This window comes from Genypterus blacodes, unplaced genomic scaffold (assembly GCF_046128005.1).
Source record: "Genypterus blacodes isolate CSIRO-AG114 ecotype Tasmania unplaced genomic scaffold, CSIRO-AGI_Gbla_v1 ptg000100l_1, whole genome shotgun sequence".
NCBI classification, from domain to species: Eukaryota; Metazoa; Chordata; class Actinopteri; order Ophidiiformes; family Ophidiidae; genus Genypterus; species Genypterus blacodes.
Genome location: NW_027466904.1, coordinates 227597 through 297670, shown reverse-complemented (window position 1 = coordinate 297670; position 70074 = coordinate 227597). Strand labels below are relative to the sequence as shown.

Sequence of the window (70074 nt, the reverse complement as noted above, 5' to 3'; positions counted from 1 at the left end):
TTGGTTAATGCGTGGCGTGGAGTCCCTTGGTGTGTTTGTTTGTGTGCTAGAATATTTATCAAAGCACAACTGCATGGACTAAAAGCATCAAATAAGAGCAGAGACGCTCACATGTGTGTTGATATGGGCTCATATATGGCCGTCCTCTGCAGGATGCTAGAGGCCGGTGCAGAGGGAATGTGGAATATCTTCTCAGAATACTGTATATGTCTCTGCAGGAGTCCAGAGGAAAATGAATGACAGCATCAGGACTGCTGGTGATGGAAGAGTTGCATCATACCGGGCTCCATACCCGGTATCCTCCACTCTCACATGTATCATTCATATAGATGCACGGAGAATTTCTTCAAAGCTCTTGCATGTTTGAGTCCATAACATCTGACGCGTCCGTGTTTACGCTTCCGAGCCACATTTGACATTTTCTGGATATGATGAAACATTAATGATGACCTCAATAGGCTTTCACATCTTTGGCCCACAGATCAATAAAGTGGTTAGGGGAGTAGGTCAGCGGGTCTCTAGGGGTGTCTGTCAGCGTGTGTGTGCATGTGTGTGTGTGTGTGTGTGTCTTTGAGCATGCCTCTAAACAGTCACGCCCAGCGAGCGACTGTAAAATGTTGTCGCTAATTGGCGGCCAGGCGCGGCTCTCTCTCTGGCACGGCGCTCCGGGGCTGGCAGGATCCAGGCTGCTTTTCCAAGTTTTTTTTCCAAGCAATCCCGCTCTCCCTGTCTGTGAGGCTGTGGGAGCTACATCCATTATTGATCAGATCCAAGGATGAAAGCATGAAAGCTCAGTGGGGACCGAGGAGCTTTGGCCCCACACAGAAAAACAGCCTTGACCGACAACCCAGTGTGAAAAGAGACAAGGATGCATCGTTTTAAGTCCCAGCGAAATGAGACAAACAGACAGGAAGCTCAAGGAAATAAGGAGGATTTGCATTAACAGAGCTGGAATATATACGCCACCTAGGTTATAAGTAATAAGGTTCATTCTTTTGATATAGAAAACGAGTAAACAAGCCAATATTTGGTTTTTTTCTCATCAATCTGAAATCGAAATGACAACAAACCCTAAAACGCTCTGGATTCTTCTGTTTTTGTTACTTGGTTTTCTCGTGGTTTTGTTCTGGTATCAATCAGAAGTTAGGTACAAAGAAGAAAAGGAATTGGTGGTAAATTGACCAAGACTGGAAGAAGATTGGAGCTGAGAATGGAGAGTTTTGCTTTCTGCTGGAGTCAGAGTTTGTCCGTTTAAGTAGAGCAAAGGTCAGCAGGAGGACTCGGCCTGATGCTCCAGGTTTTCCGGGATCCTGATCCACTGAAGTGTAGCTCTAATGTCAGCAGGACACTTCCCACATTGGAGAAGTTCAGAGCCCAGCAGCCTGATCCAGTTCATCTATTCCCTTTGCATTGAATCAGCAAACAGGTGGCCAACCTGTTGTGCCTTGTTGAGGCTGTTCACTGAGCTGCCTGGTACACAGATGATGTGATGGTGATGGTGTCTGGGAGGAGCAGTCACTCAGGGCCGTGTCACTCTGACTTACACTCACTCTGTTACGTCCCAAGCCAGATGAGCTGAAGGACCAAAGAGGAGCTGAGGCTCAGGGAGCACAGATGCTGGTTGGTGATCAGAAGGTTGTGAGTCGAGGCCCGTTGTTGTGTTCTTTGCTGTGTGAGAACATGCTGCGGCTCAAAGTGTGAGACCTCCATCTCCGTAATGACTTCTAACAAAAGCAGAAGAATCCAAACTGTTTGATTTCAGATTGAGAAGAGAAGAAAACAAATAACGGCTCATTTCCTCATTTCCTCATTTTCTCATTTCTCATTAATCCAAAGAATGAACGGCGCACAGCTTCTGTCTGTATTTACCCCTAATATGAAGAAGCCCCATCCTCGCTGAGCGCTCTCCCACCCAGATGATGACATCGTGTTTGCCAGGCTTGGCTGCGGCTCGCCTCGGTGCTGTTCAGTGATTCAGCTGTGTGGAGTTGACCTCCGCCTCACCTTGGCAAGACTTCCCAACCAAATGGACGTTTGGCAGCCAGAACACACACTGGATATACAAGCACGCATGCACACCAGTGATAACAGACAACTACACGGGCTCACAGACACACACACACACACACACACACACACATACACACACACACACACACACACACTCTGGGAAAGGTTACAATGCTGCTTGAAACAAAGGGGCAGATGGTTGACAATGATACAGCGCCAGTGCTGGCAAGGTGGTTAAAATATGCATTTCTGTGTGTGTGTGTGTGAGTGTGTGTGTGTATGTGCGTGTGTGTGCATGAATATGTGTAGGTTTCTTTATGTTTCTCTCAGTGGAAGACTTTATTGTGTTTGCCTTAACGTCAGTCTCAACCTCTCCAGCAGTGTGTTTTTATGATGCAGATCTGCGTGTTTGTTTTGGCCTTTTGGTGTGTGTGTGTGTGTGTGTGTGTGTGTGTGTGTGTGTGTGTGTGTCCCTCCAGTCCCCAACAAAGCAGAGCACGTTTGCAGGAGTGCACATGCTTTGCAATTTTATTACAAGCTATAAACGCAATAACAGAATCAGCGTGTGTGTGAGTGTGTGTGTGTGAGTGAGTGTGTGTGTGTGTGTGGGGAGAAGGGCCTCAGTTGTGGATCTGAAATAGTTTTTGGAGGTTGGAGTTGATGAGATTGAGTTTATCTTTAAAGAGCTGCGAGGTTCATCAGTGTCATAGCTCAGGAAGTAAACAATCGCTCTCTTATCCTCACACCTCCTCTTACTCTGAAGGAGGTCGTCCACTCTGTGTCAGCGGCCCTCCTCTCTCCTCCGTCCCCGGTGCTTAGTCTGATCCCTGAGGCTAATCACCGTCTCCTCAGGCCCAAGTTAGCCAAAGAAAGAGCATGTAGGACCTCATCAGAATGAGACAGTTAAATATTCATGCACCTGTGCGGTGTAATCTCCTCCTCACTGATATCTCAACCTTTTGACCTCAGGTAATGTGCAGTAATCACAACCGCCGCGCTGAAAAAGGTGATCAATCTGATCCGCCGATGCTTAAAGTCTGATGAGCTTTTTGACGCCGTTGAGCGCAAAAGCTCAAGTGCTGATCTCCGCATCCGCCCCGCGCGACACACACACACACACACACACACACACGCTCCAAAGCAGCGCGCCCGCCTGCCTGACAGACAGTTCATTCTGCCCCCAGGCATGTAGGTATGACATCACTCGATTAATAATGAAGCAATTAATTATGACCTATTAGACTGATGAATTAGATTAGATAGAGGAGAGGAATGGAGCCATGTGATAATATTACACTAGGATACATTAATGACTTCTAGGAGGAGGGGGGGGGGGGGGCAGAGGAGGGGGGGTAGATACTGTGCGTGCCACTTTGGAATGACATTCTGTCAGCTACCTAATTATATCAATGATAAATGGTTTTATTGATATGGTAATGATCCCGTCGCCCAACATCGCCGTATAAAGCAGAACTGTGTTGTAATGTGATTATACTGAAAGTCATGGATCTATAATGTGAGCTTTTGATGTGGAGCAATATGACAGCAGACACCGATCTGAAATGAAACTTTCACACTGATGACACACTCGGCGTCACGGCAGCCACACGTGTGCTGCGGGAGCCTTTGAAGATAGGAATACACAAACACATTATGTTACTTTAAAATATGGATGCTGTTGTTCCAGTGTGCAGAGACGCAGGAGCAAATCAGCCTGAGTGATGATCTGACTTCATGCAAAGCAATTTTCTCCTCTGTAAACACGCGGTGGAAATTATTGCTCAAGTGAGTCAATAAATATTAGACTTTGAATAAATTGGAGAGACAAAGACAAACTTGAGAGAAGCAGAGAGACGACGCACGGCGCTGACAGATGATTTGAGTTTCTCCTTGGCCTCAGATTGAGCTTTCATGGGATGCGTGTGGTGTGTGTGTGTGTTTGAGATTCTCAAGCAACAGCAAGAAGGGATTTGAACAGATTAACACATTATATGATTTCAAATATGTATGCTGTTTATCCAGTGTGCAGGATTGAGAGGAGACAAAGGAAGCAGACTGGAGCCTTAATCAAGCACTGTGCTGCATTCCACTGACATCTAGTGTCCGAGTGGGGAAGTGAGATAAGGCACTGTGTGTGACCCAGAGGTGTGCGCTCCAGCAGCAGCAGACGGCAGACACACACATCCAGAGAGGAAAAAGGCTTGTGTCCTCTGTTATCCTCTTCCTCGTACATCAGTCTGCTCTATCGATCTGCTTGATTATGACCTTGAATGATCAGACAAGTGGAGGCGCCGCGTCGGAATGAAACTCATCCATTCCCTCTGTCTGCTCTCTGCCACCGTAATGACTTGAGGGAAGACGGGGGAGCAAAGGAGCCCATTGAGATGGACCCCTGAACCAGTCAGCTCTGCAGTGGCCTTATGTCGTGGCCAGCCTCCCCTCCAGGCACAGTCTGTTCTGGAGAGAGAGAGAGAGAGAGAGGGAGAGAGAGAAGTGGGTCAGTCCGTCTGAGACGAGATGAGATATAGAATTATACAGATAGATAGATAGATCTCAATCTTGATAAGGATTATGTAAGTGGATTTGTTCCCAGGGTGGCCCCACATCTGAATATGGAGTATAGTGTATTAAAATGATAATCAGTGGATGAATGATGAAATTGATCCTCCTGGGTGGGATGATGGAAGGGAGCCAGGCTGCAGGCTCTTAAAGAAGAAGCTTTGGGTTTCATCAGTGTTCCATGTTCTCACATGTTAAAGCATATTCTAAGTGGAGATGTAATACTTTCCCCTCGTGTTCAAACCTAAATGAGAACCATGTTTACAATCAAAGGAACTCCAGTTTAATTGCTCCAACATTTTCTTGATGAAGCAGAAACAAAGTTCAATGAAGTTTTTTTGAGTTTGTCGTTTTTCTTTTGATGAAATTGACGACAACAACAGATCCACTATCTCCACTCACTCGTAATGTGAACAGATCGTTTCAGGAAATAGCTGGATCCATCTTAGATTCACCTCCTCGCCACACACACACACACACACACACACTGAGTTCCTCCCTGAGCCACGTCTCACTTCACTGTTTGGAGTAGAACCTTGTCAGTAAGATGGCAAAAAGCAAATCAGTAGGCAGACACAGTGGGAAACAGAACCTCCTTTGTAAAGGTAAAGATCAGGCACATCCATCCCATAATAGGCCTCATTGTGTACAGATCCATGATGAGTTAAACCACTTCTCCGTATGACAAATGAACCAATCAACTCCAGTTATTATTGTAGTTATTTCTCTTTCTTTAACTCAGAAAATCACAACTATACTACATCTTTCCTAACCTTGTTCAGCCTTGACAGAGGTATGCACTGAGGAATGCAGCGAGAGCTTCTTCTACCTCCTTAATTGAACAGTTTTGCAGTTCAAAGTGACAGCAGGTTCAGACGCTCCCAAAGGACTTCTTTAAATATTTTTTTGTCACCGTCGACAACCAAGCTGTCAGAACTCCGATCCAAAACTTTTTCCAACAGAACTAAGTGTCCACATATTATGTCTGTGTGGACTTTCATCCTGTTACGTCTTTATTTTCTTGCCAGCACATTTCCACTTTCCTGTCTGGAAAACTAATTATAGTGAATCCCACAGACGCTGGGCCGCTGCACTACTTAGAATATTTTTATAAAAACAGTAAAAAAGCCTTTTGCTGACAACAAAGCACAAGTGAGAAGCACCCAGCCTAAAATGAGAATACATTTAAAAAGCTTTTCTGAGGAAGGGGTTTATAGCCCGTATTGCACAATAACGAGCACTATATTCATACAGGCCCTTACACACACACACACACACACGGCTCTGCCTCTTCATCATAGGATGTGACACCTGACGGCCCATTAGTTCCCAAAGTGCTATTCTATTCTATGAATTCCTCTCCTTATAGAATATTTAGACTCACTGTGTTTCCCTCTGCTTGTCAACACGGATGCATTATTCATGTTAATGTGCCATTATCTGACGCTCTGTGTGATGTAACGCCGCCATTCCTCGGCCCCACACCCACAAACACACCGCAGTGACCCGGTGAACTCTGCACCGCCTCACCCCGCCTGCAGCGGTGCAGCGCTCATGTGATGCAGGGGAGAGGGAGGGCGTCTGGGTGCACAGGCTTTATTGTGCCGCTCAAAAAATGGGATTTCTCCAGGCACAACATTAGAGATAAGAGAACGTTTGAGGCTTGAACACATCGCACGAGTATCGCAAATGGGATACATAGAGGAAGCAACCACAGAGTGTGTTAAGGAGCTTTTAGCTATGGGGCTTGGGTGCCACTTTCCAAAAAAATGTGTTCTGTAGGCTGTAAGTGAGGGTATTATTAGAAGATGTGACATTTTAATTCAATTAACAGGTTTTTAATGTGATTAAAACATAACTCCAGGACGGTGAGTCTGAGAGAGAACATTTAACTTATTTGGAGTTATAACAGAAAATTGCTAAACCAGAGAAGAAGAAGAAACAAGGTGGGAGGCAGCTTCAGCTACTGCCATTAAGAGAAAGAGGGAAAAGAAGGGAAATATTAAATATTAAGTGGCATAGCTGCTAAAAATGTGTAGAAAACGTGAGTGTTTGTAATCATTTTTTTCACCCAATAGGTAAACTTACATTTCAGAATGAATTAAAGCCAAAGGCAAAGAGGAAGGGAAACCAAACCTTGGTGTTTGCACAAAGCTTGGCTCCTTTGAACTGTCAACATGTCTGGTGCCTTCCAGTGCATGATGGGAGAGGTGCCACATCCCTGGCACCCTGAAATGGATTAGACCGGTAGAGAGAAAATAAATGAAAGAGCATTCAGATGGCAAAATGTCTCTGCAGTCATGAAACCTTAATATTGTGGGTTTGGGGAATGGTTTAGCCTTTCTTTCTGACGAGCCAACAAATGAAAGGCTTCTCACAACTAATTAACATGACAGCGCGCCCCTTCCATAATATTGACAGTGGCTTTATAGGCTGCTGTGGGTTGGGTTGGTGTGTGTGCCGGGTATTTTTAAGATACCAGACAGCATAATGCATAATTTATCACACCAAAGGATAACCATCCCAAACTGGGGGATAAAGAGACTAATAAGGGCGGCCAGGCAGCAGCTGAAACGGCTGATAATGCTTTACTACAGCTTCTAAATAGAGAAAAGCCCTGTTTGCACATCATCTTAAAAGGAAGTGTAATTATCTCCCAGCCAATCAACACCTAGCACTCACTTCCTGTGACTGACCTCGCTGGACTCGTAACCATGGAAATTTTAGCTCATGCTTATAGAGCACAGCTTGGTCATATAAAAAACTGTGTGCGTGCGTGTGTGTGTGTGTGTGAGTGTGTGCGTGTGTGTGTGTGTGTGTGTGTGTGTGCAGGGCACCTTGGAGACGGTCTCATACTTGTTTTTATTGCTTATCATATTACTGTGTCTCAATAACAAATATGCACGTGTACACACATTATCTCTCTCACGCACACACAAACACACTTGCTCTGACTGGCTTCACACACAGATTGGATAAATATGTGAAAATGACAGAATTTGTTTCCTTTTCATTTGGGATCTGTTATGACAGTCTGCATAAATAATGTATCCTCAGGAAAAGCTGAAATATATACAGAGCACATGTTGGCAGTGTGTGTGTGTGTGTGTGTGTGTGAGGGAGTGTGAGTGAGGCCTCTGACATTATTTCAGATATAGACCATGCCTTGAAGTGAGCCTGCCTTTAATGAGAGGAATGCTTCTTTAGTTTGTGTTCCCGCAGGCTTTATCAGCGGCTGACAGCTGGTGGAATGCAGCTCCTGTTGGATGGGCATTTGATGGACACTTTAGTGACTCTGGAGATTTACTACTTATTCATCCCAAATGAGAAAATACCACCAAATTTTCTCTAATGTTCTGGGGTGTGTGTGTGTGTGTGTTCAAGAATCAATACCTTACTACTAATACTAATACTATTCTTTTAAGATGTATTTCTATTTTTTCCACACATAGATTTATTTTAATATATTCTTTAATTTAGTTGCAGTTTAAAAAAAACAAAACACTTAAAACACAGAAGACCAAGATTAGTTTGTCAGTCGTATCTATAAACTTGCTTTTAAATGCCCCTACAGGGTGCAAACAGATGACGTCACCTTTGCTTTGTCTCCTTATGCACCTAATGCACACGTGTGTCACATGTCTTGTTCTCATTAATGTTAATGTTCTTTCCAAAAATGTCACGTCAAATGCTTTCCCCCAAAAAGATGACGTCAGTTTAATCAAACCTGCTCGTTCCTGCTTTGGATGCTAAACAATCAGACAACCGAAACTTTCCCCTCGAATATGATCGATAGATGAAATGATTTATGGTTGAATACTTTCTAATCTCTCACGCAGTGGCTTTTGAAGAGTTAATTACCACCTGAATCGGCGCGCATTGTTTAGTATTATTATTGAAGCGTCTGGATCGAACCCTCTGAACCATGACTGAATGGGTCATGGATGAGCAGATGCTTTTATATATCATCTGCCACAGCGCGTGCACATCCACGCATGCGCAGTTTCTCCACTCAGCCGATCCACAGCAGCAGCAGCGGCGGAAGCAGCAGAAGCGTTGGAGATCCTCCCGGTTCTGACCAGCATGGCTCCCCAGTGAGAAGAGCGAGCGCTCCGGCCAGGGGTAAGACCTATAAGTCCCGGTGCTTCGGTGCTTGTGTCGGCTCAGTTAGGCCGGTTGAGGCGACGCTGAGGCTGCGGGCAAAACGAGAAGTGAAATGGACCGCGGCTGCATGACGATGACTCACCGGCGTCCATGTCCGACCGTCACGACCACTTTGATCCGCCGTGACAGTCTGATCTAAATCTGATGTTTTCACTCGTATTCTTTGCTGCATTTGGTCAAATTGTCTAATTTTTCATTATTTCTCGTGAAATTAAAGCAGCTGTAAAAGAATAAACATATTTCATGTCGCACTCTTTTGGAATCCTTAAAGAAAAAAAACACACCAAACTCTCTCAGAATGCTGTTTAATCCACTTTACTATACTTCTGTGTGTGAGGCTGTGGGAAAGTTTAGGCAAACTCCGTTCAGCACCACGGACAGAGCCCAGTCCACTTTCATGACCTGATCTGTTGTCCGCTGCGGGTGTGTTGTTGTTATGGTTCTCAAACTGTGGCACGTGTACCAGCCGTGGTCCTTGGAGGGAAATCAGAAAGACAATCGGAACAATAACAAGCTAAAGGAAATGTTATTCTGTGGCAAATCACCTTTAGAATGAGGTGGAGTCTGACACATGTGTTTCATAACGATGGTTGCTTGTTAGTAAAGTGCTATTTATATATTTAGATCTGTTTAGGATGTTTGATAAGCATCATCATTGACTTGGCTCAGCTGATGTGTTTGTTATTGCAGTGGAGGGTTTGTCGTCCAGATCTCTTCATACATTCCTCTACACTTCCAAGCCCGTTTGCTGTCAGGTGACTTTGTTGAATTGATCTCATCACAACAAACTTTTCATAAAAAAAACACCCATCTGCCAGATTAGACATTAGATAAGTGAATGATGTTAATGATTGACTTTTCATATCTCATGTTATTGAGCTCACAGCCTTAATTGTGTTGACATTCACTGTGATTCAGATCCTTCATCAGCACCTCCTCCTCCTCCTCCTCATGTCCCAGGAGGGGAAACCAAACCAGATCAAATCAAACGCCACACAAATAAAGCTTTGCGTCCATGCACTCTGGACACGTTTGACATTGATTCCGTTTGGACAGGAAGTTAATGCAATGCTTTGTAAATGCTTCTAAAAGCTTTACTCCATTAAGTCACATCACAAAGCACATTACATCATTTAGAAGTCTATTCATGACAGACAAGTGAGATGGTGTTTGAAAGCATTTACATCTTTAATACATCAGACAGACTGACCTGTGGACACGAGGGACACAAATGATCTCTTCTTTGATTTGATCTTTGTGTATTTGTATTTTTATATGCACAGACCAATTCTGATCTCCATCTTAAAGCCAATGAGGGCAGAGATCTCATGGACTAAAGGAAATGTAAACAGAGACCCCACAGACTCACAGTGTGCTTGTTTACAGGATGGAGCTTAGTCTCATCCATCTCTTTGTCTTAGCATGTTCCAGTAATTTTCCCTCCTCTGCTGCTGTCTGCTGTGTGATCGTCAGGGTTACGTCTCCATGTGATGTCAGGTTAGAGGTTTGGCACAGGCTGACATGTGGGGCGGCTTAGAGAAACAGTTAGCAGAAAATGAAACAAATCAATCCCACAGCCTCCAGTGAATAACAACAGCACATGTGTGCATGTGTTATGGAAGATACCGCGTGTGTGTGTGTGTGTGTGTGTGTGTGTGTGTGTGTGTGTGTGTGTGTGTGTGCATGTACATATGTGACTCATCCGTGGGTGGTGATCCAGCCACCTCAGGGCCACGGTAACCTTCAGTCGTTCACAAGCAGCCTCAATAACTTCAGCGAACTGGCAACATGGTGAAAGATTTATGAGGAGTCTCAGATGGGAGGCTTTTATTGAGGCAAATCCATATTCAAGAGATAAACAAGGGCCAGTCACATAACACACACACACATCTATCAATCCTTTCACTGCTCTGGATGTGTGTGTGTGTATGTATATTTTTTAATGTGAATCTGCATCTTTATTAGGTGTGTGTGAGGTGTGATGGCGTTGTGCTCGGAGGCCTGCGTCTCCGGCTCAGGAGCAGAATCCTCTGGGAGCGAGGTGAGCTTCCGTTTCCACGGACCGTGATCTGTTCTCTTATTTGATTTCATCCCAGCTAAGAGGAAATGCCACGGTCATCAGGCCTTATCCAGATGTAAAGAGGATGAATTACATCTTGCAGAGGAAATGTCAGATGTCAAAGTGAATGGTAGATAAACAAAGATGATTCCATGTTGGTATTTCATCTTGGTGGTGTTTCTCTCCCTGCCTCTCTCTCAGCTCAGGAGGTCCTGGTGTCTTCTGTTGTTTGTTGAGTTTGTTGACCGATGTGGTGTTTGTTTACAGGCGGGCTCAAGCTGCCTTCGCTTTGGGGTTCGTTCCTATCTGCACCACTTCTATGAGGAATGCTCGTCCTCCGTGTGGGAGCGAGGCCAGGAGGAGCAGGGCTTCGTCCAGAGCAGGAGGGCCAGGTGGAGCTCAGCCGTCTGGAAGGTGGAGCACTCAGCACCATTCTATACTTTATATACACAAGAGAGATAGACTGATAGGTTCTTCCTATAATATATACAGTTAGTATAGATAGTATACAAACTTCTCAGCAGTTCATATCATTCATTATGTAAATAGTAGAACTTTAGGTCTGCATGCTGAGCTGTCACTCGACCAAATGAGCAGGATTGCAGGAAATGTGTGTGTTTTTAATGTCTCTCTCTCTCTCTCTCTCTCTCTCTCTCTCTCTCTCTCTCTCTCTCTCAGATGTCCTTGGCCTTGGGTTTCATAATCCTGACTGCAGGTGTTGTGAGCCTGTCAGTCGCTTATTCCACGCCTCATAAAATCGAGTCTTTCGGAGAGGGAGATCTGTTCTTCGTGGACGCCCGGGCCATCAGCTTCAACAGGGGGCTCCACCTCAGCACGTCGGCCGGGATCTGGCTGGCGTGCCTGGGCTCGGCTCTGGTGCTGATCGGGGTGGTCTTCTTGGTCCTCCCCCGGGCCAACCTGAAGGGGAGGCTGTTCCACGGACGGGGGGAAGGGGAAAGGATGGGTAAGTGGAGGACAAAGTGGAGGGGTGTGAGGGATCCCGGGGAGGTGATCATCGAGCCGCCGGGCGCAGACGAGGGGAAGCCTCCCATCACTCTGTCCAAAGTGGAAACGGTCCAACCAGCTTCATAAGAAACATCACCGCCGAGCTCATTGAGTCGGGCTTCTGTTGTTGTCAAGGAGCCTCATTTACAAGATCTCAACTGAAACATACAATATTTATTATAATATGAAAGCGAAATGCTTTGTTTACCTTGAGAGAGACTCATGTCAATATTATTATGTGGATCTGGGACAGAGTGCATTAATTGTCTATGAAAAAAAACATTTGCGGGATTTTTTATTGAGAAAAATTCAAAAGAAATACTAAATAAATGAGACCCCATGACTTGAACAGAGCCTAAACTTTGAGCCTCAACCACAGACTTTAGCTTTTGAAGCTTTTATTTTCTTCAAAAATGCCACATAAGACACTTGAAGAGAGCCGAGAACGACCATCCGTGTCACACACCTCACATTCTCCTCTGTGTGCAGATGTTGTTTTCACTTGACGATGTTAATCAACGATTTTTAAATACATGACAGATGTTTGTAAGAGGATAAGGAGTTAATAATGTGTCACTCAAACAGAAGATAACAGAGTCACAACAAAACTCTATCTGCATTTTCACGTCTCTGCTAATGTTCAGCAGAGTGTCACACACACATGCACACACACACGCGCGTGCTCCATTGACAGTATCACCCCCCCCACACACACACACACACACACACACACTGTAATCTGATTTCATAATTGCCTGCAATCTGTGTCTCCAGGCAACAGTTGGGCTTCAAGAGCTCCGTTTTCAACTCCGAACAAAGACTCTTTTCTGATTGGTCCACTCTGGCTTTCTTTATGTTCACACCAATCAGACGCTTTGTTTACAGGCGTACACAGTCCGAGTAATGAAGCAGTGAGGTAAGGGAGACCATGTCCCCTTCCTCCTTCCCGCCGCCTCCTCGCTTTATGTCCGTGACTTTGAATCACAGAGAACAGTAATATATATAGATACGTATAAAAGTCATCACGTCCTGTTTGATGAAGTGCAGTTCACTGGAGATTCTTCTTCTTAGTGGTTCATTATTTTTATGTGTGTGTCACTGACTGTGTGTCACTGCTGACAGGTAAATAATGAATATGAAAATACATAAAAATAAGAAATAAACTTCTGCAATCCTGACCTTTACCTCTGCTCATCTTTACTCTGCTTGTTTGACTGAATATAAAACTAATTTCGTATATATATGAGTTCTATAGCTGTAGTGTCTCTCATTGTGTAAACACATCTCATCTCTCTGTGGTAAGAGAGAGATCATATTGCATCTTGGATCCAGCAAACAATTAAATGTATTTTTGGATGAAATGTCAAGTGAAGTAGTTCAGATGAGGAAGGATGCAAAGGTTTAGAACAAAGGAAACACGTGAAGCCTGAGTGAGCGTCCATGTGACATGTACAAGTGAGCACGGAACATATCAAACTGTGGGTATGAGTGTGTGTGTGTGTGTGTGTGTGTGTGTGTGTGTGTGTGGTGTATTTATTTCTGTACAAGTACATGGTGTGACTTAGGTAGCAGTGACTCACAGCTGTGAGTGTGAGTCATCTCATATCCGGAGTGGCACAGTAACAGGAGGGCACTTAGTCGCCATCACATCACTCGACCCCCACCTCCCTCACACACACACACACACACGCACACACAGGGATAGAATATATAACGCTGCGTTTACTAGTCAGTAGATGTTCTGATAAATTCTTTAAATGGTTTCTTTACGTTGGTCGACTGGAAATGTTTCAATATTATATTATATTGATTACCAATCGGTGCAGTTTGGTGTTTGAGGCTCCGGGTTCATGTCATTGATGCAGAGTAACAAAGAGGCTCAGTGATTGACACATCCTGCTCACATATGAAGCAGTGAATCAGTCGACTCTACGCCAGAGGGAGAGACGAGTTGTGTTGCAAACAAAGTTAAGCATTTATTAAGCACCCAAACACATCAGACACACACATCACGTGGGGCGGCTCAGCCCTCCTGAATGTCAGGGATCCATGGGGGGTCTCGAGGCTTCCTGGAGGATCTGGGCCCAGGTGCTCCTTGTTGCCTCGTTTCCAGCCCCGCCTACCTGAAACACACAACCACACAAACAAAAACACAGACCACACGGCCGTCACACTGTCAACAGGCTCCTCACATACTCCTGCTGTGTGTGTGTGTGTGTGGCTTCGTGAGTGAGTGTATGTGAGTGCATAATGACATAGAAAAGTGGAAACAGTGACAGCGTCTCTCCTGTGAAGACTGAGGAGGATACGCTCCACTGACTGCAGAGCTGAGTGTGAGTATCACTACACACACACACACACACACACACACACAGATGAGGAGTGGGCTGCTGCAGCATCTATGTGCAGGTGCTAGGGAACTGTAACATTTCATCCAGCAAAATAGGTGTGTGGGCTGTGGGGGGCGCTGTGTTTCGTCGGGGGAAACTGACTGATGACATCACAGGAGTGGTGTTACTCATGAGGGCCCATTCCAACACTGTGTAACCTGCATCAGCCCTGTATTTCCCAGAAACCATTGTGATGTAAACAAGACCAATAATCTGTGATGAACTGTTCAATAACATCTCAATGTCAATATGGTTTGTAAAAAGAGATGCCAGGTCTTTTTTATTGGATTTCTTTATGAGCTAGAACAGAATAAACAGGAACAGGATGCCAGGAGATCACAGCATGAAAACAAAGTGAGTGTGTGTGTGTGTGTGTGGGGCTCCTTGTTCTTCCCTCACCTGGCCAATCAGGCGTGAGCTTCATGTAGTGATTGCTCGGTTCATAAATCATATTTCGCAGGTTCAGCTGCTTTGTTCGTCTGAAAGGAAGAAGAAGAAGAAAAGAAGCCACTGAAGGAACGTTTGCGTTTGGACGCCAATTACCTTCAATTAGCACAGACCATTAGTTGATTAGTATCAGCTGGCCGACATCATTAATCATGTTCAAACAAGTCAGTGAATTGGTATGTATGTGATATGACAAGCTCCGCCCCCTCCCCCTCTCTAGTCAATCCCATTCCTCAGTTTTCCGTATCCGGCTCTCTTCCTTCTATCACTTTCCTGCGCTCTCCTTGAGTTCCTTTGGAGTGCAGCGTTCCTTCTCCTCCACCACGTGCAGCTGTGGATCCCATTTTGATGCCATGAATGAGATCTTGGAATATCTTTTCACATAAAAGTGTGTTTGGCTCGAGCGTGGAAACACACACGCTGCTCCTCAGATCGTGGCTGAATGAGTCAAAGGGACGACCCAACAGGGAAACGCTCTCACATCCTGGTGTTCCTCCCTCCCAAAGTGAGGCTGATGTCACCGCTCTGTGGAGTCATACAACATATATGTTAGATACATGTATGAGGAATGATTCTAATTAGCAAAAATGCAGAAAAAATAGGCATCAATTAGCTGAATTACAGGAAAAGGTCACAGAGCAGAGAGGAATCTAAATCCTCCCCGTCTCTGTCGCCTCACACCGTGACATGAAGTGACTCTTATTACATCGCTGTGCAACTCCAATTTGAGTGATTTGTAACGGGGGGAGAAGTCTTATCAGGGGGAAAATAAAGTCCATCACCATGAAAATACACTCCACTACAGGAAACCCACACACACACACGCAGATACAGAGACACGATTGGTCGGTCGGTGGATGTTTCTCTCCTCTGCGATTTGAAGACTTGGAGTGGAAAGTGAAGCATCACACAGACAAATATTCACTTTTAATGAACACAAGCAACTTCCTTAAACAGTCTCACTGTCTCACTTAGTGTGATATCACTCTCTCTCGTCTACAATCACTCCATCCATGTCAGTTTCATCCAATAGTAGAGCTTCTAAGCTATCGATCGACATGTTGTTTGCTCCAGCCGGGCCTTGTTCCCTGGAGGTCAGACCTTTCTGAAGCCAGTTAACGGAGCAAAAGACCTTCAATCTTGAACAGGAAGTAAGAAATGCCGGTTCTGTGCGTTGATTCTGTATAAATATGAATTATGAAACACATTCTGCCTTCCCTCTCTCATGTTCTGATCTCCTGCTTGTTTCAGGCTCCACTCACAGCGACGATGAAACAAGAGACGAGTCTGAATCTGAATCTGAATGTGTGCATGAGTCGACGTGTGAGTGAAGACAGACAGTCTGCTCCTCTGTCAGCTGTCAGAGACGACTCAGGAAATCACAACCTGAAGTGGAAGCAGACGCAGAGGCAAGATGAAGATGAAGATGAAAGCGGGTGAGTAAATTAAAAACACTTAATCAAAGAAATAACTCTGGGAACATTGGAAATCTAACTGATGTATGCGAGCGGATCTGGGCTGGATTTTAATTTCATTTTTTAATAACCTAATTTTAATAACACAGAATTACCCAAATAGAAAAGAAGCCATTTTACCTGAAGTGCCTTTAATCCCTGCAGCCCCCGACAATCTCATCTGCCGTGTTGATCTTTCCTGGTTAAGTATTTATGAGGGAGGTTATTATAAGGGAGCTAAACCCGAGCTGTAACAACGCCGCTTAATAAGCTCTGTTGGCAAGTATGTAACTTTTTAGTGTTTTGTTTGATTTATGATGAGTGTAAAGCTGCATTTAGAGGACACAATTTCAGAAATCCCATAAAGGCTGAAACGCCATTACACAACAATCTGAAGCCGCCGGTGCTCCAGCTACACAACCCAGGGCCTGAAAACGCACAAATGACATCATTGATCTATAGAGGAGATGACCTGCAAGCGACACACAAGGAAACACACACACACATGCTGAGGGAAACAGAAAGAGGAGAGAAGTCTGCTGTGTTGTTGTTGTTGTTGTTGTTTCTGACACTTCCTCCTCGTTTTCATTCAAGTTGTGACTGAGTGTGCACTATTTGCGTAACACTAATTCGTCTGGCGGTTGTAAATGTGTGCGATCCGAACGCAGGTAGTGTGTAAGATCATCTTCACACACACACAAAGGACGGCTCTGTCATCCCTGATAAGAGTGATGAAGCGGCAGAATAAGGATCTTTGTGTTTGTAGGCAGTTTGACAGCGTTTCCTCTCCTCCGGGGGGAAAACAAACGTATTTAAAGATTATCTCTATTCCACTATTTAAACTCAATGACGACCAAAGACACACACGCACGCACACACTCGCCTCATCAAAACTTTGAATTGTGTGTGAAACTCCTTCTTTTCCTCCTCCCTCTCTGCTCTTTGTCTGAGCGCCCTGAGGAGATCTGGCAGTCAAACACCTCGGCCGCATTTGCAGTCACCGTCGGTTTGTCGAGCATTAAAAATGTTAATTGGAAATTTTTAAAAAGGGAGAGAAAATATGGCATTACCGTCCCACCTCCTCCAGTCACAGGCTGTCAAAATGCAATATTCCAAATTAGATTGTATTTGGATAATCTTTTGAACTGTAATGGGTTTCCAGCCTGCGGGCATATTACTATTGGCACATCATTATTAAACAAAAGTGACACCGAACCATCACTTTGCAGGCGGCGCCAGATAAACGTTCGACACCGTGCAAATAATATTAGTTCTGCTTCCAGAGTCACTGGCTTATCTCTGGGATGCTATATTGGGTTCATATCCCTGTTGGCTGGCGAGGGGCCTTCTGACGGAAGTGTCTAAATTTATGAGTAGCCCATGTGTGTGAGTTGCATGTATGAATAGGCGGCGGTGTGTGTGTGTGTGTGTTGTGTAACGTGTGTGTGTCGCGCATTAACACTTTTATATGTAAATGTGTGTTTGTGTATGTGTGTATGTATGTGTGTGTGTGTGTGTGTGTGGGTGGGTGGATAGATAGATGAGTGTGTGCAGGCTCGTGTGTGTGTGTGTGTGTGTGTGTGTGTGTGTGTGTGTGTGTGTGTGTGTGTGTGTGTGTGTGTGTGTGTGTGTGGATACATTCATATGTAAATAGGCAGTGTATGTGAGCCTGTATATACAGACGCGACCCATATCATGGCATAATGAGATCCGCCACTGTCGGTTACCCTCAGACAGTGGTAATTATGGTTGCAGTGAAAGGGACTGATGCTGAAGGCAGGATGGACACACACACGCACACACACACACACACACAGTCAGCCACACACACACACCACGGTCCCACTGACAGGCGGCTGCAGGCAAAATGAGGAGCTGTCCGTTTGGCACCGGGGTGGCAGCAGAATCTCCCTAACTAGATATGATAAATTAGACGTGCACCCGCTTTCTAATCAGCTATAAAAAAACACAAACTGGTTACCTGCTTTCATATTTCATGCTGGCAGGATCCATTCTCTGTGATGTGTGGAATAAAAAAAAAGGCGCGTAAACAACTAGGACCTTCAAATCAAACGCTTTTATGCAAACAATGAGAAGGAAAACAATGAAAGCCCGTCGCCTCTGACTCACATTTACATTTACCTGCACCAGCAAGAGAATGTAAGACAAGTTTTCATCCTTCAGAGGCAGTTTACCAAACATCACTACGTATAACTGAGGGGAAACGTGCTTATATCACACATTTGAGTCTGTAAAGAGTCTGTAAAGTGGGCTGTTAGGCTGCTGTACTCTACATGCTGGACTGTATGATATCAAATACAAAAGCCTACATCAGCTATGAGTTATCTGAGCTATGTTTACCTTTTTAAACCCGCAGCTGTGAGCTCTAAAACAACGAGAACGCCTCCAGAAAGCTCCAAAGATGCCTCACAGTTAGATCCTCCATATGAAGCACAGACACACACATGACCTTTGACCCCTGAGCAGCTGAGATGAGCACATAAACACTTTAGTTTAATGAGGTTTCAGCTATTTTGGTGTAGAAACAACTGATGTGAGGCCACACTGAATGTTTAATGAGCTCCCAACGCACAAATCAGCAACGAGAGCTCTGATTGGCCCGCCGTTTATTAATCATTAGGGGGGAATCTTTGGTAATGTAAGTAAATACATTAGTAAATTAAATTAGGTTTGAAATCCTGCCAGAATAAAGAAATAGGATCAATCCGCATCTTTTTGAAGTATTAGTCCGTGTATGTGACCTTTGGAGAAATAGCAGGTTTAAGTGCTGCAGCTTTGAAATAGTGATTCTACTGGCAATCACACTCACACACACACACTGTCCATGCTTTTGTATCCAGGCCTCAGTATCACAGCCCCGTATATAACCTTCGCCGCCCCTCTGTTTCCCTGCGTTCTGATGTTGTTTCCTCCGCCGCCGCACCGCCTCTACATCATGAATATACACGGACAATCAAATCAAGCCAAGTTCTGATTTATTTCCTTGGCACTCGCCTTGAACCTTTGAGCCACGATGTCCCGCTCTTTACATCTCTCCATCTCTGAGCGCCTGCGTCGCCTCTCTCTCCTCTGCTCGCCGCTCTAATGGACCCCACGCACCACGCTGGATGTCTTTTATGGTGAAGGCTGCTTGATCAAGTGGATGCTTCCGTGCCTCGTACTGTACTGAAAAACATAAAGGATGAATTATATGTATGTGCCGCCTTTCTATGGGTTCACCCCATCAACTGTCTACATGCTGCACTCACAGGACACACACACACACACACATATCCATTTTCAACAGCCTTTTATTTGGATTCTTATTAAATGGCAGCGACTTGAAAGGGTTTTACTGCGTCTTGTCAACATAGGAGGATTTTGGTCCAAACCCACTCACATCATGTCAGAGGTAAAGGATGGAGGGAAGGCAACACCTGGCTTAATGTGTTTCTCTCTGTCCAAAACACAATCACATACCATCCATCCTATAGCTGTAATGTAGTGTAGACGCAGCAGAACCTCCTAACGACCCGGGGAACAGGAAGTTGATGTGCTTTTGTGAGGCCTTATAATGACCGACGCCTGATACTCCTGCTATATAAGAGGAGTCTGCAGAATGAGAACAAATCAGTAAGAATAAATCAGCAGGTACATGTGTGTCGTCTTCATCACCTATCAGGATTCACAGCAGCATTACAGAGCTGAAGCCTAAAGAGGACACACAACAAGATCGCACACAAGCTTCAGTTACTTCACCTGTTCTTGCAACTTAAGTCAAGTTTTAGCTCAAACCAAAAAACTGTGACTATTCTGATTACGTAGAGATCTTTACAGTTTGATGTCAGTGTGTCATTGTGTCTGTTGTGTGTCTGTTGTGAGGCGCCCCAGTCCATCACAGCTCCTCCACTAACCTGCACGTTCACACCAGCAGTGAACGTTCAAGCACAATCACATCTTAAACACATTGAAGTGCAATATAATGGAATAATTGCGTTTGGAAATGTAGGTCAATTATTCCTGTGAGCCAGCTGGGACCGACTGATGGGGGCTTCCTGATTGGGAGTCCCAGACTTCAGACAGACAGACGAGGAGGATCAGACCCTGATAACTACAGAGCAGAGAAAACTGAGATTAAAATGTTTCATTTGGAACAAAGAGCTGAAGGCGGCTGGCTCGGAGCAGACAGGTTCATTTCAGTGCACTTGACCTCTGACCTCTGAGCCACAAGAAACAAACAACCCAACAGTTAGCTGAGCTGAATCTGTCACCTTGCAGAGTCTGGGATTCAGCCGACTGCACTGCCTGGGACCAGATCCAGGTTTGTGTTTACAGTCTGAGGGGGGGGGCTTGACCAGAATGACAGCTTGAGGGGGGGGGGGGTCTCCATTTACTGGGAACAGATTCCAAACCCTCCTATGTGGTGGGCTGCAGGCTTTATGGCGTATTCCTTTGAGGAAGGAGTATCTGAGCGCAGAGAGCCGCTGCTCAATGAGCAATTTATATGTTCTCAACAAAGCTCCTTCTTTAGAGCCTGCAGGCAGGTCTTAATTGTTAGACGTGATATCTCCACTCCTCCTCTCCCTCTCCTCTTCCTTTGACTATTTTCTTCTCCCTCCTCCCCTCCCTCCCTCCCACCCAGCCTCCCTCCAGCTATTAGGAATTGGATTTGGAGCAGAACGATCCATTTAGTCTCTCTCCTCCATCTCTCTCCCTCTCTCCCTGCATCCACACCTCCTCTGTAGGTTTCTCTCATCAAAGCTCAGGCTTAATCTGTCTATTTTTACCTGAAGGAATAAAGGGAGGGGATGAGGTAATGCTTTTCCTGTCCGTCAGGTGGGCAGCCATGCATGGGCTCTCCTGCGTGTCCAGTGAAAAGGAGCTAGCGCCCCCATGTGGAGACAGACGTCCCCTTCCCTCCTCCATAAAGGAGAGGCAGCTGATGGAGAAACGTCTGACATGATGAGATGAGATCATGGGACAAGCAGATTAGGGCAGTCAATGTAGGGAAGCAGGGCTCCCTCTAGTGGCCATTGGTACAAAATGTCTAATAATAATGTGAAATAACGGACAGTAGAGGAAACAGAAAGATAAACATCATTTTAGTCATTTGGGGGCAATGTTTAGTTTGACATCATTACAAAATATGTCATGGACCCAAACTATCCCTGAGGAACACCACACATGTCCCCACACTGTCCCCACACCAGCCATTACACAATCAATTACTTTGAAGGACAGTTGCTGCTTTTGGATGAATTTTAATTTGTAAGATTTTGTTTACGCAAAAGTGAGGCTTTAGATCCCTTAAATGAGGATTTTTCATTCACAGCTGGCAGCGATTTGTACACAACCACGCCTCCTTCAGGTCAGCAAAGGTTCCCTCCCTCCCTTCGTCCGTCCACTTTACCTGAAGACACTTAACCTTCCACTTCGTTAGTCAGCGTTTAAACCTTCACCCCTGCTGGCATCAGGTCACAGTGAGAACCTTCAACCAGGTCGATGAACAAGAGATTCATCAACCGATTCAATAATTAAAATAAATAATACAAACGCCGAGCACTTTAAAATGTGTTTCTTCAAATCATTTCGCAGTCTCAAAATAAAAGAATGAAAAAAAAACGTAGAGAGGAAAGCGGCGACAGTCCAAGGAGACACGAGCTTCATCTGGCTTCCTTCCCTCCAGGCCAGAAGGTCGCTCCATCCGTCTCATTATGTCCCCGCTGAGCTGCTCAGATCCTAAATGATTTTCATTCCGTCCGTCATGATTCCGTGCTCTCGGCTCTCGACCACATTTCCCTGATTTGAGTTTAAAGGCACAGAGGTGGCAGGCAGGCAGGCGAGCTGCAGCATACTGAGGAGAAGAGGGCAGGCAGAGTGCCGAGGAGTCTCACAGCCACACATCAGTCCTCTTTCTTGTGGCTTTGTCCGTTGGAGCTGACGACGTGGTTGGGATGGTTACGGAAGTGGAGGAACGTGTGGGCAAAGTCTGGATGCTGCGCTATAAAATGATGGAGTTCATCTGGAGGAAAGCAGAGGAGAGATAGAAGATCAACAACTCCATTCAACTGTGGCCTTATTATTGTTAGATGAGTTCATCCCTGGGTCTTTACCGTATGTGGTCTTTGTCTTGTCAGATCTTCCCAGAGCTGCAAAGAGTCCAGAAAGTTCTACCTCCTCCACACCCAGCAGTATTTCAAAGATGGCAGCGAGGTCTTCCTCCCGCACGTCCCTGTCCTCGTCGCTCTCGTACATCTGCAGATCAACACGTACAGTATTTCTCTCACGCTGACTTCAAAACCAAACTCTGATCAGATCCACAGTCAGCCAGACTCACCTTGAAGGCCAAGCGGAGCGTCTCCATAGACTTTGATGGTCGACACACAGCAGACAGAGCGGTCACATACTGCCTGATGTCTATCTGTCCATTTTCATGCTGGGGACAAAAGTATTCAATCAGCAGAATGAAGCAGAAGGAGCAAAAGACCACATGATCTCCCTTTTACCTTCTATAGATTGTTGTTGACACAACTGAGCGGTTGTTGTGGTTACCTGGTAGAAGAAGCTGTGGACTTGTGTGAGTTTGTCTGTAACTGGCCAGTTGATGAACTGAGCAAAGTCCTCCAAACCCAGCCGGTCTCCCTGCAGCTTCCTGGCTCTGCTGGCCTGCTGCTCCAGCACCTCTTCATCAGTCCCTGATTTCAGCCTGCTTACACACAGCAGAGGAGAGACAAACATCCAACAGTTACAAAACGAAGGGAAACGTTGAAAATCAGTTTTTACAGTTTTTTGCGCTCTCTAATTTCTTTATAGCCTATATTAAGTTTGTTTCTATCTCAGTTGTTGTTCAGCCAAATCAATCCACAGATAAATCCATTCATCTGTATCTGATTGAACATTTCTATCCAGCGTCCACAGCCTCATTAAACCACAGAAAACTAAATCTGCTAAATAAGTGCAGAGACAAAACATTGCTTCATAAAAGTGTAGTATCCAGTAACAGAATTGTGTAGTGAGAAGCAGCAGTGCAGGTGTGTAACCATGGTCCCTTTGTTCAGTCAGTCATAGATTTCCTCATGCTCACTCTGAACCACAGTCAGTTGCTCCTGTCTGTAGTTTCCCCATGTCGCCACTAGGTGTCAGTAGCGCTTCATCTTCTGTTCTCTCATATCAAAGCTCCACACCCAAACCCGCCCAGTCAGCCCCCCAGCCTCCCTCCACTCACCCTAAGCGACACGCCAGCCGGTTGAACTCCAGCAGGCGGCTGTTGTCGTGGATACGCAGCGGGCCCCGCGATAGGGTGAGTTGGCAGTCATCGAACGACAGCGGTATGAGTGGCAGACCCAGCGCCCTGTGGGAACGTAAAGGAAAAGTTTAGGATGGGAGTGATTTCTGGGAGTGTGTAGGGAACAACAGACGGAGATGAAGAGCAAAGGACGCGATCGCAGACTCACTCACTCGGCCATAACTTGTCTCACATTTCTGGCAAACAGAGCCGGATTTTCCTTCTCCTCCTCTGACGGTGTGTAAACAGGCAAGTACTGAGGAAAGAGGAATAACAGCTTCATCCTGTCTGGGAGGAAAAGCCTCGGAAAAACATTCAGGAACGCTGCACCTCACTGATTCACTTCACAATATGGAACGGTTGGGAGTGAACGTGACTGTGGAACACAAACACAGCACTCACCTCGATCTCCATTGGGTTGTGGATTTGGCACAGAGTGAGCCAGAGGATCTTAGACCTGGGAGATGGAGCACAGGAAGGGACATGATGAGGAAAACAAGACCAATATGATGGGGAAGTGGACAGATGACGCTTTATGAAGGAGAACAGAGGTCGTCCCCCCACCCTGACCCCCCAACAGCATCACACCGGAGCCTTTATCTATCAGAAAACGTGTCACTGGTGTTCTAACTCCCCGGTTCTGCAGGAGGAGGCAACCCAAGCCGTGTTTGTGTGCGTGTTTGCGGTGTATGTGAGTGAGACACGGAGACACTCACGCTGCTGGACCTCGCCACGTCCATGTAACAGTATCCTGTAGAGAGGAAGGACAAAGAGGAAGTGGCTCAGGACACACACACACACACACACACACACACACACACACACACCTCCAGGAGATGAATCTGTACCACTCTGGTTCATGGCAGTCTGGGTCAGAGGTCACACTCGCTGCTCTCATCACTATGTGGACTAGCAACAAAATACAGACTGTAGATCTCTACTTTCTTTATCTTTTTATCTTAATAATGTGATACAGGTGAATCCCAGTAAGAGTGTGTGTGTAAGAGAAGACCACATTTACCACAGGCCCATATATGGGCATGTGGACACTCAGCTGGCTACAGGAGATATTAAATTCCTCCGAAAAGGATCAATACAAAGATTTACACTGCCATTGTGACAACCAAGGTTTTGTGTAATTTGTTTTTTCATTTAGGGGACAGGTGTAGTTCTCCTTTACTGTTTCTTTATCTGCTTTGTTTCCAGGCACAGATAGACGAGAGGAATAATGAGTCTTGATGGAAACGTGAACTCGGGGCTAAACTCAGCACTGAGCAGAAAAACAAAAGCTTTCTAGGGAACACAGACAAGAACAAGCACGTAATACCAAGTGCATAATACATGAGAGAGCAGGGAGAGGTGCTGACAGAGACATGACACCTGTGTGCGTGTGTGTGTGTGTGTTTGTGACAGACAGAAATAAGAGGATGAAATATCATCCTACTTCAACGTGAAGTCATTCAGTGACACTAAGCCCAGGGAACGAAACCGTTACATCGTGTATGTGTTAATATGAGAGCGAGTGTGTGTGTGTGTGTGTGTGTGTGTGTGTGTGTGTGTGTGTGTCTACTGAGTTAGATAAACTAAACAGACTTTTAAAAAAGTGAGCACTTGATGTGAAGAATGATGGAGGAAGTGTTCAGGCAGAGTATTTACCAGTTTGTTTGGGTAACGCAACACCACCGGCTGCACTGGAAGGCCTGGGATGAAAGCACCTGGGAATGAAAGGAGAGGGAGAGGGAATGATGGGGAGAGGAGGAGGAGGAGGAGGGGGGGGGGGGTAAACTGTCAGACCATAAGGAAATATGAGGATCACTACAAGTACAGGATGTTTTCTTCTTTGGGAATTATGGGTTCTGTTTAGCTTCAGCTGGATTGGGAAGGATGTGTGTGTGTATGTGTGTATGTGTGTATGTGTGTATGTTACACACAAGGATATGTGCTGGTTTAGTTTAGTTTACAGAGCGACCCGTGCAATATAAATACAGTATTTATCAGTGTAAATAATCCTAAATAATATGTATACATGTACTGAGAGGTGAAACAGTGACACCTATCTGCCAGTGTGAGCACTGCATGTTACAGCACACAGACAGGGAGTGAGTTGTTTTGATGGGAGCCAGTGAAAAGATCTTAACTAGAGGAGACACACCCAGACACACAGAGCGGCATGGACAAATGCACAGACCGACACACGCAAGCAAAGTGGGATAGGAGTGGGACTTAGTGGGAATGACAAAGTGACTGAGCACTGGAAGAAAGGGGATTAGATGCTGTAGGCAGAGAACAATGGCTGGCAGTATAATCTGTGTGTGTCACTCTCTGTCTATCTCTCTCTCTCTCTGACATTCTCTCTCTCTGTCTCTCTCTCTCCCTCTCTCTCTATCCATCTATCTGAGCTGAATGTCTCTATGCCGGCATGGCTCAGGATGGTAGAGCGGTCGTCTAGGAATCGGAGGGTTCCTTGTTCCGTTGGAGTTCTCCATGTAAAGTCTTATAGAAGTGTCCTTAAGCAAAACCATGGACCTTGAAATCCCCTTAACTCCCTGCACTCACTTAGAATACTGTACCTGTACTGTAAAAAGAAGTACATGCAAATCACACACACACACACACACACACACACACACACACACACACACACACACACACACACACACACACACACACACACACACACACACACACACACACACACACACACACACACACACACACACACACACACACACACACACACACACACACACACACACACACACACACACACACACACACACAGCTCCACCTCAGGGTCACGTTACAGCAGGAAGGGGACAGGATACGTACCGGGCTTGAATAAGATGATCCCTGACCTGTTAGTGCACGTCCCCTCTGGGAATATCATGATCTGGAACCAACAAGTACATACAACATCAGAACACACACACACACACACACACACACAGTACGACTTATCTTTGTATCTATTGTCTTGAAATGTGTGAAAGCTGCGTCGCCTTTCAATGGCCGAGCTCAGCGAGGTCATGTGATGAGGTCAGATGAGTGTGTGTGTGTGCGTGTGTGTGCGTGTGTGTGTGTGTGTGTGTGTGTGTGTGTGTGTGTGTGTGTGTGTGTGTGTGTGTGTGTGTGTGTGTGTGTGTGTGTGTGTGTGTGTGTGTGTGTGTTACCTGGGGCCACTGCCCTCCAGAGTGAGCTCTCCGCTTGATGTCATCCACAGTTTTCCGTCTGGACTCCTGCTTTGCGCGGAACACAAACACGGGTCTGATGTAGTTGATCAGAGCTAGAAAAGCCACAATGACAGGAACTTCATGAGTAAAACTGTACAACATCAGGGTACAGTAAAGGGTTAAATAAGCCTCATGGCACTCCAACAGCTTTTTTAAAAATTTAATGGTTGAATACGTGACAATTGACAGAGGTGGAATGTTTTCATGTTCACAAGTAAAACACCTTCTAAACTGCATTTTCCAGTTTGCATTCCACGTGAAGCAGCACTGCTCTGCTTCAAATCAGCACACACACACCTCTGATAGAGGAATGAGGAAACACACACTCGCCCCCAAAAATCCCTATCCACACGTTTCTCCTCATCAACACACACACGAGCAAACTGTGTGTCTTATCTGGCACGGGTGGGTTCTTTAGGTTGACGCATTACTCACTGCCCCAGACTGGAATGCTCTTGCTCTCCAGTTTGGCCACTATGGAAGCCATCGTCATGGTGACTGGGATGGCGTCGAAGTAGGAGGAGTGTGGTGCCAGGGTGAGTATGGGGGCTTCAGAGGGCATCGCCCGCTCACCCTTCACCTTGATCCAATAGAAGCCTCCACAGAACCACATGGCTCTCATGATCAGCCTCAGCATCACGTCCACCAGCCTGATGAGCAGACAGACGGGTGAGCCTGGCAGAGTGGGAATGACTGAAACATCTATAATATCTCCTCCTCCCTGTCCCCCACACACACCTTCTCCACCAGGTCTGTGGCTCCAAGGTTAACTCTGAACGTCCCAGTGAAGCGACGAAGGCGAAGGGCCAAGCCAGCAGCATGAAGGAGGCCACCAGCAGCAGACGCACCGGGAACACCGTTACTGACATCAGTGCTATCTGGAGAGAGGAAGAGGAGGAGGAGGAGGAGGGGGCGGAGCAAGGTAAGTTAAGTCAAGTTTAGTTATATAGCACATTTCACACAATGTAAGCTCAAAGTGCAACAATCATGAACAACAAAGAAGAGAATAAAAAAAGAAATCTAATGTTGGCCACCCACCAACGTAAACATACCCACACACACACACGCCCAGAGAGAGAGAGAGAGAGAGAGAGAGAGAGACTTATATTAGAGACTTTCTATTCTAATATACAAGTGTGTGTCCTCAGCATATAGTCAGACACATTGTGTTTCTGTCTGATGGAACAAAGTGGCAGCATATGAACAGTAGACTGAACAGTAAGGGGCCAAGAACTGAGCCTTGTGGGACCCCACAACAAAAAGCTAAAGTTACCAGACGTGATGTTGTCAAGCAACACAGAGAATGTTGTGCCTGTTAAAGAGGAGGAGAGCCTGTTTATGACCCAGCCAGATAGGCCAGCAGAATTCTGTGGTCTCCTAAGAAGAATGTAAAGGTCGCCGGTGTCAAAGGCTGATGTCAGGTCGACAGGTCGGAGAGGAGAGACAGGAGAGAGACAGACAGGATAGACAGGACGGAGACGTCAGTGGGCCGTACTGAGAGCAGGCCATTGAATTAAAGTAATCTGTTCTTCATCATCATTTAAGATTCCGGTGGCAACAAACAAACAATAACGTCCGACAATGTGAGTTCTATTTTTGTTGTTGTCACGCAGAAGAAAATGTTGCCGGCGTGTTTCGCGTCAAGATGGGGGGTGGGGACGCATTCCATTTGTGCTGACAGGAAGGAACAAACATCCATCAGTCATGACGGGCACACTGCTGGTCATGCCTCTCTCACACCTTCCTGCTTAGGAGCCCCCCCCCCCCCTGGTTTCCAACAGCTACGTCCAATACGTCCAAATATACTGATCAATAAGAACGTCCTGCTGTTTCAAAGACATTCAGGAAGTTTGGTAATAATCTGTCTTTGGCCTTTGAGTAACACCCAGGACAGCTTAAGACTTCTACACTGCTGCTCCTCAGATACACACACACACACACACAAACAGCTCCCAGCTCCTCTGCAGACTGTTAGAATGATGACAAGTCAGCTGACTGGCCTGTCACGCTTTTTCATTTGCTCCATAATGAGGGAGGAGCGGTGTGTTTGGGTGTAACGGGGTCACAAAGTCCCGGCCTCTGGTGTTAATTCAGGCTGTGTGACATCTTAAACCTCCCCCCCTCCCTCCCCCCCCACCCCTCACCCGCCCTCCGTTCCATCTCTCCAGCCCTGTAGATCCACGGAGCCCGTTCGTCTCTCATCAACCTCCCGGCCCGTTTTACTGCAAACTCCAACCTCAGAGGAACGCCTCATCCCTCCCTCCGTCCATCCATCTCTCACTCCTCACATCAGAGTTCTGCACATCCATCACGCCTCCCTCCCTCCCTCCATCTCTTCTCCTCTCCTGCTTTGCATTGATGGGCTCCCCCCCCTGGGGAGTCGTATCCCCCCTCCTCCCCCCTCCCTCTCCTCCCCCGCTCCATGTCTCACCAGGAGCACAGGTGCAGGCTGCGGGGCTATATTAATAAATAAACAGTAATGGGCTTGATTTATGACGCTCTAACGCCTCCCTCGCCTCTCTCGCCTCCCCCCCAGTCCCTGATGCGCGGCGGAATGGTTGTCGGAGCTTAACAAATCCATCTGGGAGGATCCGCTGACATTCTCTCAGGAGGTGGGATGAGAACGGGCCGGGGCGGAGACCAGGGGAGCAATTTCCAGTGTTTTATGTGAGTAAGAGCTCATCCACTGTGCCGGTCTGTCAACAAATATGCCTGAGCAGCGCTGGAGTCACGAATCAAACAGTGGCACACACACATCCTCCTTTTATTCTTAGATAAGCAACTTGTGATATCACTCATGACATTTCTGTGACCAAATAAGGCGCATTTCCTGTCTTTTACTGCCCTTATCGTGTTTTTAAAGCTCTCCATCATTGAATCAAACAAGACAATACAGTAAATGTAATGTAAACCCACCCAACACGAGAGCAAACGTCCCCCTGATGCTTACACACACTGGATAAAGCAGCAAATGCAAGCAAGAGTCCAGCTATGTCTAAAATATTCAGGAGACTCTGGGGAGCCACCATGGAGCCATTGTCTCTCTAGACACACACACACACACACACACACACACACACACACACACACACACACACACACACACACACACACACACACACACACACACACACACACACACACACACACACACACACACACACACACCCTTCTGTTACCAAGTGCGCGTATGCTGTTATTTCAATTTGCAATATGTGTGGTATCTAATGTCTAAGTGTTATACTCTCAGTCAGTCAGTCAGTCAGTCAGTCAGTGGTGTTTGTGGGGGGTTGTAGTTGTGATTTAGGTTCCAATGTGAGCTTCAGGCCTTCTACTAATCTATAATCCAAATGTTAACTCATATAATTAATGAGAAAAGACATAAAACATAACAGGAACAAGTATCTTTAAGAGAATAAGCTCCCAAAGTAAATACAATCTGGAGAGTTCACAACTACCACTTAGGAACAACAGAAACCAGTTCAGCAGCTTCCTGTCACATGCACAGCAGGTTTGCTCCATACAGACACACCTCTGACCTCTCACACACACACAGCAGCTTCATATACATATACAGTACATGTATAAGAGACAAGATATAGGGGAAGGGATCTGAACATGAAGCCCATCCTCTGGTTGTTATTGTTGTTGGGCTCATTTACTGTACAGGTATGAGTGCAGTGTGATGACTGTGACTCTCTCCAAGCCTCCTAGAGAAGGGAGGAGCTTGTGCCTGTGTAGTGAGAATGCCTTTGGACATACATGAACATACAAACATACATACATACATACAATCAGACATCTGTGGTTTGGTCCCTTTCTTCATGAAATCCAATGTTTTATGTAAGCATCCGTCTGGAAAATGAGCAGATGCATTAATGTGCTAACTAGAGGGAATCAGACGGAGGGGGGTCAGGGGGGGCAGTAAAGGAAATTAATCTTATACAGCTAAGTATTCTGGATCAATCAGCTTAACTGTGTTTAATTTGCTGTTACAAATGAACTTTAAAATCTAATAGTTTCACTCCAGCAGACTCTCCTCTCTGCAAACCCACATTCTTAAGAGCACATCCATCTACACACAGACACGGAGAGATACACATCTGGCACGCACGCCCTCACCTGTGTGTGTGTCTGTGTGTGTGTGTGTGTGTGTGTAGACATGCAGCAGGGTCAGATTGAGGCAGAGGGCAGAGCAGATGGCGAAGCTTCCTGCTGCAGCTGATGAGCCTCATTAAGTCTTTATGCAGCATTTTCACGAGTCACTATTAAGAAACTGTCCAACCACTGATAAGCATCTTAGACCAGCGACTAAATGAGCACGTAGCACAGTATTAGACATTGTTTTGCCTAATTAGAACACTATAAGATCATGACAGAGAGCATGTAGTAGAGCGATGTGTGTTCGCTCTGCAGATAAGGTGTCACCTCTCTCTCCATCAGCTCGGCCCCTTAACACCCAGCTCTCCTGTGCCACGCAGCCCGGCACATCTAATCTGCTCCTATGGTGAAGGGACACCCTGGGGTGAAGGCTAATTGTTCTTGGCTAATTGTTTTGAGCGGGCTAAGTGCAGCTCACTCTGATTTCCACCTGAGGACACAGGAAACACTCAGCCTCTCACTCTGCTTGTCACGTAGCCCGGGTATCAACTGGGACCGGGAACCAAAGCATCTGCAATCAACCAGGTCACAACACTACACACTGTCAGCCCTCACCTGCTGTCAGCACACACACACACACACACTCAGGAGTACATACGTTAGATCATCAGCTGTTTCATGAGTTACTTGAGCTCCATAAGGATCTTAAAGTTGAGTCATAACTGTCAAATGTTACAGGTATTTCCTCTGTAAGCTAAAATGCTGCCAGCTGTGTGTGTGTGTGTGTGTGTGTGTGTGTGTGTGTGTGTGTGTGTGTGTGTGTGTGTGCCTCAGCTTCACAGAGATCTTTTCATTGCCCACCTAGTTAGTCTCCACACTGGGAGGAAAACAAGACTTTACAGGAAGAACAGCCAGGAGGTGGAATGTGCTCACAGATTCACGAGTAGACAAACACACCCAGGGAGGAGGAGTGCACGTCGTGTCGTGCCTGCATATGTTTTGCGTGTGCGGGGAAATGTTTGCGTGGGTCTAAGGTGGAATAACACACCTCAGCGCCGCAGAAGAAAGGAGCTGTAGGTGAGGAGGCAGAGAGAGGAACGGTGTAGCACCTCTGAGCTCGGCTGCAGCTCTAATCTGACACAGACGCAAATGTGTGCAACAGACTGCAAACTCAAGTGGAAAATCTGAGTCAGGAAGATACCGGGGTAACTAATGAAGACACACGGGACACAAGACTGTGGAAATATCTGGCCAATTCAGCGGAGGTGCAACTTCCACCGAGCCAACTGTCATTTGACGACGTAACAGAAATGACACAACAAAAGAGTCTGAACCTAAACCTGACTGACAAGTGGAGCACAACGCACTCTGCTGCTGTGTGACCATGCAAGAAATGCTCCAAATCCCGGGCTTACCACTTTGACTCTGCGCCTCAGTGGAAAGTTATTGTTGGGAACTCACTGTACAAACAAGAAAAAGGCCAATTTCCTGAGCCTTGTGCTTTGTATGTATAGCTGTGAATGCAAACCGGCATCTCTGGGCCCTGGGGCTGTGGGGGAAATGCGACACGGACAAACCCATCGGCAGAGCAAGGGGGAAGAGGGAGGGGGGGGGGGAGGAGGGCGGCAAGACTCTTCACTTCCACCAGCCTGGTTATACAAGTTAGGCCGTGTGTTTCTACACTTTAAACAAAGATCAGAACCCCAAATCCAAACCAAAACAAACTGTTTGTATTTACATGATCCTTGTTTATCTGCTGCCTTGCTTGATCTCTTAACTCTCGAGTGTGAGCGCAGCACGTGTGCGTCTTAGTGTGAACATATTGACACAGTCACACACCTGCAGGGTGTCCGGTCCGGGCTCTATCTGTGTGACAGAGGCAGAGTGTGGGAAGCAGGCATGTGCGCTCTTGCTCTGATGTTAGTACAGTCATCTAAGACCAAACGCACGAGGTCGGTTTGACAGGGAACTCCAGCTTTGGTTGGAGTGAACCCATGTGAGAATGCAAATGTTTGACATGCAAATCCAGGTGCTCTTGATTTGGTAGGGAGGAGAAGTCGACTAAGAAACAGAAGGTCATTTGTTTAAGTTAGAGATAAGAGAAATGGAAGCAGCGTGTGCCTGAATTTATTGGGAGGTTTTATAGATTTCATATCTGCAAAACAACTGTAAGCTTCTCCAGAACCTGTAACACCAGTCATCATTATACGGGGTGCTATGATGTCAACAACTGGGACATCCTAGAGTGGGTTCATTCATGTCTCCCACGACGATCAGTTTGTAATGCAAATACAAAATTAAGTCAGAAATATTAACAAAAAGCACCAATTGCAAATTCTGGCCCTCTGAACAATGTTCTCTGGCGAGTTAGGAGGCCACTGGAGGAATGGAGGAATGTTGTGTGTTTTTGATGTACATACACACACTCTCTCTCCAGTGTGTGTGTCAACTATGCCACCATTCATGTGACATAACATGAATAATGGCATAAACCACTGTAACCCTTCATGATTAATGAACCATTCATGATGATGTCATTATGGTGACAAGATAACTGGGACGTGTTTGTCATCTCCATCCATAGATCATATCTCTCGATTCACCTTAGATCATGAAGGACGTGTCTGTCAATCAAAGCGGCTCATCTGTCGGTGCAGCTACTTGTTTACAGACTTATCTTAACTAAATAACTCAAGACACACACGCTCTCAGGGATGACGCGGTGAGTTTACATAAGTTAGAATGACGCACACGTGTAAAACAATTCACTTTTGATCGTCCCATTAAAGTCTTACCCTTATTTTGTCTGTCAGGGTGAATTTGAGCTCGTGGACGAACGGGTTAGAGAGCTGCGAGCCCCGCTGCGCCCCGGAGGAGGAGGAGGCGCTGTTTGACAACTTCATGCCTCACAAAGCTGACGCCCCGAAAAGTTAAGAAAAATAATTCTGTGTTAACTCCAAAATGTCGCGTAATGTTGGATAAAGTCGCAGTTTGCAGCTGGGGCGGAACACAGCCACTTTCACCTTCCCCGGGGTGGAATGGAATGATGCTGGGCGGGGAGGAGGGGTCCGGCACGGCAAGCTGGCGACGAAAAAACACACTTCCGGTTATATTTCAAAATAAAACTCTAGTTGTAAAGGAGGAGTCCGCCATATATTTCAAAAGTTAAACATCAACGTCTGACTGTGAGTGAAAAAAGCAAAGATAGATGCAAAAAGCTGAGAATATTAATATATACAAGCTTAACTGTAGAAACTATGATCTAGACACAGCACATTAGCTTTGCTGTCTGTTTTCTATGTTCATAATTGTGGACAATATAGATAATAGAAAATCCAATATATTAAATCAATCAAAATGTAAAAAATCTGAATAATTTCGCATTTCTTTTATTGTTTTATTATATTCATGTAGGTGATATAATTTTCATTTTGCTGTTATTGCATTACCAAAGATTCCTTATGGGGATCGAGCTTTTGCTTTGAAGGCAAGTCTCAAAATCCGGTGGCGCACACACACGCACACAAAGACACACACATCCACGCCCTCGAGCCAAATGGAAGTGCAATGCTTATCAAGGTAAAGTAAGCAACCAATTAAAGGAAAGCACAAACAAAGTCGGACTAACTAAACAAGAACATGTCCAGTCTGTCTGGGTCAACAAGTAGGAACTCCCACTCTCACAACTCATGATTCATCACACATAAAGCCAAAAAAACTCATGTACACTGTACGATGGGATCAAACACCACAGGCTACTTCTCATTTTGTAATGCAGAACAGGAGAAACAGCTTGCTGGCCTGTTCATGTTGTGATCTCAGGGGGAACTAAACTTACAGGCTGTGCTCCAACACAACAATGATGCACCCATAGCTGTTTGCTTCAAAATGCCAACACGTAACTGTGAGGCACGTGATAAATACTGATCCTGAAACACAGAATGGAATTTAGTTAAACAAACATTCAGCTAAAGGAATATGTGAGCACCGGCTTGTTGGTCCTTCCTCCATCAGTAAATGTTAACCTTTATGCGGCAGTAACAGGAGGAGGCCCTGTATTTGTTGCCAAACACCTCACAAACCAGTCGTGTTTCCATGCCTGCACTGTTTGCATGATTAAGTCTGTCAATATTGTAGCATGCTTTGTGCTTTCTCTTTATTTTCCTACCTATTCAAATTGGAGTGTGTGTGTGTGTGTGTGTGTGTGTGTGTGTGTGTGTGTGTGTGTGTGTGTGTGTGTGTGTGTGTGTGTGTGTGTGTGTGTAAGTGTGTAAGTGTGTAAGTGTACAGTATGTATGTTAATATAGCCTGCACCATTCTGCCAAATGCCTCCAAACTTGCCTGACCTTCAGAGGTCAGAGGTCGGGCATTTGCATAGAGGGCTTTTCAGCTCATTGACAATTTCTATTTGCATGGCCAAATAGGTCATTAAGGTTATAGTAGTAGTAGTGGGAGATGGGAGAAATGAATGAATGGGCTCGTGTCACACCTGTTAATGACATCTTCGACATACACACTATATTGAGAATTATCAATGATGTTAAACACATCATTGTGACACACTTGTTTGAAGAATCACAAATGATGTCACAGATGTTAATGACTGAGAGGAAAGACTGAGCGAGTGGGTGTCTGCCTTCTTCAGCCTGTGTTCGCTCACGGCCATGCAGCTCTGCACAGGAGGAGGAAGAGGAGGAGGCGGTGGAGGAGGAAAGTGCCCTAAGTTAGTGGCAATAATACAAAACGTGCACACTGGTTTGCTGATACACGTTAGTCTTCTTGGTCTGCCTCAATGTGGCAGGTTGGATCCTGAAGCTTTGGCGCCCTCATGTGGATGAACAGACAACATAAAGGTACTGTTGTATCCACTGGTGCTTTTATACGTGATTACGGTTACATTGTTTCATACATAAAGCAGCACATTTTAGATTAACTTATTTTGTGTAAGCCAGACCCAAAATCACAAAATTTGGTTTTTGGTTATGATTGGATACCGTCAGTGTAACATTTGATCAATTTGACTGCTTACAAAATCAGCTGAGTGACTCTTCAAGAAACTAACCTAAGACAATAAAATAAGATGGAACTTTATTTATCCCGAGGGAAATAATTCAGAAAATGGTGAACACTATCTGTATATCATATAATTATATTTTGGTTCAGACCGTATTTTATGTAGCGTGTCTATAAAGCAGAGGAAGAATACGGCAAGAGTTTCTTCAATGTGGGCCGATTTCAGAAAAAAGGCTGTGGATTTGTTTTCGGACACAGAAACAGAGGAGAAGAGGATATGAAAGATAGTTTACACTTTATTGTTTTACCACAGCACAAAACTCCACAATCTAACTGATTATCTTAACCCCTTCTAGCCTTGCCTCTGCTTGTGTCTTGGATTTGTCTTGCAGAACACAAACAAGCGTCCCCTCCTCCTCACAAAGAAACAGTCTCTGCAGCGCCTTTTCAGGGCAGACTTGGTTTTCATGCCTGCAGACGGCTGGATGCAGGGAAGATGTCGACACTGTCCTAACAAAGTTGGTCCGCACGTCGAAGGGGAGTCTGACAGACGAGGCTGAATGGACGTGGCTCTTCCTGCTGACAGCAGCAGCCTGCTGGGAGCTGCAGAGATGGTGCAGAGATGTCTGTAGGCTGCAGCTGAGGAGGTCAGAGTAAACCGGCTCATCTGGGCCACTTGGTGGGTCAGAGCTGTCGCCAGGTGCTTCAACAGGAGGGGCGACATGATTTCAGAGCCTACAGAGGGAGGAGAAAGGTACAGGAATGAGTGTTAGATCTACAACATTAACTCTGCAGTAAAGTGAAGGGAAATCTCAAATGGGCCAGCACACTGGGATACGGAATTCAAACTTCCTGGCAACGCCTCTGTGAAGATCCTTTATGTTTGAGCCAAAGTGAATGAAAGGTCACTGTAATGTGGCGAAACTTCACAGGTTCAGAGCCTGAGCCTCTCCTCTACCAACACCGTAGGGATGAATGATAATGTGTCCTGCCTGTCAGGCCTGACGATTCAACCTCAGGAATGCTGTTATGGCTGAATGGACATCCTGGCAACAAAGTCCCAAAATGTTGAACTGGGGCATTACATGTTCAACAATGACAAGGGTGTAATGCCGAGGTGTGTGTGATTACTTTATACTGTCTAGATAGAGTAATAACAGTGTAGTATTATCATCATCCTTGTATTATTATTATTACTTCATTTAAAGCTGAAGGTTTAATACTTATAAGCACACTTACATGTTACAGAGTTACAGATAATAACAAAACATACAAACAAACCCTCGTTTGTTCGTTGCTCGCACACTACTCTGACATTAATTATTATTATTATCCATATAGCAAAGTAACAATTCAAAGTTAAGTAAACACTTGAGCCGCTGTGAGTGTGTGTGTGTGTGACCGGCCAAGGAGACGAGCGTGGAGTCAAGCTAGCGGTTCATGCTGGACACGAGAATAGTCCAAACTTGAGTCGGAAGCTCATCATTTCCTCCCACACAAACAAAGACAGTGCACAAACCTTTCCTGTGGTCCGGGGCGTTTTTAAAAACAGGCTTGTTCCCCCGAATATAGCGTTTTAACCCCACAACAAGGCCACAGTGCTGCTCTGAAGAACGGAATAACGCTTCCGGTTTAAGAGGGGTTGTCTTTGACCATTTGTTAGCCTGCGAGGCAAAGTATTCTCTCCAAGTATGCACACATCTATCTCATTCACTATTTACAGACGCAAAACTTCCCCACTAATCTAATGCTAATATTAACTACTTGAACTCTAAACACATCTATGCATAATAAAGCTTAATCTGTTCATTAAGGCGAACGACGTATGGAGATGGGCTGCCTGACAGGCAAAACCCAGGACATATATTTTAAAGGGCATCCAGGCTAAAACCGCAAAGCATTCTGGGATCCCAGACTGTAAACATGGCGGCCATAGCGGGCAGAGTTCTGTCCTTCAGTAGAAATGTTAAGGTTCTTCTTTCACCTTTGAGGCTATGTGCTGTACCTGCACACAGTTACAGTTCGGTGTTCTCTGCTACCGGCGAGCAAGTCACTCACACCGGCCAGGTAAACGTTTACTACCGACATTACTGTCTTATTCCCCGGATGTCCTAGCTCACATTAGCATTGTCACTTTTGTAATGGACACATTTTCTGACATTTGTAGCTTTGATTTGTGCTAATTTGTGTATAAATGATTACCTATCACTTATTATAAGCACATACCCTGTCTTAAGATATGTGTGTTTGACAAACCTGTACTGCAGAGTGTGTAGCTTTGTCCGTAAATGGACCCCGGGACAACAACACAGTGTCAAAGTTGTGTTGTTGCCCGATAATCTGTTTATTTTGAGTTCAATCCTATTTTTCTTCCTCAGGTGTATGATGAGCGGGATCCCAAGAGGGCTCGGTTCGTTGGCAGACAGAAGGAGGTAAGAAATCAGCCTGTGTGTGCTTCAGGATAAATACTAGGGCGGTTTAAATAAGCAGAAAATGTGCGCAGTATTTAAGTATAAAAATAAGTGGCAGCCACGTAGTTTGTGTATTCTCTCTCTCCTTTTATTACATCATCCCATTTTAAAACAAATAAATACTAATTTAGCTTTAATGCTGTAAAAAGAAAAACTCAGACATAAATCCCGCAGCAGCTCGACCTGTAACACCGAGTTTAAAGACTGATATATGTTAATAAAAGACTGTTTTTGACTCCAATCACAATCAATCAATGCTTCAGACTGTTGGAAATAAGTAATATACATATGTATGATTTAAAATTGTAGTAATTAAATATTGTAACCTTAGTTTCGATATATTGTAGTTAATGATGCGCTAGAAACGAGATGTTTAAACGAAAGACAAATGTGTCTTTACTGTAAGCATTATTATTTAATTCAGATATTTAAAGATAGCAATTTCGTCACGTCGAGGCTTTAAAACGCTTCGACACTTTTCATACTTTTTTGGAAACATTTGGAAACCTCTAGCTCAACGTCGGCCTCTACTGGCAGAGGTGTGAATTACAGTAGTTGCGTGAAGTACGTTTGTTTGTTTCTGCGTGTTTATCGCTACATGTTACTGAAGAGGTGTAGTTTAGAGATCACAACTGTTTCTTATCACTGCCGTACCATCGCACCATAGCAACTGGCATCATTGTGTCCATCATTATATTAATTGCATGACATGGCTGCATTTTAATTTGGTGCCCTTTGTTAGTTTAATAAAACCTTTATGTCGTATAAATGATCGCCGCATTGAGTCACATGTGCTTTACGATAATGCACATGTGCAGGTATAATAATTGTAGCTTTGTAATTGTACACATCAGTCGCGTGTCTTCAGCTCACACACTTTTCAGCCTTTCAGTTGTTCTCTGGTTCTGTGCCTGAGTCTCCAACCTCTGCTACACACACACACGCACACACACACACACACACACACACACACACACACACACACACACACACACACACACACACACACACACACACACACACCGTCACCATGCTCAACCACGCCCCACATATGTACAGTACATCATGGTCTCAAATATATTTCAGCATGGGTACCTGTTCAATACGGGTACCCATGTCAGATTACTTGTATTGTGAATGATGAGGGGTCTCTAACCCAGTCTACAAGGACCCCCCCTAGTCCTGTAGGACCCCTGGACATACCAGGTTAGATGGCAGGATCTTTAGTCTCTCTAAACTTATTTATCAGGGATAAATGGCCCAAAGGTGATCCGTCCTCCTGCCACACTTATTTGTGTTCAGGTGAATACCAACTTTGCCATCGAGCTGGTGGCAGAGGAGACAGTCAGCAACGTGGCAGCCAGAGTGGTGTCGTGTGACGGAGGTGGAGGAGCTCTGGGCCACCCCAAAGTCTACATCAACCTGGTAAACTCTCACACCTCACACACCCCTGAGGTGCTCTCAGTCAGGGGGGAATGAAATCAGACATGAGTGAAAGTCCAATACTGTAAGCTTTAAACAGAAAGATTACACCAGAGAGGTCAGATTATAATTATAGGCATTTGCATCTTCAACATGGATCATTGTAAAGCTTTTATTTTGCATTTTCTATTGTGTTACAATTTCCAATCTTTAGATTATTGGACCCTGACTGTATTTGTCTCTGTCTCTTCTTTTAGGACAAAGATACAAAAGTGGGAACTTGTGGCTATTGTGGGTTACAGTTCAAGCACCAGCATCATCATTGAGACTCCTTCTCTGTATTAAATGTCATTGGTTAATAAATTATCTCCTGCCTGTCTACTGCTGCATCCCTTTGATTTCAAATCCATATCACTGTGACCACAACCAGTTAAATATACATGAATGATTCTTTAGATATTGTCCTTTGTGAGAAGGGTTAATGTGTCTTTTAGAGGAGGAGATGGTTCTGTGAGCAAACATGTTGACTTTCTTCTGTTACAAGGTTTACTTAGTGAGAAATGGGTTTGCTGGCTGTAGTTCCCCCAGAGACCAGCAGATGTCAGCAATGTTCAACATATGTGTTAGGTTTCAGTGTTTAAAGACAATTTTTAGTGCAGATATTTAATTTAAAAGGAGCCAAATTATCAGCTTGCACCGTTACACTAAAATGTAACAGGAGTAAATATTTAAATTGGTTTTAATCATAACGTAACCATCTGATGGAGATGACTTATGCTTTACCTCTTCACTCTCGGCATTAGTAGGACTTCACTTCACGTCATGAATGCGCTCCAGTTTAATTCTTCTGGTTGGAATCCTTTTAAACCTTCAACTCTCAGCAGCAGGTAGCCAAGCTGTGACTTGTATCTCCTGTTTATTGCGACGAGCCGAGAGAACCTTAGCATTCCTGATGCGTCGGCCCTCCACAATCTGCGCTGTCGAGTTTCGCTCTGCCAAGCCTGGAAGACATCAGGAGGGAGCCAGCCTGATAAGACACAGCAGCGCGGAACAATACATGTTTGAAGAAGATCATATATATATTTCATCAGGCTTATTCTCCATAGACCTCTGCATGCCAAATTGGCCTGCGCTGGGCTGAGGCTCCAGACAGCGAGAGCCCCGCTCTGTCCCCAGTGATGCAGCCAGTGGAACTGCATTTTCCACACCATGGAGCTCAGGTTGGAAAGAGTAGTCAGGCTGATATAATTGGCCCTGGCGACTCGTGGAAGTGAGGCTCATGCTGTAGTTAACCTCATCTATAGTCGGAGCACTTTGGATGATTGAAGGGGCGAAGGTGTATTGTTAAAATGAGGCAGGATGGGTGAGTGTCAGCCAGCCAGCGAGCCAGCGAGCCGGCTGCTTGTGCGGTTGCTGGGCGAGCGGCTCAAAGGTTGTAGCTGGTTGAGTTCTGGGCGTTGCCAGAGGCAGAATCTTTGAGATGAAACTGAGCATATGAATCGTGATGAATTAAATAGTTGTGTGTTTAATTATTCATTAGACTTAAATGCATCGCCCAACTATTGGAGTGGTAATATTTAAGATAAGGACTTTATATTGTTCTGCAGCATTCTGATGCCAGAGCAGCAGCAGAGTCCAGCCTCAACCACTTCTCCTCTTTTTCTGCATAATATTAGACCATAATTGAGAATACCAACTTAAGCATAATGTGACCTGCAGTGTTAGGTCAGAGCGCTCACACACAGATGAGTTCCAGTGAGACTGTAATCAGATTGAGAATCTCCTCACTACTGAGCCGCTCTATAGATAATGGAGTTAAATGCCATTTGAGTTCCTTAACACAGAGCCCCCGCACAACAATCACTCACTCTACCCAAAACATCCTCCTGCTCGCTGTAATTGCCCTATTAAAATATTGCTCCTTGAAGATGTGTCATATTACAGACCCTCAGGCTCATTATGGAGTTCCCTGCAGCCAATTATCTGAACCCTCATGTCTGGGAGCCTGGATGGCCAGGAGGGGCTCACAGACACAGATCCTGGATCAGCCTGTCCTCCTCAGGTCTCTACCCACTCTGTGAGGAGGCAAAACAGGAAACTGACCTTTGGTCATTGTCTGGGGGCGACTCCAGCGTAGAGTCAGGTGACAGAGCTCCTGACCTTTACCATGGAAATAATGACTTGTTCCCGTGCCAGGATCTCAGAGGGTTACCGCGGGGAGCGAGACACCTCTGGCGACATGTGACAGATTTTGGAGGAGAGAGTTTGCACTCAGCACTTTGATAGCCCCGGAAAACCAAAGTGTGTGTGACAAGACGCAAGAGACTACTGTGTGAATATGTATGCTGTGTGTGTGTGTGTGTGTGTGTGTGTGTGTGTGGCTGAGTGCGTGTTTGGGTATGTGACAGAGACACAGACGGTGTTGAAAGGGAATAGGTGTCAGACTGAAGGTGCAGAGAGGAGTAATTTGAAGTTGTCAATACTTCCTGTGCAGACATTCCATCAGAAATTGGAAAAGTAAAGGTGGTCCACAAAATGGGTCAGTGTGTGTGTGTGTGTGTGTGTGTGTGTCACAAAGGGGCATATTATTCCCGGCGGTGTGAAGACAAGTAAACAGTGGGTCAAACATTCCCCGACCTGTAAAGGAACACACACACACACACACACACACACACACGCACACACACACACACACAGGGGCTTAATCACATTATATGGCCGAGGGAGCCGGCCTTGGTGTCAGACTCACTGTTGAGTGGCTTACAGACGGAGGTGAGGAGAGATGAGAGGGGAGGGAAGGAGGGAGAGAGGGAGGAATATATGGAGTGAGAAACGGGTGAAGGGGAATGAGGAGAGAGGAGAAGAAAAGATGGACAATTGGTAGAGGTGGACGGTGTGTGAGGTCAGTGGGAGACAGCAGGTGTGAGGAGGGGAGGTGAGAGAGACGATGGGCGGTCGAATCTCATGGGGAAGAAGTGGAAACGTGTAATCAAAAATATACACACTCCTGCTCTGTTAGAGATCTGTGACTGTGTGTGTGTGTGTGTGTGTGTGTGTGGATCTGGATCTACAGGCTGGAAAGGGTCAAACATGTGTATCGTCAACGGTCTTCAAAAGAAAATTCATCTTTCATTATTTTATATCCTCTTAATTTGTGAGGTACAGAAAACAAGACGAGGAGCTGATTTACAAAATAGATTTCTTCTTATAGATTGCGGTTAAATGTTTTTGCACATAAAATAATTGAACCTCCCTGACAGATGTTCTCAGGTTTTAAAGCAGCTCCGACATTCTAAGTGTGTGTGTGTGTGTGAGCAGAGCGCTGCAGTGTCGCTCATAGGAGGCCGGTCGTTCCCCATAAGGAGGAGAAGTGCTTCAGTCTTATCTCACCTTATCTCTCTCTCCTTTATCACTTTAAACTCCATTTTACCTCCTTGTTTGAAGTTAAATTAAACTCTGGATATTTAAAAGGAAGAAGAATTCCACTTACTGCATGTGACAGACCGAGAGCTGCTGTGTGTGTGTGTGTGTGTGTTTGTGTCCTCACACTGAGATCCACAGCAGGGAAGAGAGAGGAAACTTTGCAGAAATAAAAGTCAGATGTCATTATTTATCATCTTAAGTCTTACTAATTTATGAGGCAGAAAACAGAATGAAATTCTCGGTTGAATTCATCCTGAATTATTTAATCTGAAATGGTTAATTCCATACAAAGCCCCAGCAGATCCCTCCTCTGTTCTGATGAATACTTCATCACTGGTCCTAAATCGAAAACAGGAGGAGGAGGAAGATGGGGCTGAAGAAACTAGACTTCCCACTATTCCTTCACTTTATTCCAGAATGTGTTCCTTTAAATGTTGTAGATTTTAAAAGTTGCTTTATATTGAAAGGTCATGGAAATCTCTATAATGAAGTAAACCTTCAGGACCTTACTTCCTGTTTAATCCCATAATATTCCCTGTTATGTTCTGCGTGCCATCCTGACTGATGTCCGTGTGTTCATAGTGTCTCTCACAAAAACAATTACACTACTTCAAGCCTTTATAAAGCGTTTGGTGCTGGCTGCTTTTCCTCGCAATCCCAGGTTGACGAAGTCCAAACGCTGCCTAATGAAAAGGGACGCATCGCTGATTGCAGCTATATCTGGAGCCGAGGTGGAAGTGGCATCGATTTAACAATTTAGCAGCACCCTCCTCTGTGTGTTTCCATTAGTCACGGCTGAATACCACCCACTTCCCCCCTTTCACTTTCCTCAAAACACACACACACACACACTGGCACACACACATACACACGTCAACGCTGTGGAGATATCTTCCCCTATCCTCACCGATCAGGATTGGCCACATTTAAACCCGTATTCTGACCTTTAGACACTTCATGTAAGGGCACACTCAGGAAACTTTGCCATGCTATGGAATACAGCTTTTATTTTTGTGACGCAGTGCATGTGCAGGCTATAGTGCAAGTGTACAATACTGTATATTTGTCACAGTTGTGAATCATAGAGCTTTGCTGCATGGAAGTGTGTGGCAACATTTTTGCAGATCATGAAAGAGAGATCGGTCCTTTCAAAATGCAAAATAGCATCAGACATTATTATTTAGTTGGTCGAGTCACTTTGCTTATTTAAGTCCCAACAGTCTTTGAAAATGCTGTTGTTGTGGTTTTTGCTCGGTGGCAACAGGCCGGACTACAAAGAGGACGTGGACCTGAGGTGGTCAAAGGATTGTCCCGGTGTCCGACTGTCAATCACGGCGTCATCCAAGCCTTTCCACACTGCGGCCGGTTTGGGTTGGAAAGGAGAGGCGTGGAAAACTCCGTCCACCCATTCTCTGAGCGTAGCCACGGGTGATTCCTGTTGCCTGTCCGCGCTCAGCCCCATATTTGATGGATATCCGGGAGAGGCAGACTCCGACGATGACAGCATACATGGAGGATATTCTGGCTGCAGAGCAGAATCCAGAGAAGCAGCCGTGTGGGCGATGGACCATATTTTAGGTTTGGCGTCTGTGTTTCGGAGGTCTGGATTGGGATAGAAGATGTGGTTGTGTTGCGGCGGTGTGAGTTTGGGGCAGTCAGGAGACAGTCTGTCCTTCCCCAGCTGCGGGTCTGAGCGGGGGCTGAGCCTGAGCAGATCTGCTGTTGCGTTTGCCACCTTGTCCTCAGGGAGAAACTGGGCTTTAGGTTCACAATCTGAACCATCTGACTCCAGCAGGTCAAAGTCCTCAAGGTCACTGTGCAGATCTGCACACTGCTGATCTGCAAAGAAACAACAACACTAAGTCTGTGCAGGGCGATCCAAGTTTCTGTGCAACATTTGATCCAAGTGCAAAATCGAAAATGTGCTGACGGAGCTGCTTACCAGGCAGTTCTTCCTCACTTTTGAGTGGCTTCTCAGCTTCATCGCTGTCATCATCACAGCCTCGGTCATCAGAGCTCTTACAAGCCCGCGGTGACCACGTCACCTTGTTCTCCTTTTTCAGCCTCCTGCGGGCATTGGCAAACCATGTTGACACCTGGAGGTGGGAAGAGGGAACGAATCGAGTTAGGAGAGGAGGAAAGGAATAAAGAGGCATACAGCAAGTGTTAGAGTCTGCGTTAAAGGAAAGGCTTGTGGTCAGATAGTCGCCCAGATCTCCCTCCTGTTAAACCCACCTGTGTGAGTGTCATCCTGGTGATAATAGCGAGCATGATCTTCTCTCCTTTAGTGGGGTAGGGGTTCTTTTGGTGCTCCTGCAGCCAGGCCTTCAGGGTGCTGGTGGTCTCTCGGGTGGCATTTTTACGACGCGAAGCTCCATCAGAGCAGGAATACCTAAATAACATGGTGACGGGCAAAATGTCTAGTATTGTACATCACAAGATACACAGCAACTGCTCTAAAATATGATTACATCACATTCAGTGACATCATAGGAAACTTATAGTGCCAGCAATGAAGTTTCCAAATATTATTGTAACTAATAATACTGTGTTGGATTAGTAATGAATTAATATTACAGTTGTCAACAAAGACTAAGACTTACCCGTATCTGTCATAGGGATACTGTCCAAACGTGTACTCATAAGGATAGTAGGCAGAAGCTTGAGATGTCCCCATGTGCACAGATGAAGCTCCATCTTTGGGATCCAGTGGCCCCTAGAATCACACACACACTCATTAAGATACTAGCAGACCAGCCGTGAACTAATCTGTAGCTTCTTCTGTCTTTCTTCTGTCACGTATCCTCTAACATTGGTGCGTAATTACGCGTTGTCCACTCTGGAACAGACGGATCAGTCCACTGCGCTACAGTGAAAACACAGATTAATAAACTATTGACACTCACTCTGGAGTAGAGGGCGGCGGCGTCGCTGGAGCAGGCGCTGTAGTAGCCCTGGCTGTTAGAATAAGGGCCTCCGTACACCCCGATGCCGGTGCCGGTGGGGAGCTGGTGTCCCGGGGAGCGCAGCGCCGGGTGGGAAGGAGGCGAGCCCGGCTCCAGACAGCTCGCCAGGGAGCTGGGGGTCATCAAGAACTTTGGAGAAAACCGTAAAAGAAATCATTTATTTTCCTCTCAATGTCCTTACAGAGAAAAATATCATTTTTGTATTTTGCCTTGAATATGTAAATAAAACACTTAGTTGTGTTTACTGCAAAAATATGCCTTAGAATAAAGTACTATAGCTTTAAATGTTGCGTTTTCCCTCAAGAACTGAGGTGAAACAACTGAACTTGAACTCTCACAGCTGATTTGATCACATAAAACTGTAACTACATATTTTTAAAATAGAAAATACACTTCAGTTTATAATCAAGCCTCTCAGATTCGGTTTGCATGAATCAAACAATAATAAAGCGGAGGTGAAGTGTGTGTGTGTGTGTGTGTGTGTGTGTGTGTGTGTGTGTGTGTGTGTGTGTACCTGCGGTGTGGTGGAGTAGGAGTATCCCAGCTGTGAGTAAGCCATCGCTCACACACGGTCACAGGCAGGAGAGCGAGCCGGAGCGACCAGCGCCTAAACAACACTTCCGCCCCGCGCGCTGATCCAGCTGATCCAGACTCACTTTGTCAAGTCAAGTTGCCAGTTGTCAGACTTGGAAAAAAAACATCTATCACCTATTAAGTCAATTTAAGAGCGCGCGGCTTTGGCTCACATTTACGCACGAATTACATATTTACGCAATAAACTGAACGTAGTTTAGGAAAAGTAGAACTTCCAACGCAGTCGCTTCTCTTCTTCTACTCAGAGCCTACAGAGTCCTGACAGAGTCCTCTGCTATCATGGAGCGCATCTTACAGTCCAGAGCGGGTGTGTGTGTGAGTGTGTGTGTGATCAAACCCATGCGCCTCCCTGTGATGCGCTCTTTGGTTTTTAAGGCGCGTCTCTCTGACGTCAGCCAGTGTGTGTAGAAGCCTGATGTTCGTATCAAAGATGAAGAAACTCTAAGACTAATTAATTCTCCTCCGTTCTTTCTCTTATTGGGGGGGATCAGATCGACGTAAACACACAAGTGCGACCCCCACAACAGTCTCCCCCCCAGGCAGACTGCAAGTTAACACACACACACACACACACACACACACACACACACACACACACACACACACACACACACACACGCACACGCACGCACGCTATGGCCAGAGGGGGGATCCAGGACGTGATGCGTTGACACCACATTGACACGAGATGATTGATGACTACAACCTGATATTAGCATAATCGTTTTGCCCTGTACTTTAGATAACTTGTCACCGCGGTGAAATCTCCCTGTCACCCACATATTCATGAGTGGGGAGATTTCAGGTCTCCTCCGAGCAAATTAATCAAACAATAAACACTGCGCTCCATTCCCTTGAGTAAGCACCTTTACCAGCTGAATGGCTTGTCATGTTTTTAATAACAAGTCTTAGAAGCTGGAAACATTCACATTTCCTCTCCTCTTCACCTGGATTTCTTTATGGGAAAGTATTTTGGGGGTTGATGAAGACAGAGAGAGGAGAAGGATAGCAGATGCTGGTCGTGAGATTTTGTCGTATTTTCATAACAAAATGGCACAGGCGAGGAGTGATATTGGAGGATGAGGAAAAGGAGAATTAAAATGAGTTTTGGCTGCGTAAGGATGGGAGAAACATGAATTAAGAGATGGAAGGAGAGTTTGGTGGCTTATGTTGCACAAAGGATCTGAAATGAATGTGGAGATGGAAGGGAAAGCCTTGAGGAAAGCGACTTGGGCGACGGAGGAAACGGTTAATAGTCAGGGGATCTGCAGCGGGGCGAGGGGGCGAGGGGGCGAGGTGGAGATGTGGAGGGGCTAAAAGGACACAATATTCCCAGTGCACCCAGAGTAAAGCAGGAACAACAGAGCTGCATCACCAGAAAGCATCTCCAGCCCCACCGGGGAGAAGCATCTGTGTACCGCCGCTTGATTGACATTCCATTTGTCCCATGAAAGGTGCTCCTATACCGAACACGGACTCACTGTCTCCCCCTCATCTGTGCTCAAAGCTGGGGGAATGAAGTTATCTCCACCCGTGCTGGCGGTGCACATCTCTGCACAAAACACGTGTCACTCAAAAAGAATGGCAATTTGTTTAGCCTGTGACAAAGAACATGATTGTGTTTAATCTTGGTTTTTATATCGTTTTACGTGCAGAAAGGAAGACTTCAGCTGTTAGGAGATGAAGGAGCAGACGAGGCGGTGAGGGAGTCTGCTGCGGGTTTGACTCCAGAGCTTTTGTTACCTTCCTCTCATCACGTGTGCATCTGTGCGTGGAGGTGCGTCCGTATTAGCTCCCTCTTTTTTGAATATTCAATGGCCTACTTCTATATTCATATACAGTGTGGTTATATATTAATGGCGTTCCTCCTCCAGTATATATTTCTGACGGCGCTGCGTTCGTTAGACCGTGATTATCTCTCACTGATATTGCTCCCCACACATCAATCATTCAGTCACCGTGCGCCACAAAAGAAACGGAAAGGAAACACATTCTTATATTCTCCTGCCTGCAGTGGGCTCCTGCTATTATGCACTGGGTTGTGTGTGTGTGTGTGTGTGTGTGTGTGTGTGTGTGTGTGTGTGTGTGTGTGTATGGGGGGGGGGGTTAATGATAGAAGCATGTTAATGTGAGAGAGGGAGGCCGGGCAACAAACACTGCAGAGTGTTTGTAAGAGAGGGACGAACAAGTTGAGTATGGGAGCGTCTTCCTCTTTAAAGTCTGACAAGTATGCAAGTTTAATCTCTGTTTAACACTTAGATGCTTTTTGGGTTTAGTTTGGGAGTCTCCCCGTTAACCTGGAAGCAGAATGGGACTTTGTTGTGTTGTTAAAGCCTCACCTGGTTGAGACAATGACTTTGATTTTACTTTCATAAACTTAAAAAGAGCACAGAGGAAGTCAAACCATGGTGAACGTACCGGCATCTAACTCCATGTGGATGTGTTGGGTAGTAAAGTCTCATTATTGTGACCCAGTTAAGTGAATAAGTGGAGTGGACTCGTACTCTTTACATGTTTTGTTAATATTTGGCAGGAGCTTTTGTGTAAATATAAAGAAACGGTTCTGAGTCCAGCTGCTGTTGCTCCACACTGCTGCATGTTTTCCATCTCTGCCTGCTCCACACACACACACACACACACACACACACACACACACACACACACACACACACACACACACCTAATAAGCTGAATCTGTGCCGTGTCCCAAGGGTACACACACACACTAACACTATAGAGCATGTGTCCTGTCTATACACTGTAGCAGTTTAAGCAGTAGTGTTGTGATTAAACTTAAGGAGCAGTTGTGTAAAGACTCCATAGCATTAGTCAGTATATTTTGCTTAAACTCCACATAGATGAGCCCCAAGCCGGATTTGAACCCGGAACTTGGTGTGAGGCTAAAGTGCTAACCACTTAGACTCATCTCACACAGAGCAAGGAGAGGTGAGACATTCAGAGAGGAGCAGACAGACCAGGAGGAAAGACACAGACTAAGACAAGTGTAGGGGGATGAGGGGGGGAAACGTCGGCCCTCCTCTTCATCACTATACAGGTTCAATAGCTCCAACGCAGTACAAGTGAGAACTGGGCTTGATTTGATCCACAAACACGGCTTCCGGCGCCGACAACCTGTCCGATCCAACGCTCACTTGTCTCACAAGAGCCCGGTGGAAGATCCGGAGCCGGAGAGTGGAGAGCGGATACTATAAATGCCCCCGGTCTTCCTCATCAATGATGTAGGAATACGGGAGAAGCGACACGCTAACCCTCTTAGCCACCGTGGAGTGTTTGTGTGTAAGTGTGTGTGTGTGTGGAGGAAGAGAGGACGAGGTGGACAGAGAGACAGGAGCAGAGAGAGAGAGAGAGAGAGAGAGAGAGAGATAGAGAGAGAGACAGGTTCAGGTGCTGGCTAAGGCTACCAGTGGCTCTTAAGAGTGTGTATGGCTCAGGCTGATCCCTGGGAGGCCTCAGCCGTATTCCTCCATATCACTTCCACTTCATTACCCTGGGAGCAGACATACATTATTCAGCTCTCCAAGCCTCAGTCCACAGGGAGCGATACAGCGCTTTAACAAACACTTTAACCCACACTGATCCTGATCTATTTGTTTATTGGACGGTCCGTCCTCGCCGCTCTGACCTGATTTCTACAGCGCCGCCTAGTTTCAGCTCGTTTGATTCTTTTTTATCTTCCCCTTCTTCGGTCATTTGCACCTTTGATTCGTCTTTAATTCTCTAAACCCAACTAAGAGCCGACGGATAGAAATGTTTGGATTTGCACACCAAGTAAAATATAAAGAAGCAGAGACGGTTTATTAATTTATAACTGCAGAAACTAAGCAATTCAAGAGGAACGGCTTAGATCTGGGATCACCATGTAGGAGGACTGGACCCCCCCTGCTTCCCCCTGTCTCCCCCCTATATCCCCCCCTCCTCCTCCCCCCTTTGGAACACTGCAACTCCACTGCTTAGAGCTTAGCTGCCATCCTCTGGTGCTCCTGGGAACTGCAGCATCATTGCAGTGATTGTGGCGATTTTGGTCTGTGTTTGAGTGTGTGTGTGAGAGTGTGAGTGTGTGTATGCAGTTTAGCCTCAGGGTGCCGTGGGCTGAGAAGGGTCACTGACAATTTAGCAACAGTCAACAACAGTCGCTTCACATGTCAGTTTTCTGTGTGTGTGTGTGTGTGTGTGTGTGTGTGTGTGTGTGTGTGTGTGTTGTATTATTTCTACTTTCACCATCTTCTCCCCTCATTACCTCACTTTTCCGTCATGACTGCTAAAGAATATTCCCCTGCATCTCCCCTGACTTCTGCCTGTCTTCATTCTCCAGTGATCATATTTGACTTTCCCCACAAACGGGCCAATCGTCTAATCTCCTGCCTGCTCATCCTGAAAGGCCCGGCGGTTCCCAGGAGTCTCACACTGCGTGCGCCTCCACTGATCTCCTATCATCAAACATTTCCCAACAATTATTAATCCGCACCAAACGCTCAGAAACCCGTGCTAGACGCGGCTGACAGAGTTGCATGTGATGGCAGTCGATTAAGTGCTTCCCTCTGAAGCGCCGACGCTCCCAGGAGACGAGCGGGGCAATAATTTGCTCAGATTGCTCCTCTGGGAATGAGGCTGCTGGTTTTCTGTGTCCACTCCAATCACATCACTAATGGAGAGGCGGGTAAGCATCTGTGACAGTGGGAAACCAGATCTCTGCCTTCTCTCTCTGCCTCTCTGCCTCTGTGTGTGTGTGTGTGTGTGTGTGCGTGTGTGTGTCCCTTACAGATAAACAGTTGGCAGTGTTCCCCTTTTCCTGCTTTGTGCATGAGAATACATACACACCAGACACCACACACACACACACACACACACACACACACACACACACAGCCCTTCTTGGATCTGAGAGGGGGAAGCAGACTGGACAGGGTTAATATACTCCATTAAGCTCTATTACCCTAAATGACTGGGGCAGCTGAGGGAGGATCCACATCACTATACTGCAGACTGAGTGAAACCCTGTATGCATGCTGTGTAGTTAGAGAAATGGGATTATAGTCACTTAATATGTTGATTCTAAAGGTTTCCCCTCAGTCATGCAGGTTTAAATTCAATCCCTGGGAGAGTAAGATCTTGAGTTTGGACCTGGGTGGGAGCCACGCCCCTCACGCCCCTCACTGAGACGGCCCCGCCCTGTGAGGAAGCAGATGGAGGTGAGAGTCGGGCGGGGTCGCATCGTTTTCAAACAGAATAACAGAAACCTGCAACATATCACTTATAACCGTACATGTACAGCTTTACGTGTCCTCTGCTCCGTCCACGGCTCCCGAACAAAGACACAGCGAGTCCTCAGCACCCCCCCCACCCCACACACACACACACACACACACACACACACACACCCTCACCCCCACCCCTCCCTGAGCTAAGTTGCTACGCTATAACAGAGCGGGGTGGATAAACATTGTTTCAAAATGGCTGAAAGGAGGCAGCGATGCGAACACCCGAGCATGAACCTTCCTCCTCTCCCTAAGCTGCTTCTTCTTCTTCTTCTTCTTCTTCTCCTTCGTCCTCGCGTCCTCTCCCTCAGATTATTGCCGTGAATGGACAGACAACAACAGAGAGGACTTATCACTCCCTCCGCCCCCTTTTCCTGTGTGTATTTTCCCTGTATATTAAATTTGTCTCCTTTCTAGGCGTTGACAATGTTTGCCGTGCGTCTGTGAGCCTCTCGCAGCTGCAACGCCACAATAAACGCAGCCTAAGACGCAGCACTCGGGCAAATTCTGCATTGTTGCTCTTGTTGAATTACTCATGAGTTTTGATACGTGGCTTTTGTGAAAATGGTTTAGCAGCACTAATCCCCTATGGAGGAACAGTGAATGGTGTAAATTCCCTATGATATCTCATCTAGGCTAAACATTAGCTCACTTACGTCTACACTGGGTACAGAAAATTATTCTTTTGACAACATTACAACAGATTTAACCTGCTGCCCCGCTTATCCCGCTATGACACGTATTAGCTTCATTACGCTGGGAGGTACATTTCCATTTCAAATTACACAGACACACACACAGATCAAACACTCCATTGTTTTCCCTGGCAGCTCCGTCTTCGGGCCACAGTCTCGTAGATTAGGGTTCAGGAGCGTCGTTGTTCTGAGCGTTAGGAGCAACAAGTCTCACACGGTTGTCTCTGCAAAATCAGGAATTATTTACTTGCGTGTTCATTATTTTTACAGATGTCTTTGTGTGTGTGTGTGTGTGTGTGTGTGTGTGTGTGTGTGTGTGTGTGTGTCTCAAGCCTTTTCTTCTCAGTGCCACTCAAGGTCACGCTCTGCAAAGCCTGTTGGGCAATCAAACACTTTCCCTCTCTAACCCTTCTTTCCTTTCCTTCTCCACAAACACACACACACACAAACAGGCACACCTCTCTCTCTCTCTCTCTCTCTCTCTTCTCCATTGGCCTCATCCTCCCTCGTCTCCCTGTCCGTCCGGGCCCTCTCAGCAGGGATATAGAGTCCTAACTTGTCTACATTTACCCCCTGCATTAGTTGACCAATAGGGCTGTTGCGTGAAGAGCCCCTCCTTTAGTGCTCCGCCATTCTCCATAAGTCAGCTCATGCTCACTGTTTTCACGACCTCTGACCCCAGGCCATGGCAACAGTGGCAGGAATGTCAGGAGTGATTGGCAGGATAAAGAGCACAGCCCCTCTGTCCCGCACAAGCGGATTTAAGACACTTTGAGGGGCGAACAATGGCGGATTTGGGCTTGATTGGATCACTGATGAGCTGATGACTGTCAAAAGAGCACGTCGTCTTTACATAAGCCTGATTATCTCTGCGTGGCGGAGGAGCGGAGAAGGGGAGGCGGGGCGAGGGCGGTGAGGGCGGTGAGGGGGAAGCGGCAGGGAGCTCTGCCCCCAGCAGAGTGCCTCTAAAGGGGATAGACCCTCACACGAGGGCCAGTCTATGGGGCCTGGACCTCTCTCATCCACTGGGGGGCTTTTACAAATCTATTCAGGCGACCATGGGGCCCTCATACATGTTGCCATAATCACAGGAGGATGGCTGATGGTGGGAGTGTATGGATGGCAATCATTGTTCCAATCCCTGAACATCACAAACCATCAAGACAGGCAGAGGAGAAGAGAGAGAGAAAGAGAGAGAGAGGAGGAGGAGGGGGGGGGGGTGTATACTGCCAGAAAAGAGCAGTGGGACAGGCAAATCAAAGACAAATCCCATCCATAATCTGCCTCTTTAAAAGGGATTAGAACTCACCAAAGAGCCTATATCAGAATACCAAAGCACCAATGAAGACTCCATTCACACTGTGAGTTTGAGAGGCTCTGCAACCTCCAGCGAGTGCAGGAGCTCATAATATCTTTGTGTGGAATCATGGTGGACTCGCTCTTTATAGTGAGCATTGCTTCTCTTTATGGGGCTGAAAAAGTTTCTGGCTGGATTGAGTGACAAACGGGCAACACAAAGAGTAAACTTTAGACTCTGAAGAAGTTTTCCTGCACAGATCTGCCAGGAAATGCTAATCATATTTTGGATGTGCCCACTTATGCTCTCCTTTCATAACAAAATATGTTTTTTTGGACAGTGCGACTGATAAAACAGCCGTTTGATGTCATTTTCAGCACCATCATGCTAGAGCCTCACTCATATCCGAGTTTGAAAGAATAACATATTGTTTGCACACTTGGAAGAACTGTAGCGCTTTCTGGCTGTGATGAAGTGTAGAGAAAGTAAAGTGTGTGTGTGTGTGTGTGTGAGGGAGGGAGAGAGAGAGAGGGAGACAGAGAGAGAGAGAGAGAGGGAGAGGGAGAGGGAGAGAGAGAGACTGATATTCTCCTCAGCAGTGTTGATGGCAGTCTGTCAGAGCTGGCAGACGAAGTGAAAATGGCCTCAAGTGTCTGGCTACTTTCCATGCTTTTCTCACATCAATGACAACAGCTCTCTCTCTCTTTCCCTCTCCCTCTCTTCCTCTCTCTCTCTTCCTCTCCCCCCCCCCCCCTCTCTCTCCCCCTCTCCCTCTCTCTTTCCTCTCTCTCTTCCTCTCTCCCCCCCCCCCCCTCTCTATCTCTCTCTCTCCCTACTTTCCTCTCTGTATCTCTTGGCTTATTTGTCCTTCTTCTAAGACTGTGGGTGTGTGTGTGTGGGTGGATGGATGGATGGAGGATATAGAGCTGTTGTGTTTGCAGATTTACGGATCAATCGGACCCAAAAGCATCAGCATCCACTCCAGTCATATCTGTGTGTCTGTAGGTAAATACACACATCTACTGTTCATCAATCATATACATTTAGGAGCAGCATAGTGTCTCACCTTGACCTGACCCTTCAGCCTGTGCTGTACTGACTTCTATGTATTCAGGTCATAAACATAAATTGATTTTTTGATCAACTGTTGATCCTGTTTGTACGACTTACCCATTTTCTTTTACTCATATCCATTTAAGGCCCATATATGAGTTCATTCTATACCATTTGATGAACGTTTTCTTTTGACAGTTTATTGATAACCATGAGGAACTGATCTCCCCATCCAAAGTAACGACCACTCTAAGATGAAAGCTCAGGGCTCCAGTCTGTGTGTCTCCTCACTGTGAGGCCACAGCTGAGCGTTGTGTCAATCTGCGGCTTAAACAGCCATCACACAAACTCACCAATGACTCAGCAAATACGCACAACACTTGAAAAGCCTGAGTGGCTTTAAACTAGAATTTTGAATTTTGGGGTTATGGTTTTGTCTGTTATCTGAAAATTAGACTTTAAAAAGTAAAACTCATTTATATAGTATGGTGTTGTCCCTGGTGTGTCTCCGGTGGCACTATAGTGTCGTATAGTTATCATCTAATGGTGAAATTCTGCTGTACTTTATCAAGAAGTGAGATGGCAGCATTGAGTCACATCTCCAGGTCCATAGACCCTGTGGCTCTGGTTCTGTATCAGACCTATAGCGCCAAGGTCACTGCTCCTTAGGTGACATTTACTCTGTATTGTAATCTTTTCCTGTAGTAATGTACGTAGATGTAGATGTGTCTGCTCTTCTCAGTCAGGTCCAGCTCCAGTATTCATTCTGTGAGCTGTCTATGTGAGGTCATATCAGTCTGCTGTCCATGTTGGACCGTAGAAAGCCTTTTAATTGAAACGTGCTGCGTCATTAACCAGGCCTAAGATGGCTTTCTGCACTGTTTCAGGTGAAATTCAGGAAGTATCTGATTAGAATCACTTAGCAGCAGTGGTTATGCTCACTATGAGACCCCACAAAATAATTTAATATACTCTTACTTCTCGGTCGTCTAGTGTAGACATTTTATGTGACTAGATCCCAAATTCTGTCTGCACATGAACTTGGGGCGCTTTGACCCTCTGAGACTTCTGTTGCTAATGCAAACATAGAACCACAGCTTTAAAAGAAAATACTAGCCAACAGTATTAAGACGCCCTCCCCCTCCCCTCCCCTCCCCTCCCTCTACGCCTTGCCTATGGGCCTGTGAACATCAAGGATGGCTTGGAGTGACACACCACCACCCTTCTACTCCCCTCTACCTCCCCCATACTGGCTGCTGGCCTTTCCTTTCGTCTGATCCATATTTCAGAAGCAGCAGTGGTGGCACTGAGGGGGTATAATCCAACATTAAAGTGAGAAGGCCCGGCTAAAAGCACAGGCGTGGGTTCAGAAGGTCCTGGAAATCGTCTATTTCAATTTCCGCAGTGTCTGCACCGGGGTTCCAAAGTGTTATAAGACTCAGAGTTTTGGCGAGAGTGCAGATTTCAATAAGGGGCGAGACTTTTCTGGCAAAAAAAGAAGTGCTGACACTGAAGACTCGGCTGGCGAGGAGAATGTAAAGCAAACGAGACGCCGGGATGAAGAGTAATTAAACTGGCTCTGACCTCCAGAGTGTGATCGTCTTTACAAAACACTAACCAATACTTACTGGTATGTGTGTATGCATGTGTGTGTATATGTATGGGTGTGTGTGTGTGTGTGTGTGTGTGTGTGTATGTATCAACTCGGCGTAATTAAACACCAAGAACATCATCATTTTTTTTATATTAACCCAAAATCAAGTGAAAACTACTTCTGATATTAAAAGTTTGGTATATTTAACTCTTTAACGGCTGACGTTTGCTCACTTTTTGTGCACAAATCCTCAATCGTGCAAAGGGAAGGAGTCTTGAAAATAAATGACTACAATGACATTTATTTAGTACCCAAAAAATATATTCTGTAAAGACAAATTCATATCCTGTATTTACAATTTTCAATATTTCCATTCACAACAAAAGAAAGGAAGAAAAAAAAACATAGGAACAGAGAAGAGAGAGAGAGAGAAAGAGAGAGAGGGAGGGAGAGAGAGGGACGAGCAAATCTGTGACCAGAAACAAACATCTTCTTTCGCATGTGGAAGCTAAACAGTAACACTATGACAGGTTGAACCTATCAAAAATAGCCTTCGTTAAATTGTTCTCCATTAAATAATATGATTCCTTTGTGCTTTGTATTGCCTTCTCATAATGTTGTTGTCAGAGCTCGCTGTGCTGCTGTGCCATGGTGAGGTCTGCTGATTGTGAGGGAACAGAGAGAAGAATGGGAAACAGACAGTAAATGACTCGCTCAAGGATAAAGGTAAATAAATATTGGCATATAATATAATAAACAATTATACTATCAGAAACGCACTTTTAAAAAGGATTTTCTCCTCGAAAGTCCTCATCAACTACAAAGTCTATTCATTCTGTTATTGTGGGTTTCATCCGCCATAACATTCATGTCAATATTGCTATCAGCGTTTCCTTATGTGCTTTCACTGTGGGGGCGTGAATAAATGGCGGACGATTATTTAAATGACATAGGTGCGATAACTCAGCGTTGGGGGCCCCTGTAGAATATATTACACTGTGCCTGACGAGGCGTTAAAGTGGGACTTCAATCACATGATTTATGTGTGAGGTCCGCTCTGCTCTCAATCAGGTGTAACGGATGTTTACCGCTGCTTTTAGGTTCATTTAGCAGGAGATGTATAAGAATACAACGAGTTTGAGACGGGAATAATACAGCGAGGAGTTACAATGGATTGGATTTACCTGTCAGTTATCAGCTGGAAAGGGGACTTGAGGGAGTCTGGTCTGTGATCGCTCTCCTCATCTAGAAAGAGACAACAACAACAAAACACACTTGTTTAGCGACTATAAGTTACACATTGTTCGTATCAAACAATTGGCTGTTTGTGTTGAATCCGTTGTGATTGTCCTGTGCGTAAAAGTGAGTTTGAGGTTGCGTAAAACCCGTTGCGTTATCCAGTACATTGCCGTAAAGGTTGGACAGTCACACACACAGTAACCTACCATCGCGTTTTGGACTGAAACTTCCCGACGACTCTACATCGCTGTCATCCTCCGTCCCCGAGGCTCCGTGGCCCGCTGCCGCCGGTCGTGCGTCGTGACGCGCGGCCGAAACGGCGCCGTGGAAAGGCAGGTGTCCAGCGGGCGCCCCTCCGAAGAGCGACCTCATGTTCAAAAGAGAGTTGGCGTTCAGAAAAGCCGCATTGGCCCAGTTGTGCAACTTTCCAATCTGGCATGTGTATATCCCATGACCCGGGAGCAAGGCCGGGTGTCCGGCCGAGGCCAGGGCCGGGTGGTGCGCATGGGGCGCAGCAGGGGGGGCTTTGTGGGAGCTGTCGGGGGATGTGGCGGTCTCAGCCAGGGACCAGATTTTGGGTTTGCTCTGCGGTGGTCTCTGGCACTCCTGTCTGTTGGGGGAATGGTCCACAGCGAGCTTCACAACGGGCGACTTATTCAGGCCCTCCACAGAAAGCGTCCTGCTGCTCTCCGAACTCTGAGGCTCCGAGGCCTCTCTGGCGGCCAGGCCCGCCTCTCCCTCTCCCCCCTCTCCCTTCACAGAGTCCCGCTCTTCCTCCTCCTCCTCCTCCGCTCGCTGCTCCTCGGGTCTCTCGATATCGACCGTTTCCAAATCGATCTCCTCCTCTTCGTCGTCGTCTTCGCTGCCGTTCTTGCCGTGCTCGTCCTCGTTATCGCTGCTGAAGATGCGTCCGTCCCGGTCCTCGGCGCTGCGGCCCCACGTCACCTTGTTCTCCTTCTTCAGCCTCCTACGGGCGTTTGCGAACCACGTTGACACCTGGGACAGAAAAAAAGCACAAAATATTTAATTATTTTACCCCAAAATCAGAATAATATCACACTTTATTTGAGTTTAAGAGTTATTAAGGAGAAAACGAAATGAAATATGCAAAATTACAGACTGAATTTATTATTAAACACTGAGCTTTAGCAGGAAATAACTTCACTTTAACTTCATTTATTAAACATGTTTGACACGTACGTTCAGCGTTTAAATGATATTTGGAGATATGAGAAGTTAAGTCGTTCATTTTTGCACTAAAAAGTTACTTAAACAAACTGCAGTGTAGTTAGTGACACATCTTTTTCTATCTGATCAAATATAGAGTAAGGATGATGTCATGGCTGTTGCGCAACGTCTTATAAATTAAAAACCGTGTATTTATTCGAGTGGTCATATGAGTAATAAATAAAAACATCCGGGTTCTTTTCCAAACGCGCCCTGTTCCTCTGCAGCACCCACCTGTGTGAGCGTCATCCGGGTGATGATGGCGAGCATGATCTTCTCTCCTTTAGTGGGGTAGGGGTTCTTCTGGTGCTCCTGCAGCCAGGCCTTCAGGGTGCTGGTGGTCTCCCGAGTGGCCGTCTTGGCCCTCGCCGGGTCCGCGTACGGATACTGGCTGTACGGGTAGAAGCTTTGCGCGGCGGCGTGAGGCAGAGAGCCGGGGTGTGAACCCGCACTGTCCTTCAGCTCATACTGCGAACCCTGCGTGACGGACACACACACACACACACACACACACACACACACAAACGGAGAGGAGACAACTTGTTGAGTGACGGCTTGTCTATAGCAACGTCTCCTTCCTACACATTAGACGGCACGTAAACGCACCACACACAGAGATTTGGAGAGTAAAAAGTTTCTGAAGTTTCAACGTCTAATTTAAAATTGATACCAAATAGTGAACATAATTATAAATCTAATTCATGTCCTATTCTCCTCTATAATTAACAACTCAATTATACATTTTAATTAATTAAGGCTTCTTCATTCTTCAGCGTTTGTTTTAGTCAAATTCATATCTTTATAATGTTTATATTTATAAATATAGTTTCCCATATTCTCTGTAATTAAATTCAACAATTGCAAACTTTGATTTTATAATTGCTGACATTGTTTAAGAGACACATTTTGAATACTTCCGGCTTAAGCTTATATGAATTTAACGTAAAGATGTAATATTGTAAATACTTATCCAGCATTTAAATGAAGAAGAAAATATGAACTGAGAATTAAAATCATAGCGCCGGAAACACTTTAGCAAAATAAGACAGCAGTTTAGTTCCGTCACGTTTTAACCAATATAAGTCATCAACAGTGACATGATGTGTGTGTGATGAGCAGTTAGTCACCGGACGCCTCAGGTGTTTGCGTCTCTCACCATCTGTGATATGAGGGCGAGGTCTGTGGCTCCGCTGTACGGCAGAAAGGCACTGTAGTTGTGAGCCGCCCACGGGCTCCCGTACATCCCCAGCATGGAGCCCACAGCCGCGGCGGTGGCGGACGAGCTCACGCCGCCCTCGTTGCTTCCTTCCCGGGCAGAGGCCGGTCGCTCTCCGGCGTACAGCTCATGAGAGGCACTTAGGAACTGGGGATACCCCAGCTGAGGGAAAGACATGTCCGGAGCCGCGTAAATCTCTCTCAAAGTCACACAACAAGAAGGAGCACCAACAAAAAAAAAAAAGAGAAAAGAGAAAGTAGGAATCCTCAGGAAGAAGGACGGGATGAAGGGGGCGTCTAAATCACCAGAGTGTCCCCCCTTGAATCTGTCAGGCTTCCACTTCCACCGACCGGTACAGTTGAGTCAGAGCCGCAGTTTGGCACCTCGAGTGCGGAGTGATGCGTGTGTCTGGCCGCGGGAGCTTCTGGATGTGGAGCTGACTGACTGATTGGCAGCCTACTTAAGCACCAGGCTCCTCCTATAGCCCGGGGCAGGCGATTAGTGCATTGGTTAGCCTAGGTCGTGTGCGTGTGTGTGTGCGTTTGCCGGTGTGTGTGTGTGCGTGCGTGTGTATGTGTGCATGATCTAATTTCTGCCAGGCGACGCACAGTGGAAAAGAACCCGTGAAGCGTGTACGTGCAGGTGTGTGTGTGTGTGTGTGTGTGTTATGCCTTCTCGCGGTCACTACTTTATATAACACACACACTCACACACACCCTGAGTCATATTCATTAATTTTGGGTTCAGCTTAGTTTTACCAATAACACACAGCGGGACATACCACAGCTGCTCTGCATATTATTATGGATACTATTATAATATAACAGAACCCTAATAATCATAACAATAAATAATGATTACTGATTATATATTGTCTTTAGGCGTAAGTACTGTTGAAACGTATGTATTTAGACACGTGTGGTATGAAACTTTGCCGCTCTGACACCTGATCCGGAGGCTATGTGGGGACGCTCTGGCCGGCAGATGGGCCGGGAGGCATCGATATGCTCGGGCAGACTCGAGAGGAATGTCGGCGATTATCGACGGAAGTCGGGTGAGGCATATTTATCAGACTGAGAGATAAAGAGCGCAGCGATAATGGCCGAGATCGAGCGGGATAAGAAGATAAGCAGAGATATGAGACGCGCCTGAGCTGTGGAGTGGAAAATGACAGATGTTTGCAGAGAAGAATGGAGCGATGTAGCCTGTTATTATAGGCCTGCTGAGGAAGAGTCACAGAGTCACAGTCACAGATTAGAGCTTCTGTTTCTAATCACGTTTGAATTTTGAATGAAAATGAATGAGATTAATATGCATTTAACTGTATTTTATATAGGGAAGATGCAGATCATTGATGTTCTCCCACTGACAGATTTATCTATCAAAACTGGTTCAATCTGTGTTTTGAACTCTCTCTCTCTCTCCCTCTCTCTCTCCCTCTCCTGCACGCACACACACAGGCGGTGCTAATGAGGTTGAGCACCCTGCGCCCTCCTCGGTGGCCCTGTGGCCCTCCTGGGTTCCCTTAGAGGTTAGCTGTGTAATTACTCCATCCCCATAAATACAGATTCATCATTTCACACTGGAGCCCCTGATGAGCTTGGCTGAGCTGAGCTGAGAGACAGAGAGGGAGAGGGGGAGGAGGAGGAGGAAGAGGGGGAAGGAGGGAGCGATCTAATGATTTAATTACAGTGCTTAAAGCTCACTCTGGCTAAGTGATGGTCCTCTCTCTCTCCCGCTCCCTCTCCCTCTCCCTCTCCCTCACTGTTTTCTTCCCTCCTCGGCTCAGCCACTCAGGGCTTTACTCATGAATCTCAAAGCTGTTTTCTAAACACATATTATGACGAGCACCATTGCCTGTGCAAGAGTGTGCCGTTTGTGTGTGTGAGAAAGAGAGAGAGAGGGAGAGAGAGAGGGGGAGAGAGAGAGAGAGAGAGAGGATGCTTAATCTCCATGGCATTTCAAATGGCATTCATGGAGAGCAGCTCTATCCTCATTGCCAAGGTAAATGGAGCCAGGGGACTCTCCATTTCAGCTCCATAAAAGAGCAATGTTAAAGACCCTCACCATCTCTCTCTCTCTCTCTCTCTCTCTCTCTCTCTCTCTCTCTCTCTCTCTCTCTCTCTCTCTCTCTCCTCTCTCTCTCTCTCACTTAAAATTAATGTTTGCATGACAGGGAGGGGAAACAAGACATATCCACCATCTAATAGGATAATATAGGCTCATTCACCCCCCACCCCCCCTCCTCTCTCTCCCCTCTCCCTCTCTCTCTCTCCCTCTCTCTCTCTCCCTCACTCTCTCTCTCTCTTCTCTCCCTTTGTAGCTGCCTGATTTCCATAGTGTCTCTGTGGAGAGGCAGTTAATGAATTCCTCTGAGCTGGAGAGAAAGGGGGGGGGGGGGGGGGGGGGGTTGGCGGTTTAGAAAGAGAAAGGAAAGAGAGAGGGATAGGGGGAGGAAGGCTTGAGCTATGCCATTCAACTTCACAGCCTCGGCCTGCTTGTGCATTCACTGCGTGTGTGCGTGTGTGCGTGTGTGTGCCCGTGTGTGCGTGTGTGTGTGTGTGCCGTTGTGTGTCTTTTAGCATGAACCTGCTAAGACTACCAAATATTTAGACTGGCCTCAGACCTCTTTTTATGGTGACGGTGGATTGAGGGATCTCAGGAGGCAGCTTGACTCTATTTGAATCCCATTCGCCGCTATTAGCTCAGCCCAGACAAAGGAATAACTTACTGCAGGAAACATTCAAATAAAGTCCCACAATCCACTTGTGCTCGCCATTTCCTCCTGGGTAATTTGCAGGGAGATAAATGAAGATGCCTCAGCCCAACACATCATAGTGGGCATCTCTGCTGTTGGCTTCCAGTGAAACAAAGTGGGAGCGTTGGAATAATGCAGCGATGATCACATAATTGGCTAAATTAGCATTCACAATTGCCAATTTAAAGACCTCTGTTCTGCCGTCTATAAAGTGTGGAATTTTCATTAGCGGCCAGAGATTTAATATCCCAGGGATCCGTCCGTCTATATGCTGCTGTAAAAATCCTTATTATTTGTGGAAATAGGTGAGAATCACTGGCAAAGAGGTGACGTCATTCCATGGGTTCCTCCTCATTTTTAGTGATATAATAATCTACCTTCCCCTTGTTGCTTTGTCGTCTGATTAAACACAACGCTCGGTTGCTTTTTGATCCATTTCCGGGATGTCTGCAGGGAAGGAAGGACACGAAGTGGAGAAGATGAAGGCAAAGTCGTCCTTGCTGATACCTGATAGCCCAGATAAGTTGTTGATAGATTCAGCACTGACCTGATGTTAGAACAGATGGATCGCTCAAACGCATAACAAGTTAAGCCCACCAGCCTGAGGTCATACATTCAGTTAGGTCTGACCATCCCTCCCGCTGAGCTTTACTCTTTTATCACTCCGTCACCATTTTATCTGCATAATACCGCTCACATTAATACTTTTAATGGCTTATATCACCTGTTATATCAATGGCAGCGCGACCTGGAGGGAGAGCAGGTCCAGATAAGAGACTCATCCTTTTTTTTTTTGCTCCTGTTGGTTGAATGATTCAGGCCCAGAGGGGAAACACCAGACAAAGAGGCTATCATTTGCAATTAACGGGTGTGTCTGCGTTTGTTTGTTAATAGCTCCTTTAGAAGTCCCGACAGGTCTCATTTACAGTGAGCTGAGGCTGATAACAAACCCCTGACCTCCCGGGTAAAGGGTCACGCCAAAAAAATCATCCCCGACCGGCCTCAACGCACCTCTGGAGCAAATTCAGCCGAGGCCCGGTCTTCTTCTTCTTCTTTGCTGACTGCGGCGGCTGAGCGCTGCCCGTTAAATACAGTTCCATCATTCCCTGTAGAGAAGCGCGATGAAAACAAGCCGTGTTCAACAAGATCGCTGACTGAAAAAAAAAGATGAATTCCCACCTCCTCCTCTTTACAGAAAGACTTAGCGGGGGGCTTTTCTCATGGCCGGGGATCTGATTGTTTTCTAAACGGATTATTAACTCTTTTGTTACAGTAGGGGTCACTTTAATGCTTCTTAGGGTCCATTAGCATTGCTTTAAAGAACACACACACACACATACCCACACACACACACACACACACAAGGATTGCTGTGTTCTAGGATTTGGCGCTTCTTGTCTTTGTTGTTCTCAGTGAGAGCAGAATGATACCGTTATAATGCTGTTAAAGACAATACCTCAACTTAAAAGGGGGGGGGGGGGGGGGGGGGGGAGTGCGAGGGATGTGTGTGTGTGTGTGTGTGGGATGTGATGAAAAGGTGCCCTTAGGAAGACCACTAAGCTTAATGCAATAGTGCTGACTTCAATGGATACCTCAAAGAGAAGTGGCATTACACCGTCCTCTCCGCTGAAAATCCCCTACAAGTCCTTGACTGAGCGAAGGATCGGCTCAATCACCTCAGATCAACCAGCCGGAGGAGTCGCCTTCCAGTCAGACCTCCTCCCTTATGTGTCATGAAACGTTTCTCAGGCATTATTTACACTTTTGGAGTAAATGTGGCGTTGCCTTCCCTCGGGAAAATCAAAGATACTCAGTCCGGGTCAAAGCGTCACATGGCCACAGAGCGGCGAGGTGTTTGCTCTTTGGCTCATATTGACCACATGAATGCGGCGCTGGGGCGACTCTAGAGACCTACAGCTCAGGCGAGGTGCCTACTACCCCCCCCTCCTCAGCTTTGAGCTCCTGTTCTGGGGGGGGAGGATAAAGAGGCGATCCCTTACAGGCCTGACCTCAAGCCGCCCCTTCCCTCAGAGTTAGGGGTCAAGGGTCAGATCAATTGGCTCCCTGCGGCCCACTGTCTGCAACAGGGCTTAATCACCTATTTACTGCTGTCGGTGAGAAGGAGAGCGAGCCAGTGAGAAAAAGAAACGCGGAGAGATGACGAGGGATGTTTTCACCTTCGTCCCGCTGAAACTGAAGGTCTGAGAAGTGGAGCCTCATTAGAGCTCCATACCTCTGCCAAGGCCGGATCAAATTTGTCTGATGTGCCGGATTAAAGAGGAGGACACTTAGAAAGACAAGACACAAGCATTTATAAGCCACATTACTTGTAGTTACTTGTTATCGTGGGAAATTTATACCTCATCATCATCATCATCATCATCATCATCATCATCAGCTGACATTAATGTGTTATACTTCTGAAGAAATGGATCAAATTAATGCCTTTCTTATAACCCTAAGAAACCTTTTTCCTGGATACAGAAATCCAAACTAAATAAACAAATCAGTCTAAATAAATATGAGACTCAGGTGACAACAGAAGCTGAATTTAACTTTATTACAACAACAAAGGAAGATAAAGTGTCTTCATTAATTCCTAATGATGATGATTTGCCTTTGGGTGTAAAGCTCAACTTTCAGGTTCAAAAGTGTCCTAAGTGTCCATCATTCCCCCCTTTATCATCAGTTATTATATTATCTAACAGCTATTATTATTATCCTCAGCACTGAATTCCACACTCAGAGCCCAACATCGTCTCATATCCCTGTCTCAAATACCGGCACACTCCCTGAATAAGCCACAGATTCCGTAAAAGCAAACAGATCCTTGAACTTGGGGCTGCGTGCGGAGATGTGCTGGCGTCACGTTGTATTTTCTACTTTCGTGTCAGGACCACGAGGCGTTTGGGTGCAGCACTTCCTGCCTGTAAGCTCTGTCAACTTCCCTCTAAAACCCATTAAGGCCCCCAAAATTTCACCCCGCAAAACCAGGCTGGTCCCAGACAAACACGAGCCAGGGCTGCACGCCTGAGTCACTTGTGCCTCTTTAGCCGCAGCGATCTGCACTCCATCCCGCTCCTCAGGGGAGGCTGGCTCTCTCCCGGCTCGCCCGACACATCTGCTGGAGTAAATCAAGTGTGTTTAGCTAATCAGGACCTGGGAGGCGCCATGATTTAGCAAATCAGGTGTGGGTAGGGACGGGGAATATGCAGCGCTGGGGTACTTGAGGACGAGGAGGGAGAACAACTGAGTGAATCTGATGTGTTTAGGCTGCAGCTCAGTCCCGATGCTCGACCCCAAACACTGCCGCATCTCTCCCTCCTCCATTTACTAAAGAAAGAGAAGATAGAATAATTACTTCTTTAAAAATAAATGTTTAAATAGTCTGTCTCTTTTGAAAATAGACAATGTTAAATGAATTATAATTTAAATAAGCTATTGTGAACTTATAAATGAAATTGGGAGGCTGCAGAGCAGGGACAGGAAAGTGTGAGAGTGTGTTAAAGGAGCAATATTTAATTTAAAGCGCTGTGTTTGCATCTAATATAATTCAGCTTATAGAAAGTTTATGAAGCTTTGCATTTCCTCATCTCACCAGCTGGCGTCTGTGAATGTTCTGGACGGAATCCTCTGGCATATGGGCGACGACTGGCTTTATTTATCTGGGATATATGGAAGAACTGGGAACATAAAAATGTCCAGACCACAGTTTTGTTGACGGAAAATGCATAAAAAAAAAACAATTTCCACCATTAAAATGATTCTAAATCCAAATTCTCTAAAACACCTATATTTAAATGACACTTCTCCATAAATGACTTGCATAAATACACAGCGACAGGATGCATGTGTGCAGGAGCTGCAGGCAGGAGGCCAGAATGTCACATATGTGTGCAAATTCAATAACAGAGCTGCTGTCTTGCTGCTGTCTGTCAAGGATGCGAGAAGCAACAGTGGAGGTGGGCGCTGTACATTCCTCACAGCGGCTCCATGCTGCCTGGCCAATTAGCAGCTGAGTGGTTTGTTTAAGTCCAAGTGATGATGAGATGTTGTGCTGGGAGGAAGCCCAATTCATTAAGCAGACTGTTGTCTCTGGTTTACTCAGCTTGCCGGCTTTAACAGCCTCTCAGTGCTTGTTTACCATCCGCAAATATGACAGACTGTATGTCTATTTGACCGTCTGTTTGTGTGAGTGTGTGTGTGTGTGTATAATGGAGGAGGTGCATGTGCATGAGGGGGTGCATCTGTGATTTAAGGTACTTTGTGTACAGACGGTGCACACAATAACACAAACACCTGTACTTTATATGCAGTCCAAAATAATAACAACAACCTATGGCCTGGAAATTACGTTGGAGATGATTCACCATATTTATAATACAGACGGAACGCAAACTCAACATTACAAGTTTCAGGAATACGGTCTTTGTTACAGGGCTGTTGTTTTGGATTGCATTCTATCAGGCATGCTAACCAGATGGAGGCTCGGTATTCAGCACTGTTGCCTCACTGCAAGAGGGTTGTGGGTTTGAATCTGACTGGGTTGCTACTGTGCTGAGTTTGCATGTCAATAGGAAGCTCTGAAGTCCCTGTAGGTGGGACGATTGCGTCCCTTTCTGTGTGTTACTCCTGTGATTGACTGACAGTTTGTCTGTTTTTATAAAAGTTCATTTTGCTAGAATAAGGTTAATATTCTACAGGACTAAAAAATATCAAAACCATATATTTACACCTCCGGGATCCAATATCATGTTGTCATCATATTAATAATTAACAATATTTAGCATAAATAGAATTCCAAAAGCTGGTAAGAATCCCCTTTCATTGAACTCCATGTAAACAAACAAACACAAAGTATGACCTCATTCTATATGAAGTCATTCTTTGCGGAGCCATTCAGCTCAGCTCCACCGCCTGATGGTCCAATAATGACGACTAATCAATGTGAGTAATGTCCCTCTTCACCACTTGGACAAATATTAGTCCAATGGCGCCACTTAAACTGCAATTATGCCTCCCTCCCCTTTGTTTTCTCATTCAACACAGTGTATCAACCAACGCAAATAAGCTCCAATAAGACCAGAGGATGTTGACCTAATGAGACCCAAGGCCACTCTACTCTTACAGATAAAACAGGGCCAGAAACACACAGCGCTCCATCTCTCTCTCTCTCTCTCTCTCTCTCTCTCTCCCCACCAAGCAGACAAAGAGTGATTATGAACGACGTAGAGAAGGGAAAGAAAGAGAGAGAGAGAGAGGGAGAGAGAGAGGGAGAGAGAGAGGGAGAGCTGCCATGTCTCCTTATTTTATTCTTCTTACCGTCCCGATCTCCTCCCCCTGGTATTCTAAAAGCGGTTTATTCAAGATGTCACAGCTGCATGCGTCTTAGTCGGAGCGTTCAGGAGGGTCACGGCTTTCTGACCGTGCATGTGTGCGTGTGTGTGTGCGTGTGTGAGGGAGTAAATGTGTGTGTGTGTGTGTGTGTGAGCAGTTCTTAAGGCAGTAATGCAGTGGGCGATGACAGATCACTTCATTCACGCAAGACGAGGGCAATTACTTCAACCATGACAGATTGCCTCAGCAGAACTGAGTTTAGAAAAAAAACTCTCTCTCTCTCTCTCTTTCCCTCCATCTCTTCTTTGTGCCCCCCCCCCCCCCCCCTCCCCCCACCGTTCAATAAGGAATCTTGTGGTTTTCCAAGCTAATGACTTCCTCCTCACTGTTACACCATTGTGTGTGTGTGTGTGAGGAAGAGAGAGAGTGTGTGTGTGTGTGTGTGTGTGTGTGTGTGTGTGTGTGTGTGTGTGTGTGTGTGTGTGTGTGTGTGTGTGTGTGTGTGTGTGTGTGTGTGAGCGAGCGCGGGGTGACAGTACCATCTGTCTGGCTGCTGTAGCCCTTGCCCCTGCCCAGCTGGTGGGCACTGAGTAATGGGAGAGGACTTCCTCATCTCGGCCCCCTGAGACACACACACACACACACATTAGCATGCGGTACCTAGTGTCAGAGAGAAGGAGAGAGAGAGAGAGAGAGAGGGAGTGTTGAAACCTGAGCAACTCGGTGTCAAGCGATGAGACCTGAACGTTCCAAATTTTGAAAAATCTGGCACATACAGCAACATTTTCTCTCTCTGTGTGTGTGTGTGTGTGTGAGAGCTTTTCAGAGAGGTTTTCAAGAATGTAAATGAGAGAACACTATACGGCAAGAATTGCTTTGAATGGGAGGCAGAGAAAAGGTGAGAGAAAGAGAGAAAGAGCCACCGAGGCACTTCTACTGCACAGAGCGGGTGACAAAAATCCCTCAGAATTAATTGCTGAAGATGAAAACAATGTGGGAAAAACTCTCCAAATGAGCTTTAGAGCCCCAGTTTACCAGATGAAACAACACAAGTACAAGAGAAGCTGTCGTAGAGCACAATATGCAGTAGAGCTCACGAGGACTGGAGTTGTTTTCATGGAGTGCTTACTCACAAGTCGCCCTGTTTCCAGAGTTGGCAGCAGAGGAGGCTTACAGTCGACAGGGAGAGGAGCTGGCAGAGCCCATAATGTGTTTAGTGAAAGGAGATGGAGAAGGAGATGATATGTTCATCCTATAAATCAGAGTGGAAGGGGAGGGGAAAGTGGAGAATGTCCTCTATTTGTGTAAGAGATGTGGAGTTTGGACAGCAGAAGAAGTCGTTAAAGAAACCCAAAGAACCTAAAGTCATAGCTCAAGTCTGCCGGCCCACACGGCTGACGCAACCCAGCCGTGTGCCACAGGGTCTGGAGCAATCACAGCCAGGGGGAGGCAGAGGAGGCAGAGGAGACAAGTTCACCTTGGGGGGGCTGCACAACAACCAAAAGAGCCCAAACATGCTGCTTAACGCTTCAAAATAAAGCAATAAATGAAGGTGAAGTGGAGGCGTAATATTCATAAATCTAACCTGTGTTTGCATATATTAAGACGTAAGAGCACAGAGTATAAGATGACTGAGGACATTCTGATGTTTGGCATCATTATCTCACGTAACATCTCTGCGTTATCAATCAGTTAGAAGCTCAATCTGACTGATCATCGTGTCCAAATTGGGGATTCACGCCTCGCCTCATTCCTAACTTAGAAAACAATCCAGTAGGTGGCATAAGTG

At 45.9% G+C, this 70074-nt stretch overlaps 5 protein-coding genes across 7 annotated transcripts; 2 read left to right on the top strand and 3 right to left on the bottom strand.

Moving 5' to 3' along the window:
* The first annotated feature begins 10509 nt into the window (after positions 1-10509).
* Positions 10510-12436, top strand: nrsn1l (neurensin 1-like). The gene is made up of 3 exons (XM_076159942.1): positions 10510-10774; positions 11060-11206; positions 11471-12436. Exons 1-3 carry the CDS (start codon positions 10715-10717, stop codon positions 11882-11884), a joined length of 621 nt encoding a protein of 206 aa, XP_076016057.1. The 5' UTR covers positions 10510-10714; the 3' UTR covers positions 11885-12436.
* An 8737-nt stretch (positions 12437-21173) lies between these two features.
* lpcat1 (lysophosphatidylcholine acyltransferase 1) lies at positions 21174-33772 on the bottom strand. 3 transcript variants are annotated; one of them, XR_012964576.1, is made up of 15 exons: positions 33500-33772; positions 27342-27481; positions 27039-27253; positions 26544-26656; positions 26203-26263; positions 25030-25088; positions 24090-24124; positions 23776-23830; positions 23547-23629; positions 23314-23439; positions 22641-22794; positions 22426-22524; positions 22202-22343; positions 21577-22110; positions 21174-21541 (listed from the first exon to the last, which is right to left on the bottom strand). XR_012964576.1 is itself a non-coding variant. In XM_076159944.1 (14 exons), exons 1-14 carry the CDS (start codon positions 33605-33607, stop codon positions 21992-21994), a joined length of 1509 nt encoding a protein of 502 aa, XP_076016059.1. In that variant the 5' UTR covers positions 33608-33772; the 3' UTR covers positions 21174-21991. The 3 variants fall into 3 exon arrangements, 2 of the variants coding, with proteins under 2 accessions (XP_076016059.1, XP_076016060.1); XM_076159944.1 differs by having other exon boundaries at positions 21174-22110; XM_076159945.1 differs by having other exon boundaries at positions 21174-22110; positions 27177-27253; positions 33500-33771.
* Positions 33773-37614: 3842 nt separating this feature from the next.
* Positions 37615-39991, top strand: ndufs6 (NADH:ubiquinone oxidoreductase subunit S6). Its single transcript, XM_076159946.1, has 4 exons — positions 37615-37784; positions 38096-38149; positions 39491-39613; positions 39868-39991. Exons 1-4 carry the CDS (start codon positions 37641-37643, stop codon positions 39934-39936), a joined length of 390 nt encoding a protein of 129 aa, XP_076016061.1. The 5' UTR covers positions 37615-37640; the 3' UTR covers positions 39937-39991.
* A 4300-nt stretch (positions 39992-44291) lies between these two features.
* Positions 44292-46558, bottom strand: irx4b (iroquois homeobox 4b). Its single transcript, XM_076159948.1, has 6 exons — positions 46514-46558; positions 45940-46128; positions 45637-45749; positions 45269-45425; positions 44976-45129; positions 44292-44872 (listed from the first exon to the last, which is right to left on the bottom strand). The coding sequence occupies exons 1-6, from the start codon at positions 46556-46558 to the stop codon at positions 44304-44306; spliced, it is 1227 nt and encodes a 408-aa protein (XP_076016063.1). The 3' UTR covers positions 44292-44303.
* Positions 46559-57117: 10559 nt separating this feature from the next.
* Positions 57118-60367, bottom strand: irx1b (iroquois homeobox 1b). Its single transcript, XM_076159939.1, has 5 exons — positions 60131-60367; positions 59209-59451; positions 57954-58743; positions 57693-57753; positions 57118-57166 (listed from the first exon to the last, which is right to left on the bottom strand). Exons 1-5 carry the CDS (start codon positions 60365-60367, stop codon positions 57118-57120), a joined length of 1380 nt encoding a protein of 459 aa, XP_076016054.1.
* Between the last annotated feature and the right edge of the window lie 9707 nt (positions 60368-70074).

Bases quoted from the DNA above. Each gene is read 5' to 3' on its own strand.
- lpcat1 (XM_076159944.1), bottom strand. From the start codon at position 33,607: ATGAAGTTGTCAAACAGCGCCTCCTCCTCCTCCGGGGCGCAGCGGGGC. The intron at 23,440-23,546 runs GTGAGTGAGTCT...ACGTTCCCACAG, and splicing joins GTGAGACAAGTTATGGCCGA to GGCGCTGGGTCTGCCACTCA. The intron at 22,525-22,640 runs GTAACCACAACA...TTTTGTCCCCAG, and splicing joins TCCACAGCTTCTTCTACCAG to CATGAAAATGGACAGATAGA.
- irx1b (XM_076159939.1), bottom strand. From the start codon at position 60,367: ATGTCTTTCCCTCAGCTGGGGTATCCCCAGTTCCTAAGTGCCTCTCAT. The intron at 57,754-57,953 runs GTAGGTTACTGT...GTCTCTTTCTAG, and splicing joins TTTCAGTCCAAAACGCGATG to ATGAGGAGAGCGATCACAGA. The intron at 57,167-57,692 runs GTAAATCCAATC...CACAATCAGCAG, and splicing joins TTCCAGCTGATAACTGACAG to ACCTCACCATGGCACAGCAG.
- irx4b (XM_076159948.1), bottom strand. From the start codon at position 46,558: ATGGCTTACTCACAGCTGGGATACTCCTACTCCACCACACCGCAG. The intron at 45,130-45,268 runs GTGGGTTTAACA...TCCCACCTCCAG, and splicing joins CCAGGATGACACTCACACAG to GTGTCAACATGGTTTGCCAA. The intron at 44,873-44,975 runs GTAAGCAGCTCC...GTTTCTTTGCAG, and splicing joins AAGTGAGGAAGAACTGCCTG to ATCAGCAGTGTGCAGATCTG.
- nrsn1l (XM_076159942.1), top strand. From the start codon at position 10,715: ATGGCGTTGTGCTCGGAGGCCTGCGTCTCCGGCTCAGGAGCAGAATCC. The intron at 10,775-11,059 runs GTGAGCTTCCGT...GTTTGTTTACAG, and splicing joins CAGAATCCTCTGGGAGCGAG to GCGGGCTCAAGCTGCCTTCG. The intron at 11,207-11,470 runs GTGGAGCACTCA...TCTCTCTCTCAG, and splicing joins GGAGCTCAGCCGTCTGGAAG to ATGTCCTTGGCCTTGGGTTT.
- ndufs6 (XM_076159946.1), top strand. From the start codon at position 37,641: ATGGCGGCCATAGCGGGCAGAGTTCTGTCCTTCAGTAGAAATGTTAAG. The intron at 38,150-39,490 runs GTAAGAAATCAG...ATTTGTGTTCAG, and splicing joins TCGTTGGCAGACAGAAGGAG to GTGAATACCAACTTTGCCAT. The intron at 39,614-39,867 runs GTAAACTCTCAC...CTCTTCTTTTAG, and splicing joins CCAAAGTCTACATCAACCTG to GACAAAGATACAAAAGTGGG.